The sequence below is a fragment of the Helianthus annuus genome, chromosome 13 (assembly GCF_002127325.2).
Source record: "Helianthus annuus cultivar XRQ/B chromosome 13, HanXRQr2.0-SUNRISE, whole genome shotgun sequence".
NCBI classification, from domain to species: Eukaryota; Viridiplantae; Streptophyta; class Magnoliopsida; order Asterales; family Asteraceae; genus Helianthus; species Helianthus annuus.
Window position 1 is genome coordinate 51,768,838 of NC_035445.2, and position 72,089 is coordinate 51,840,926.

General features: G+C 39.1%; 1 protein-coding gene across 1 annotated transcript; it reads right to left on the reverse strand.

Annotated features, from left to right (window-relative positions):
- Positions 1–9,620: 9,620 nt before the first annotated feature.
- Positions 9,621–25,392, reverse strand: LOC110900827 (lysine-rich arabinogalactan protein 19-like). Its single transcript, XM_022147690.1, has 2 exons — positions 24,871–25,392; positions 9,621–9,755 (listed from the first exon to the last, which is right to left on the reverse strand). The coding sequence occupies exons 1-2, from the start codon at positions 25,390–25,392 to the stop codon at positions 9,621–9,623; spliced, it is 657 nt and encodes a 218-aa protein (XP_022003382.1).
- Positions 25,393–72,089: the final 46,697 nt, after the last annotated feature.

Genomic DNA, 72,089 nt, shown 5'->3' on the forward strand with positions numbered 1-72,089 from the left:
GTTGTCAATCAAGTAAGATTTCTTTTGATAAGGAATTTTAGTAATTCCAAAAATCCTACACATTTATTTTAAAATCTATTTATCATATATCTTTTGGCTTAAACCCAATTACCTTGAAAAACTATACCATTTCATCTCATTCGTTTAAACATTTCATCTTTTGAAATATCTAGATTCGCTTCCTTGAAACTCACAATTTCGAAAACGGTGAATTTATTCGGTCATCATTATTGAATTCTTTCAATCACTACAAACGCTTTGTAGCATCCGAATAGAGCTGTAGCCTGTGTTAAACCCTATTCATAAGTCATTCGTTTGATTTGTCATATTCTTGGTACAATTATGTACTTAGATTACAATACACTAAATCCTGTTGTCCATTACCATTTAAGTAAACAATACTGATTTTCGGATAACCATTAACAAATTATTTTCCATACTCCCATTTACCAATAGATATTTATCGAATCAGAATCTCCCTCAATTGATTAAAGTAAGTTCATTTTGAATATTAAATCCAACTGTTTCTATAAATTATTTTTATTTTTAAAATGTTCATACCCCTCAAAATATCTTTTGACTCCATTCCACGATACATTGCTTCTCCTAATTAAAAGAAGAAACAAAATTCCAAGAAAATGTCATAGTCCAAATCTCGAGGACGAGATTTTTATTAAGGTGAGGAGGATGTAACAACCCTCACTAAAAATTAATATTTAGTATGATAATTATGCAATAAGGAAACCCTAATTAAGTTTAGTATGATTAATTAATCAGTTAATCAATATTAATTAAGCTAACAAGATTAATTAAGCTAAGTAAGGTCTATTAAAAATAGATATATATAAGGTTGTATAAGAACGTTTAATATTAATAATAAAATATATTATTTTATTTTCCTTACTCCGTTTTTAATGAAACTTAGGTTAAAACGTAGATAAAAATATGCTCGTTCTATTGACATATTCGTCGTTTTATAAAACGTTATATTTTAAAAGTTATACAAGAAAAACGAGTTAAGCAGCTGAAATAAAATAACTAAGCTAGCTAGCTAGCACGTCAAGCTAGCTAGCAAGCACGTCACTTAGTCCCACATCGACGAAATTATGTTGAGGTGCCTGCCTGCCTGCTTACTATAAATAGGAAGCTTAGGATTCATTTTTCTTTGCTCAATTCTTTTCTTCTTCTCTCTATACGTTGGTGTTCTAACCAATAATTCCTCGATCGCTATTACGATTGAGTTTCCGGGATTAATATATCCAAGGAATGCCTAAGTGCCGCCCACATTGGGTTATGCTTTATCGATCGTCGGTAATCCGATGAATGAGCCGAAGCATTGTACTTTATCGTTGTCGATAATTCGATAATGAGCCGAAGTACTATACTTTATCGTTTGTCATTTTGATAAATGAGCCGAAGTATTGCACTTAGACATTCATTAGAAATTGATCTCGGGAAATTATCGTAACTGCTGTATCGATCATTAACCCGGTTTTTATGAAATTCATTAAGGTTCGAATCTCATGACTACCGTTAAGGTTTGATTTGGGTTTTACACCAATACGTATTCTATTCTGTTAAAATACCAAAAAATACTCCCAACTACACCCTTACAATCAAACAAACTATAAAATCATCAGAAGATCCGGAATAATAAAGTGCATGCCTAATTATCGGAAGAAGTAGAATCAGGAAGTTTGTTAATTAAATCCTGCGTGAGTTATTCTCTTTTTATAAATTCTTTTATCACAGTTTGTGATTGTTTACGATACTCCAAATTATTTTCAGAATTATAACTTACAGTGATTAAGTTTATGTGAATCACCAAATTACAGCCGGTATGTGGGGTATTGTATACATTACTTGATAATCTTCACCATTGGGGCAGCCATTGGGTGATATGACCATAACCACAGATACCATTGGACGTATGGGCCAATGGATCGAGTGGTAAAGTACTGTGGGTAGTTGGTTGATATCAGGATACATTGTAAAAGATCTTATCACTGTGAATTATAACAAATGTGTCGTTTTCAGTAAAATGAATAATTCACTCAGTATTTCCCGCTGACAAAATCTTTTTAAAACGCGTTTCAGGTAATTACAGTAGATTGGAGTAATGATTGGATCCGGCACTAAAAGACTTCAAGAAGTGGCTTATTTTATTAATTAAATCGAATTAAGAAATATTGTTTTTATTAAAAGCTACCTTTGTAAAACATGGAATTTATTCCATCTTTTTAAATAAAATCCGGTGTTTCAAAACTCTGATATTTTTCCTAACTCACGGTCCTGATGAAATTTCCGCTGCAATGTTTTTCAAAATAATCACCGGTACCACTGGACTGCTCACGACACCGATTCCGGCTAGATGGGGTCGGGGGTCGTGACAAACGTGCACGTCCAAAACCAGCCCATTGACGAGTATGCTGAGGGTGAATGCACTAACGTCAGAGTCATACGCACAAGTGGTACTCGTACCACCCAAACTGTGACCCTGACAAATCAAGGTGTTGGCCCTTCAGCACACTCCGCGCACTGAGCCGGAGAAGTGGATCTTGAACAGGATGTACCCTGAACAATTAGTGACACCCGGACCTGCAACGTCCGACAACATCAGAGCGTTTTTGAAGCAATTGCTTTTCAAGAACATGGACATCTTCACCTGGTCGTCATCCGACAAGACTAGCGTTCCGCGCGACATCACCGAAAACTGTCTAAACACATTCTCATCCATAGACCGGTCATGCAAAGGAAGCGAAGCCTGGGGGACAGAAAAAACTAAGGCAATGAATGAGCAGGTCACAGGGTTGCTGACTGCTAGTATATACTGCGTGAGGTGCAGTATCAAACTTGGGTAGCAAACCTAGTCATGGTCAAGAAGCCAAATGGGGGTGGCGCATGTGCGTGGATTACAAGGATCTTAACAAAGCCTGCCCTAAAGATTGTTATTCTCTTCCCGAGATAGACAAAAATATTTATTCTCTTGCGCCATTCCGATGGAAGTGTTTTCTAGATTGTTACAAAGTTTATCATCAAGTGCAAATGGCCCTCAAGGATGAGAACAAGACGACATTTCACACAGAGATGGGTATCTTCTGCTACACCAAGATGCTTTTTGGCATGCGCAACGCCGGCGCAACTTATCAGCAATTAATGGGTATCTTGTTCAGGAGGTTCGATTTAGTGGGGTATGTGCCACCACACGCCTGAAAACGGTCGCCGAACCACCACCAGTGGTGGTGGCTCCGTCGCAGCACAGTCGTGCCGCCACCACGTTGAAGCCGTGTGGTGTCCGGCGGTTAGAGATGTAGTGAGAGATAGAGATAGGTGTGTGTGTGTGTGTGTGTGTATGAATGAATGGTGTTTTTAGTGTGTGTGATGGGTGGGTTGAGTTATTTATACTTAGGGTTTGGGATTAGGCCCCTAAGCCCAGTATCACGTACCCTGTCTCTCGTTCGGCCCGATTATATTTCTGGAACTCGTTTTTGCAGCCAAAGTTCGTAGAAAGTCACAAAATACTTATTGAAAGTCGAAAATACGTACAAATATGACGAAAACCGATACTTGGCGCGTACGTTTGTCGGTTGTGTTTAGATTCACATAATAAGCTTCATTTGTTGTTTCTTCTCCGTTTTGCAATTCGATTTCAACCGTATACATAAAAATGAAATTACAAAGCTTACCAATTCATAAAATATTAACCTCAAGACGTAATTCGCGTCTGATGCTCTCATTTCGATGCTGATTGTCGGTGTGTTATTGTTTTCGTGTAACATCTGCGCCTGTGCCCTATCACGTTCGGCAGTCTAAATAATTCACATAGTTATCTATATATGATAAATAAAGCATAAAAATTCGTATTTTACACGTTGTCAGTACTTTATCCATTGTCAGTTCGTTAAAGTTCAAACGTACGATAAAATTTCTACAAATGACCAATCGCGTAACGTGAAGTCGAAGAGACGTTCCTGGTCTTTTTAAAGGCCTAACTAGGTTAAATTGAGTCTAAAACATCAACTATTATTGTCTTAACGTTTATTATACCCTTGATTACTAATCGAAATTTACGAGTTGTTACACACCTGATTGTGAAGAGGAACCCTATGATTTTCTTTTCATATCTTCATCTAAAATACTGCCTATAGCAGTTGCAAAGTTTAACAATGATGTCCTAAAAGTCTCCCAAGAAGCCGGTAAAAGTACCAAGAAGTCATGAGCCTTGTATCTCATCTTTGAACTTAATACACATTCCTGCAAGCAGATTAATAAGACCCATAAAAACATTCAAATGATCAGTGACAGGAGTTCCATCAATGTACTTCAAGTTTATCAATTGTTTAATCAAGAACAATTTATTATTTCTGATCTTCCGAGCATACAACTCCTCAAGCTTGTTCCACAAAGTACGAGCATAAGTCTTATCGTTAATATAGTTCAAAACATTATCACCAACCCATTGGCGAATATAACCACAAACCTTTATGTGCAATATATTCCACTTTACATCTATTTTATCATCAGGTTTATCATTATTAAAAACAAGCATATAGTAATCATTAGAGTAAAATGCCCGGATGGTCCTTGTGGTTTTGTAAAGTAACACCTATAGTCCCCAACTTTTGGAAATTACACCGGTGGTCCCTGTGGTTCACAGTTTGTTACTCGGATAGTCCCCAGAGTGGATGGGGGTTAGTTTTCGCCGTTAAGTCCATCTGAAATTACTTATTTACCCCTTGCTTTATATTTTTATAGCATAAATGATAATCCAAACAACAAACGGAACCCAATCTCTCTCCACCCAAACCCTCCACCTTCCTGTCGCTCACGGCGGTTGTTCCACCACTTAGGGTTTCACTCTTCACCAGATCCACAATCTCACCGCCACAAATCCTCTCAATTCTTTTCTATCTCTTCCACCAGATCCACCAACCGCCCCGATTCCACCTCCGGATCCGATTCCGGTCAGGCATTCTCATCACTTCCACTCTTCGATGAGAATGGCCGAACTATGACCACTCATGAAACCAAAGATAATAACGATAACGAAGATGATGAAGTCATGTTGATTGACTCAAATTACATTAGTTTTGGATGGTTGTTACTTGTACCTAGGTTTTCGGTGGGCGTTTCGAACAGTTATGATGTCTAGATCTCACGGCCGGAGTCCATAGGTGAACGTCGTGTGCGGTTACTCCGGCAGATGGGCCTGCTTCGTGATTCCACAAGTAATGGACATAAGTTAGATGTTACCGATTCGTAATTCGGTAAGTTTGACTCACTGGATGACTCCAGTACAATTAGTTCTGTTAATGAGATCGTTGAGGATAATAATTCTATGGCGCCAATCGAAGTTGTGATGGTGGTTGTGGTATGGGGTTGGGTGGTAGTGGTGTGGGGGTGGGTGGTGGTGGCAGGTAGTGGTGCTGGTGGCGGTAGGTTGTGGTGGTTTTCCTAAGAAAGAGAGAAAGTAGAAAGAGTCAGAGTGTGTGTTTTAGAGACAGTGAGTGTGTGTTTATATATGTGTGTGAATTTTTTTCTTATATTTTAATAAAGCAAGGGATAAATAAGTAATTTCAGATGGACTTAACAAAGAAAACTAACCTCCTTCCACTCCAGGGACTCTCCGAGTAACAAACAGTCGAACCACAGGGACCACCGGTGTAATTTCCAAAAGTTGGGGACTATAGGTGCTACTTTACAAAACCACAGGGACCATTCAGACATTTTACTCTAATCCTTCACATAAAGGAGATCTTCCATCTTGCCTTTCCAAACATGATAATTAGAACCATTCTAATTCACAATCCTACTTGTATTAGCTTCCATCATTCAAACAAGTCTTAACTCAATAACAAGAGCCAATGGCTCTAATACCACTCTGATGGGAAAAACGCGAAAACCCGGTCATAAACGGTGAACAAAACTGCGGAAGCGAACTTCGTTTGACCAAATTTTTTAACAAACCTATGAGGATGCAAACAAATAGGATATACTGACTACAATCTCAATAACCCGAAACCAATAATAAAGAGACACCAAATTATAGCGTGGAAAATCTCTCAGGACGAGAGTAAAAACCACAGAACTATTAGAGCCGCTACAAATTCACTATAAAAAATTAAAGCAATACAAAGTCTTTTCTAGGTATACTAGAGGCATAACAAACATCATATACTTGGAATCAACCACTTCAAGCATATAAGCATATGGAATCAAAACAAAGACAAAAAAAAAAAAAGAATGTCAACAAAATCTGCAGCTGCGAACAGGGGCTGTAAACCCTGACTTCCGGATGTGATTAACACAAACCCACCGTTGGATAAAGTCGCCCAGATGTTGTGAAGACGATATTCAAGATTCAGAACGATCCAATTGTTCAATCTCCGGGAAATCGATAGTTTCTACAGGTAGGTTCAAAAGTGACAAAAATCCTCTTCTCCCTGTTTTTTCTCTAACACTATGTTCCCGAGTTTCATTTAACGAAGGAAAAGAAAGGATTTGGAAGGATGTAAAAAAAGTCGTGTTCCCGAGTGTTTTTAAGGAAAGAAATGGAGAGAAAAGACTGGAAAACCTGTGCCTTTTTTCCTTCATTTTAAGTTCTTCTAAAATGGAAAGATTTGGAAGGAATTATTTCTTTTATTTTCACTTTAAATCCTTCCAAAATGGAAAGATTTGGAAGGAAAATGTTTTTATACATAAAATCTTTACTTTTCTTTTCATTTCTTTCGAACTCGGGAAGACGTAAGCTAATTAAAATTTTCCTTTCTACTTCTTTTCTTTTTTATCCTTAATTCATTTTCTTTTCTTTCATTTATTAAACTCGGGAACACATAAGGCTTTTGTGATCTTTTTCTTTTAAATTTGTGGCTGGTAGAAGAGTTGATATCTTATCCTCTATGCCTTTTATTCATCTATAAAAATAGGAATGGGCCATATAACCGTCGTGCTTTCCTCATGAGCCCAAAAACCCAACAATAACCAACCTACAAAATAAACTCTATTAAGTGTTTCACCCACGTTACTTTTTATGCAATGATGATGTGTTGATTAGTATACCTGGAAAGAATCTCTTAAGGACTTAAACACAACATAGAAGTTCTACGTTATACATTGTCCATCAAAGTTCATTTGTGAGAGTTGAAGTTAGAAGGAAAGAGCTTTTACATTTGTGAGTCAACACATGCAAATCAAAATATTAATGTGGTTTGACAAATATCATACATGTGCTGTGCTAGACGTAATGTGTAATGACAGATGAAAATTTAAGTTCACGCTTCGAAAGTTTGAATGATCGAAGAAAACTTTGTATCGTGATAGAGACGATTACTAAAAATAAAAACTCAAAGTCAAATTCACTCAGTTTACTTTTTACACCCTAAACTTTAATAAAGTTATCAAACAGCTCTTAAACTTCAATAAACTTTTCTTTCGACTTTGTTTTTGAGTTTTCTCTTTCGGTTATTATACCGGGTCCTTTTTTATCATTTAGTGATCTTTCACTTTCACCCCTGTAGTTTAATGAGTTTACTTCTAACACCCTAAACTTCAACAAAGTTATCAAACAACCCCTAAACTTCAATAAACTTTTCTTTGACTTTATTTTTATGTTTTTCTCTTTCGGGTGTTATATCGGGGGTGCCGGTATTGTAATGATATCATAATGAACCAAACCGATGTCTACTAAACTCCCGCTGCAACGCGTGGGTAATTTTACTAGTATAAATTATATTTTAAAATGTGACTGGTGTCAACTCACCTTATGTATATGACCTTGAAAGATCATAGTTGTCAGCCATATCATGGTATGTTACATTGTGAACACACACACACACACAAGATCCTTTAAAAACATATGTTAACTTATAGGGTATATCGTGGATCTTGAACAATACCAGAGAGATATAGTAATTAAAATCAGGTATATGAGTAAATGCCCATGGCTTACAGCCTAGTGGCATCTTGGAGATGAGATAAGCCTTCGGGATCAATAGGTCTTGGGTTCGACTCCCACAAGGGGATTTTTCCCATATTTACTAGATTTTCTCCTGAATTGGAGTATAGGCATTATGCCTAGTGGAGATGGATATGATCAAGTGGTTCCGGTAGTAGCATGATGATACTCTAGTGGTCCGTCAATGATCCAAATTTGCCGTTAAAAAACAGGTATATTCCAAATTTGACAAAAAGACGTGCTAGCAATATGTATAGTTGTATACATGCTTAGCAAATGTAATGAAAATTCTGGACATACACATCAAAGACCTTATACAAGTACACTCTCATGGTGTATCCAAGGACGAAGCATCTTTGGGGTCAACACCCCCCCCCCCCCCCATTTTTTTGCTTTGTGATCTTAAATTTACCGAAAATTTCGGAAATTTTTTTAGTGTGAAATATTGAATTTTTAAGAGCACGGCCACCTGATTTGGATTTTGAGAGTCTTCCCATCCCGAGCGTACACACACACACCATATTTTTCATTCAAGCTCAGCGAGCGACTCGGTGTATCTCTAGTATTTACAAAAGTTAAAAGGTCAAAGGATAATATCATTGGTTTGGTTACAAAATGGTTTATCTAGAGATAAAGCACATGATTCATCGAGGCCTCGAGGGGAATATGTTTAAGTCCTTTTAGTTATATTATGTAACACTACATGAATGTTATTTCCAAATATTTTTAAACAGGAATATGTCGACGAGAAACGTCAATGTGGACTCGACTTTATGTAAATGGTGCGGAGAGTATGAAGAAACAAGCGATCACCTTTTCTCAGTATGTTATGTCTCTACAGTTGTTTGGCAGGCAATAAGCACTTGGTGTGATGTGCCCCTAATTTTTCATTTTCGGTTTGGGGTCTCATTTGCTATCATAAAAGTTTGAAGACGGACCAAGTCAAAAGAAAAGTGGTTCAACGCATCATCTTGACGGCACGTCGGTGTATGTGAAAAGCTAGGAATGAGCTCGTTTTTTAATATAAGGAAACAAACATCACAAAGATCATCGAAGATATTTGGTTTCTTATGGGTCTAGAATAGGTTCCCATGTAAGGATTTGTCATGGAGGAATTGGTGCAATTTTAATTTGTAAGTGTGTTTCTGTTTTGTTGGGTCTAGCGTCTTGCTAGTCGCCTTTGTTGAATGAAATAGTCATTTCAAAAAAAAGTAACACCACATGAATCCTAGAGTTTTTTGGCATCATAGTGTTATATGCTTATTGGTTTTGGAGAATGGTATGCTGTACTACAAGCGTATTGTCAGAAAAAATGTCTATTGAGCTTGTAGTACAAGCGTGTTACATTTAAACCTCAGCTCTATGCTGAAGATTGTTCCAGGTCGCCTGAGTAGATGCAATACAGTTGCCGAATAATTTTCTTGATACCGGAATTGCAGGTTTGGTCGGAGCTAGCCGGGGAAGATGACCGGAAGTTATGAATATGTGATACGCTTGTTCAAGAAGTGAGTTCATCATAACAAGCGTATCACAAATTCATAACTTCTGGTCATTTTCTCCGGCTAGCTTCAGCCAAAACTGCAATTCCGGTATCAAGAAAATTCTCTTGCGAGTGTATTGCATCTTCTCAGACGAGCTGTAACAATCTCCGGCATGGAGATGGGGTTTAAACGTAACACGCTTGTACTACAAGCGCAATAGACACTTTTTCTGACACTTGTAGCACAAACGTAACAACCAAATTCCAAAATGATTTCAAACCTACACCATTCTCCAAAACCAATAAGCGTATGACACCATTCTGCAAAAAAAAAAAAAAAAAAAAAAAAAAAAAAAAAAAAAACCTCATGAATCCTAACATATGATTAAACATTCCAATAATTAGGTTTAAAGGGATGAACAAGTTACGTAGTCAACTTAAAGTTAAGACACTGTGTGGGATTAGACCTACTTTTCGTCATTCATGTGAATTGGAATTATTTGTTTTTTATATAAAAGAAGAAGAAATGACCATTTAGATATGTGGTGATAGATTTAATGAGAAGTCTATAAAATAGACTATGCCTACTGATTTTCTTCTCACCCTAATATTTTCATGTGACACTAAACAAACACTTTCGCAATTACATAAAGAGTTTTATTTTGGTTACATTCACTTAAATACTTAATTAATGATGTCTTGAAACAAATTTAAATAAAAATAATAGTTGTAAAACAAAAACTGTTCAGTTATGTTAGATTTGCTGATTGTCAAAGTGTTGATTAACAAGTCAACAGTTAAGTCAACTAAAGTCAAGACTGAAGACCAGAGGATCAAGTTAACAAGTCAAAAACTAGAAGTTCTAGATTATCAGAAGTGTTGGTTCTCATCCAGCAGTTCACTTTTTCTCACATCAAAAGCAACAGTTTAAAGTAACAGTTACATCATTTAGTGAGTTGTTAAGATTCGCTTTCATAGTGACTTCACCAGCAGTTCACCACTCGTATATATTGTTCTTCATGTACATTGTAATAGTTAACACTTAGATGAGAGAGTGTTCAACTGGTGAGGGTGGGTACGTTTTCTACCTTGTGATTGTTTTAAATTTTAATTCGAATCCAATGAAATGATTTTGCAATCATTCGCAAATCCAGTTGTGTTTGTTTATTATTGTTTGATTGAAATTCTAATTTAATTAACTTTTTTTATAAAAAAACACACACACTACACACACTCTTAGACTATGGGGTGTGGAAGAGGGTAGTCCCGTAGTCCTTAAAGAATGATCCACCACGTAAGCGTCCCCATAAGCGAGTGTGAGATATGAGCTTAAAGGGATGGGCCTAGGGTGTGGGGATGAGCCCCTTAATATATACATATGTATGTATGTATAGTTGTGTGTGTACTGGATAAAGAAGTGAGGCCCAACAAAAACGTCTAGGGGGCGACGGAGAGGATGGGGACGACCCGGGGGGGCCGGCGTGCAGCCCCGTCGCCGCACCAGACCGACCCGAGAACAAAGCGCCATACGGTCCCGCCTTAGATCCATAAAAATATGATTTCTCGTTTATTTTATGATCACTATTTTTATAAGTGGAAGTAAAGTAAAAAGCAGCTGCCGCAGCTTCTGGGCCAGTGGCTAGCTGCGTCACTTTTAAATATTAAAATTTTTTTTTATATAAACCACTGAATTTAAAAAAAATGTATGGTAAATGTTTATTTGAGGATAGGGATGGCAATGGGTCGGGTATCGGTAATCCCATACCCATACCCGGTTGTAAAATCGTGTCCCATACCCGACCCAATACCCATCGGGTATTTGTCGGGTAATTACCCGTCGGGTACCGGGTATACCCGCGGGTATCGGGTATACCCATTAGTTGTTAAAAGATATATATTGGGATTTCCAAATACATTTTTTACTATTATAATTATTATATAATTTTATTTATGCAACAACTATTATAAATTAAAAATATACATTACATACATATAAGTTTTATCATAAATTAATAATAACTTTATAATATCTATACACTTATATTTATATACTTCACAACATACAAAATATAAATACTATCATCAAATACATATACTAAAAGAAAATTTATTTTTTCACATTATGAACATACTAAAATAAATAACTAATAGATAAGGGTTAATAGAAAATAAAAATATAAATTAAAAACTTCGGGTATATGATCGGGTATATAGTTCGGGTAAACGGGTATGTGGTTTCGGGTAATCGGGTCGGGTATCACCTAATCCCATACCCGACCCATACCCGCGAAAATTTTAAAAACTAATCCCATGCCCGGCCCAATACCCGTCGGGTATCGGGTATACCCGTCTCATTTGTGTCGGATTTCGGGTATACCCGTCGGGATCGGGTATTTTTGCCATCCCTATTTGAGGATAAAAAATTTAAAAGTGCATAAAATGGGGAGAAATTTCATGTGGGCCCACGTGATAATATTGACAAAATTTATGGCGTCCCACGTGCTTGTTACATAACGTACCATTTCTCACCTCATCGGATCAAATAGCCCATCATCATTAATGAGGATATTATTTTGTGTACAATGAACTTGATTTACACGTTATGCTACAATACAAGGATTTTATTTTGTGTACATTGAACTTGATTTACACGTTATGGAATTAATATGAAGCGTGACAATGCTTATTAATCGTAGAAAGAAATATTTGCTAGTTTGGGTTGAATGGATATTGTAAACTAGTGACAATCATTGTCTTAAAGGTGGGTTCAACGTTTTTCAAATACGTGTGTAATGAATTCGGATCATTCTTATTGTATTGTATTATACATAAAATTGTAAATCATATTATCACAAACATATGGGAACCATTTGATTCAAATGAAAATTCACAAACAAAAATGTCCGATCAAACAGTTCGTATCATGATGTCTTCTTGGGACACAGGTTATGTTTTGGCGAAGATTCGAACCAGTCATACGTCTCCGAAAGCGTTTCGTTTCCCGGCGTTGAACGAGGTGAGGAAGAGGTTGTGTCGGTGCTTTGTTGTGATGATGAGATTGTGCGGCCCGAGTTGCCTGCTTTGAACTGGGTAAAAAATCTTTATAAGATATGATGTCATTTTGGTTATTAAAGTCTCGCTATTAAGTTATTTCCGGAGTTCGTAGTGAGGCAGAACCATCTTACGTGGTGCAAAGCTATCTGCAGCACGCATATGGGACTTAACATTGCATGTGGAAAAACAACACAAGAAAAAGTATGAGGAAGGCCATGCACTTCGAAGAGAGGTGATGATGAAGTCGAGGAAGGCAGCACACACTTCGAGGAAGCTGATAACGAAGTCGAGGAAGGAGGCACACACTTTGAGGAATGTGATCACGACGAGGATGAAGGTGGTGACGGTGATGAAGGTGCTAACGACCAGAAAAAACTTGAAAATGTATGACATTCCCGTCACTTACGTGTTATTCGTTATATAGTGTTTATTAGATTTTAGCGAGAGAAGGTTGATTTTGTAGACGTGTTATTCGTTAAATATAATGTTTGTAGGTTAGAACCATGTGTATTACATAGGTTAAATAAATGTAACTTTAAAACTAAATAATAAAACAATATATCTTAAAAAGGCTTGCTTATTGCACGAGTTGAATAGATGTAATTTTATACATTAAGTAATAAAAAAATTATATATATAAGAACTTTGTCTATTGTACGGGTTGAATAAATTTTATTTTATATACCAAATAATAAAAAAAGTTATATATATAAAACCATGCGTATTACACGTAGGGGTGTTCAAAACTATCCGTATCCGAAATATCCGAAAAATCGGATATCCGAAGTTTTCGGATTCGGATTCAGATAGTAATTTTCAAAATTTTCGGATATTTCGGATATCCGAAAATTTAATTTTCATTTTTTTTGGATATCCGGCTATCCGAAAATATTCGAAGTATCCGAAAATATCCGAAATATCCGAAAAATATCCGAAAACTTATATTCGGATATCCGAAACTATCCAAAATATCCATTTCCGGATATGAAAAAAAATAATAAAAAATTAAATAAAAAGTCGGATTTTCGGATATCCGATTCACTATCCGTATCCATATCTGAAATTTCGGATACGGATTCGGATAGTGAAATCTAGTATCCGAAAATTTCGGATATCCGAATTTTCAGATATCCGGTTTTGAACACCCCTAATTACACGGGTTGAATAAATGTAATTTTGTACGGTAAATAATAAAAAAAGTTATAGATTTTAGAGAGAGAAAGTGGCTTTGCCGTGTAATTCTAACGTACCGTGGATATCCGGTTTTGAACACCCCTAATTACACGGGTTAAATAAATGTAATTTTGTACATTAAATAATAAAAAAAGTTATGGATTTTAGAGAGAGAAAGTGGCTCTGCCGTGTAATTCTAACGTACCGTTGTTTTAGGTATTTGGGTCACTTCAATAGTTGAAGACTTGGGTTTACAAAAGAGAACTTGCGAAAGGTTACGTCATTCTGACCCAACAAACGATAACAAAAGGAGAAGGTTCGTCAGCAAGGACAATGAAGATATGGTTGCAATGAGACCGTGGAGGCGAACCCAAAAGTAAAGCAACAGTTCGACATTCTGGTAGCAAAAAGATTGTGTGAGAGCAGGAACAGTTCGATATCAAACGCAAGATCTGCTATGAATTCGGTTTAACGTGCGGAATCCGTTAAACCGAACCGTAATCCTGTAGTCGTTATGTAAATATAAACGATTCAAGCTTTATTATGACCAATCGACAACCGGACATAGTTTTGACACCTCTAGACTTCTTTCTATGCTATGCTCTCGAGATCAAATCGAAAGTTGTGTGAAAGTTATGTTGAACGTATGAGAGTGAAACCTATTTATAGAGTTGAAATCCCAAACGCATGTCTTCTTAGGCCGGAGGGTGTGGGGGCGCCACCCCCGCCCGCTAGGACGCTATAGCGCACCGGAGCGCTATCCCACGACACCGTCGGCGCCATAGAAGCAGCGCTAAGATGATAACGAGCAAAAATTGCGTGGACCGAGGAAGCATTTATCTTTTTGACCGTTTCAAACGGTCAGATTTAAAAAAAAATTAATTTCCTTTTTTATAAATTAACATTATAAATACCCACAATCCTTTCACTTTTTCATCTAATTCCTCTCACTTTCTCATCACTTTTTATACCATTCCCTTCATTTTTTTTAAATTCTCAACAATGTTTCCAAACAACCCATGGGACCCAACCCATCCGTTTTGGCAAAATATGCAAAACAACAAGCAAGAGGACCGCTATCGCCGAGACCCGCGTACGGGTGAGCTTGGATATTATCCAGTGCCACCAACCACCCCTACTTCTCCTCATCTAGGGGTGTTCAAAAAACTCGTGGCTCGCAGCTCGCTCGAAACTCGTTCGAAAAAAACTCGAAGAAAGCTCGGCTCGAAATTGGCTCGGTTGTAAACGAGCCAGCTCGGCTCGGCTCGATTTATAAACGAGCCGAGCTCGAGCTTGGTCTGGCTCGGCTCGTGAGCTCGTGAGCTGGCTCGGCTCGTGAGCTCGTGAGCTGGCTCGATAAGGTTTACATCCTTCATTTTTTTTGTCCCACATCGTTTAGAAAACAAAAACTAAGAGTGTATCTCCACTATAAAAGAAGGTAAAGACAAGGAGAAAATGAATTAACTATTTATATTTGCATATTTAGCCATATGGTTAAATTAAATGGCAATTATGGCCCTTAGGCTATGAAGAAATTCATTTTTAAAGGCTTTTTAAGTAATAAATTTTGCGGTTCTTTGTTAGTTCGAGCTAGATCGAGCCGAGCCGAGCTAGCTCGAATTCTAATCGAGCCGAGCTCGAGCCTCAAATCTCAGCTCGATTTGAAATTCGAGCTCGAGCCGAGCCAGCTCGAATCGAGTTCGAGCCGAGCTCGAGCTGAGTCTAGCTCGGCTCGACTCGGCTCGTTTACAGCCCTATCCTCATCCCACCACTCAACCGATGCCCTCATTTTTCGGGTATTATTCTCAACCCCCATTTTTTCCCTCAAACATGCCCCAAAACATACCCGAAACCCAAGATACAACCGAAACCGAATTCGTTCCTGAAACACAAGTCGAATCCTCTTCTAAAAAAAGAAGTCATAAAAAGAAGGATGAGGCCGAAAAACGTACCCCCAAGTAGGTAGAATTTTAATCGCCTAAGGAAGAGTTCGAGTTGGCAAAAGCATCGCTCGACGTATCGGAGGACGAGATTGTTGGTAAATTTTACATACTTTTATAAACATATAGTTTTGTAAATATAATTTGTAATTCAAACTTATGCTTTTGTAAATAAATTTTTTATAGGAAAAGACCAAGACATAAAGGTATTTTGGGGTCGTGTTGACACGTGGTCGATTGACGGTGATCGTAATTGCTTAATTTGATGTTTTTACACGAGTTTTAATTCTGAATAGCCTACTTTTGATTAGATACTTGTTTTGCAGGTCTAGCGGAGTTTAAGGAGCTTTTCGGGAGCTTTACGGGTCACCGGGACTAAAAACGGACCACCGGAACGCGAAACGGGTCAACCGGACTCAAGGGAAAAATGAAGAATGGGTTTTCCGGGCACCGTCGTCGACGCCCTCTACAAACCTCCGTCACCCCAGTTTGGCCGTAGACAGTAGGTTAAGCCGTCATTGGCTTTTGTGTTTTTTGAAGACCGTCGCCGACACCATAAAGGCCCGTCGGCGACGCCACGTGCAATTGAAGATCGCGAAATTTTGCTTTCTTTGGGGTTGGAACGAATCAAAACATATAGGGAGCCATTATTTCGACGGTTACACTATTCTTGGAGTTTGAAAGTGATCTTAGAGCCATAGTTCATCATCAACTTCATCGCTAATCCATCCCCAGTCATTATCATCATCCATTATTATACGATTTCACCATCGAATTCACATCCTAACCCTAACCATTCCATCAATTATTCAATTCATTCATCATCACCATCTCACCCAAACCCTAATCATCAATTCCTCCATATCCAAGCTTCAAGATAACAATGTTCAAGTTCTCATCATCCGGTGATCAAGTCAATTCGATCATGAGCGGCTAAATTCTCGGAGGTTTCACCCCGGTGTAGACTTTTGTAAGGTTTAGGGTTTATTATTTGTTTGATACTTGGTTTGTGACTAATTGAATTGCATTTGAATCATTAGATAATTGTCATACGCTGGTAGTGTATTTGCGAACTCAATCTGCTGCGTGACGACCTAAATGTACTAATGCCTATTAGACGGATGGCCGTGCCTTGGCTTAGGGTTTAACGTTTTTGGTAAAATAGTTAGGTAACACTTCTTATTTATTTTATATTCGTATTTCCTTCCCAAGGATGGGGGTAATAATACATATATACTTACAATTCCGAAAATATATTTTTAAGTCTCACTTGAAAATATATTTTAATCCATTTGTCTAAAATATCTTAATTCCAAAATATATATATTTTTCCCAAAAATATTATATTTTTACTTTATACATTTTCCAAAATAATACTTTATTTATTTTGTGAGAGCGTTGGTATTATTTTGGAGTCGTAATTTCACAGTATTTTCAACTTATATTATTTTTACCCTAAAAATAATATATCTAGTACACAAATAACAAACAATCACACAAGCGTTTTATATATTCTAAATATATATTAATAAATTTTATTTACGAAAATCCACCTCCGGTACTGGGTACTTTTGTAATAAAAATCATGGCGAAGTTTATTTTGAAAACCAAGTTAAAAATATATTTGTAAACGCTTGTTAGAAAAATATTTCTAAGTTTTGAAATTCTAGAAAAATTTCGCCAGAGTTTCCTCTGTAAATAGAGGTGTCCATGCTTTTTAGCATATCATTTTCTTTTGTAAAACTATTCAAACAATCAACAATCAACAATCAACAATATACAATCTTTAATCACTAATCTTGACAAAAATAAGCCTAATTCATAAACTCATGAACTTGAAAGTTTGTAAAAATATGTAGTAAATCACTAACACACTTAGTAGGTCTTGTTATCTTTAAAAATATGATTAGTTTCTTAAAAACTTTATTTTTAAAGAAAGTGTATTTTCACAACTTCTAGTCATATTTTCTAAAAATATTTCTTTGTAAATTTTTCTTGTTACACAAGTGTTCATACACTTGTTTACTTACTAAAAATGTTTTTAGTTCATACAAGATCCGGGTTTTAACAAAACTAGTATTTTTCACTTGGTTCTTCCGAAAACCCACTCATAGATCTTTAGATCTACAAGTTTACAACTTCATTTTTCAAGAAAACTTATATTTATTCAAGTTCCAAGTTCATGTGTGGATGGTTTCATCATCCATCATATTTTTAACCTTTATATCTTACTAGTTCATGTTCTTAAACATGATCTAGCAAGTCTAGATGATGAGCTATCTTACTTCTACTAACAAACAACATGTATTAAGCATAACAACACAAGATCAACTTGATTTCAACATCGTTTAACCATACATCTTATCTTTATCCACTCTTTATCCTTTATGTTCAAAATTAGTTCAAGTTCTTTAGAGTTCCTTAATATTTTACCATTCAATCAACTATTAACCACTAAAAATAGGAACAAGATGAAGATTCTAAGCACTTACTACTAGCACAAGGCTAGGGGAGAAACAAAGCGTAAAAGTGGTGGATAAAAGAAAACAAGAGTGGTCCTTGAGCTTCCGAGTGCACCAAGCTTGCTTGTTAGACCTCTTGCACCTTTGTGTGTATGTAGAATGGCTTGAACAAGACTTGATGGTGGTGATATGGTGGTGATGGGTGGCGGCCGTAAGTGGGGAAGAGAGGAAGAGAGAAGCTTGTTGTTTGTTGGGTGTTTGATGAAATGAGATGGTTATCTCCCATACATATTTATAAACCATATTTCATCTTTAACCATCATGTATTATGTTTCTTAATGACCAACAATAGCAATTATAATAATCAAAAGAAAAGGGTGAGGGTGTACCACCCTCATAACCGTCGAAGTGGGGGGGGTAGGGGGTTGGGTTGTAATGGTAAAGTAACTAATTTGGTTAAGTTCTAAGTGTTTAGTTAGTGTATTCGCGTGTGTTATGTAATATAAGGTGTGTTAGGGTGTTCGGGGACCCTAACTAGCTCAGAAAAGTAAAAAAGTGTGTTTGGCAATATTTTTATGTTCCGGGTAAAGTCCGGTTGTTCGGTTGGATGTTGATCCGTTAAAGTGCTAAATAAAGCTTTAAAGTGTCCTTTATATTATTTTTAGTAACACATTAAATTCCCAACACTTTGGAAAGTGTCTAGAACTATTTTGCCAAGTTTTTGCACTTTACTAGCATTGTTAAATGCTAAATTTTGTTTATTTAGTGCAGAATTCTGCACTTTAAGTATGTTTTAGGCACTTCCAGGCACTATAACTATCACCTAGTGACGCAGTTTTATGGTCCTCACCTCCCTACACTCCCTACTAGTGTAGTATTCTATTCCTGGCTCATACTGGCCTCAAAAACAATGCCTGTCTAGTGTTGGCATTGTCAGCATGTCTTTATGGTTATCTGCACACTGTGCTAACTGTGCTTTGTGCATCAGTTTGTCACTATTGTTTGTGTGTAATAAATGGAGTGACAGTAATAAGGTGTGATGCATGAGTATGTATGTATCAGAAAACAGAAATCAGTTTATCATAATTGTAATCAAGCACAGTAATTAAGCACTAATTAAATATTAATTAATTTGTATGGATACCTGGATTTGTGAGGGTTGTCACATTCTCCCCCCCGTTAAGAAAATTTCTTCCCGAAATTTTAGGTTCTGCTTCTAGTCGTAGGGTTCTTAGGAAATAAATGGGGGTATTTTTCTTTCATACGATCCTCACGTTCCCATGTGAATTCTGGACCATGTCTTGCATTCCAACGAACTTTGACGAGCTTGACACTACTCCTGCGCGTTTTGTTTATCTTCCAATCAGTAACCTCCACATGTTCTTCAACAAAGTGGAGCGTGTCGTCGATATGAATTTCATTAGCAGGAATGACAACAGTCTCTTGTGTTGGACTCTTCTTCAGAGTTGATACATGGTATGTATCATGAACACCGTTAAGTTCAGCTGGTAAGTCCAACTTGTATGCTACAAGCCCAATTCTTTGCAGGATTCTGAATGGGCCAATGTAACGCGGATTCAACTTTCCAAGCTTCCCAAAGCGTGCTACACCCTTCCAGGGTGAAACCTTCAACAAAACCATGTCTCCCACCTCGAATTCCAGAGGTTTCCTTCTTTGATCCGCATAACACTTCTGACGATCGCAAGCCGCCTTGATGCGTTCTCGGATCTGTGCAATCTTGTCTGTGGTTTCCTGGACCACTTACGGATCAACTAACTGTCTATCACCTGCGTCAGCCCAACAAATCGGTGATCGACATTTGCGTCCATAAAGAGCTTCGAACGGTGCGGCTTGAATACTTGCGTGATAACTGTTATTGTATGAAAATTCGACCAATGGTAGGTGAGTGTCCCAACTTCCACCTAAATCTATTACGCAAGCTCTCAGCATATCTTCTAAAGTCTAAATCGTTCGTTCGCTCTGTCCATCCGTTTGCGGGTGAAATGCTGTACTTAGATTCAGCTGAGATCCGAATGCTTCTTGAAAGGATTGCCAAATCCTTGACACAAACCTTCCATCTCTATCAGAGATGATCGAGAGAGGCACTCCATGACGTGCAACGATCTCTATCATGTATATCTCAGCAAGTTTACTCGTGTTGTCTTTTTCTCTGATGGGCAAGAAATGCGCAGATTTCGTTAGACGGTCTACTATTACCCAAATAGTATCGTGGCCTTTGGGCGTTCTTGACAGTTTCGTTATGAAATCCATCGAAATCTGTTCCCATTTCCATTTGGGTATTTCAGGTTGCTGCAGTAGACCTGAAGGCTTCTGGTATTCGGTTTTCACTTTGGCGCACGTTAAACATTTGCTAACATATACGGCAACATCGCCTTTCATCCTAGGCCACCAGTAGAAATCCTTAAGGTCTTGGTACATTTTATCCGCTCCTGGATGAATTGAGTACCGTGACTTGTGAGCTTCGTTGAAAATAACCTTTCTCAAATCACCAAACAGAGGAACCCAAATTCGTTTCATGAAACATAAAGTTCCTTCCTCGTTTGGTACCAACTGCTTCTCCATCCCATGGAGATATTCGTCCTCAATATTCCTTTCCTTGAGAGCTTCTTTCTGCGCGGCACGAATGCGCAGTGAGAGATCTGTCTGGACAATCATCTCTAGAGCCCTAACCCTTATGGGCTTGATCCTTTCCTTTCGACTTAGGGCATCGGCGACCACATTCGCCTTCCCTGGATGATACTTGATCTCACAGTCGTAGTCGTTCAACAACTCAACCCAGAGTCTTTGTCTCATGTTAAGCTCCTTTTGGTCGAATATGTGCTGCAGACACTTATGATCCGTGAAGATTGTACATCGCGTACCGTACAAATAATGTCGCCAGATCTTCAACGCAAATACCACTGCGCCTAACTCCAAGTCGTGCGTGGTATAATTCTTCTCATGAACCTTCAATTGGCGTGACGCGTATGCTATAACTTTCTATCGTTGCATCAACACGCAACCCAAACCTTGACGCGAGGCGTCACAATATACCACGAAATCATCCATTCCTTCGGGTAGCGATAAGATCGGTGCATTGCAAAGCTTGTCCTTCAACAATAGAAACGCTTCTTCTTGTTTGATTCCCCAATCAAACTTCTTGTCTTTCTTCTTGTCCTTCAACAATAGAAACGCTTCTTCTTGAGCGATTTTTGAGAAATCCTCAATGAACCTTCGATAATAACCAGCCAAACCTAAGAATTGACGCATTTCGGTTGGCGTCTTTGGAGTCTCCCAATTCTTTATCGCTTCGATCTTTGTTGGATCCACATGGATTCCATCTCCATTAACCACATGTCCAAGAAATTGGACTTCACGTAACCAGAACTCGCACTTCGAGAACTTGGCATACAACTTCTCCTTTTTAAGTAGCTCCAAGATGGCTCTTAAATGCTGTTCGTGCTCATCCTTCGTCTTCGAGTAGATCAAAATATCATCGATGAACACAATCACGAACTTGTCGAGGTACGGCTTGCAAACTCTGTTCATCAAATCCATAAAAACGGCTGGCGCGTTTGTCAACCCAAACGGCATCACCAGAAACTCGTAACGTCCATATCGAGTTCTAAAAGCATTCTTGGGAATACTTTCCTCTTGTATTCTCAACTAATGATAACCTGATCGCAAATCGATCTTTGAGTAGAAACTTGAACCTTGCAGCTGATCAAATAGGTCATCAATTCTCGGCAGAGGATATCTATTCTTGATTGTCAACTTGTTCAATTCCCGGTAGTCGATACACATACGAAAACTACCATCCTTCTTTTTGACAAACAATACTGGAGCTCCCCAAGGCGAAAAGCTTGGTCTGATAAATCCCTTGTCTAACAGCTCCTGGAGCTGCGTCGACAACTCCTGCATCTCCAAAGGCGCAAGTCGGTAGGGTGCCTTAGCCACAGGCGCGGCTCCTGGGACTAAGTCGATGTGGAACTCAACTTGCCTTTGAGGTGGTAATCCTGGCAAGTCTTCTGGGAAGATTTCAGGATATTCCTTTACCACTGGGATGTCTTCGATCTTCGGCTCGGCAGCTTCTTTATCCATGATGTGTGCCAAAAAGGCAACACATCCCTTTTGTAAACACTTTCGAGCTTTCAGACAGCTGATGATTCTCAGAGGCGTATCGTGTTTCTCTCCGTGAACCACAATCGTTTCTCCATCTTCTATAGGGATGCGAATGGTCTTTTCGTGCAACACATCCCTTCTGTAAACACTTTCGAGCTTTCAGACAGCTGATGATTCTCAGAGGCGTATCGTGCTTCTCTCCGTGAACCACAATCGTTTCTCCATCTTCTATAGGGATGCGAATGGTCTTTTCGTGACACACAATCTCGGCTTTGTTGCTTGACAACCAATCCATCCCTACTACTACATCGAAACTTCCCAACTCAACTGGTAGTAGATCCAAAGTGAACTCGCATTCTCCCAGCTCAATTACGCAACCTCGGACAACTTTATTTGCTTCAACTAGCTTTCCATTAGCCAGTTCAATTGAGTACGGAACATCTAACTTACTAGCTAGTTAACCCAAGCATATTCTTAAATTCTAATGATACAAAGTTATAGTCGGCACCAGTATCAAACAGAACAGATGCAAAGCGTTCATTTATAGGGAACGTACCAGTGACAACGTTGGGATCCTGGCGCGCTTCCCTTGCTCCAATGTTAAACACTCTTCCACGGGCTTGATTCAGCTTTGGGCATTCCCTCTTAAAGTGCCCAACTTCTCCACAATTAAAACAGCCCGGTCCTCGACCATTACCACCTCTGTTTCCAGCTTGAGTGTTGTTTTGGTTGCGATTTCCATTCCCAGCTTGATTCGCAATGTTTCCACGTTTTCCATTCCCGCCGTTTCCTCCCTGCTGGCGGTTTCCATTACCATTCCCATAACCTCGATTACCAGTATGCCCAGCACCAGTTCCGGCCCAACACGTATCCTTCGTGTGGCCGTTCCTTCCACATGATTCACACTTCCTCAATTTGCATTGGCCAGAATGATGGCGCTGGCACGTATCACATTTGGGCAGAGTACCTATATAACATTTTCCTTTGTTCTCAACACCGGTTGCAGCTCTGGCCGGTGTGCTTGATTCACCTTTCTTGTTCACATTGCTTGTGCCTTGCTTGAAGTTCGAAAATTTCCTTTTATTTTCACCAGACGACTCCACATGAGTCTCTTTCCTCTTTGGTTCAGAATTCGAGAACTTGTTCAACCGAATGGCTTCCTCAGTAAGAGCCACACTGAGATCAATGGCTTCTGTGATAGTTGCAGGCTTGGACGTAGTAACCATGCTCATGATCTAAGGTGCCGATCCCCAGATAAAGCGCTCAACACGTTTAAACTCAGGTGTGACCATGTACGGCACTACATGGGACAAATCGTGGAATCTCTGAACATACTCTGCAATCTTGGGACCTTCCATTTTTAGGTGCCAGAACTCAGTCTCTAGCTTCTGAATTTCAGCACGTGAGCAGTACTTCCTTCTCATGAGCTCCTTCAGCTCATTCCATGATAACGCATAAGCAGCAGCTTCACCCAAAGTTTGCACTTGCAAATTCCACCACGATAGGGTTCCATCCAGAAACAGCCCTGAGATGTAGGTCACTTGTTGCTTGGGAGCACACTTGCTCATTCTAAGGACAGATTCTGTCTTTTCAGCCCACCTAACAGACGCAACAGCACCTCCTATGCCATCGAAATTCACGGGCTTGCAATCAAGAAATTGCTTGTAAGTGCACCCTGCACATACGTCAGAATTTACAAATGGTATTAGCGGACGTGCTATGAATATCCAAATGTATCATAGTATATCTCAAACGACTTAACATTACCATTGGGTGGATTGTTATTGTCGTGGTTGTGCGAGATATTTCCACTCGTTTCTGCATGAGAAGCAGCGTATTACGCGATAGCTGCAGCAGTGATCCCATGGAGTTCTGCCTCATTAGTGGGCATGCACGGGTCACGTCTTGGAGGCATCTTCTAAAAGATGTTTCACGTTGGTCAGGTCATAGTAGGTAAATAGTATGCGTACGTAATAACATTCATCAAGTACAAAACATCTCATGTTATAAAATTGAAACAATCAATCCAACAACACATATAATGAGAATATTGCGATTGCGCTATCATAAAATCAAGACCACAGTACAACGTTTACAAGTTTTATAACTGTATCGTACATCAAAAGTGACTAAGGGCCACATCGCCCTTGTCCGAACTATCTAGTCATCTACAACAACCAAAAACTAAACATCAAAAGTCATGTCATCAAAATGCGGTCTTCAAGAAGCTGTATAGTCGGCACAATCACGATCTTCTCACCAAAAGTCTACCTGCGTCGAACCAAAATGCCTATGCTGATGGCGGAGGAGGAGGAGGAAAACGAGAGAAAAGCAAGCAACGCATATGTAAGCAATCCTCCTCTAAAGCACGACAGACGCGCAGCAAATAAGCTATCTGCTGCTCAGATGTCAAGAAACGGACGTCTAAATCGGGGGAAGTGGACGTGGAGTGTGCGGTGCTGCAAAGGGGGTCTGACAATGGTAAGGTGGTCGTGGAGCTCTCTCCAACTCCTGTATACGACGTGTCAATGCATCCTGCTGTATCATCAAGGATGTAAGTATGTCCTCCGTAGAGTACCCAACATGGTACGGGTGGTACGGATGAGACAATGGCATGATCGGGGGCGTAGTCCATAAAAATGGCTCGCTCGATGGCATGAAAGATGGTGCAGTAGGTGGTGCAACATGAGGAAACTGAGATGTGAACGGTAAAGATGATGACAGCATGGGTGGAGCAGAAACAGGCGGCTGCCTCGATGACCCCTCTCCAGGACGAGGTGGCGGTATGTCCTGGAGGAACGTAATGGGAAGATCAGTGCGATGAGTGTCTGTGGTGTGTGGGGGAAACAATGGGATATCAGTGGGTGCAGACACGGGTGCTACTGGGGGAGTGACCGGCAGCACATACGGTGGGTAATCTTCATCATCATCGATCCACCCGTTGCGGGTGTCGGCATATCGTGGATCTATATGAGCAGCAAAAGGTGCACGGTCAAACAATACCGGCACGGGATCAGGTAACGGTGCATCAACAACAGGGTCATCCACCAACGGTGGAGCAACAACGGGAAGATCAGCAATGGGTATATCATCAACAAGAGGTGCAATGGCTGGTGCATCATCATGAACAGGGTCGTGCTCTAGTGCAGGATCAGGAGCAACGACTGGCTCAAGGGCCATGACGGGCTCAGGATCAACAATATCCATATCAAAATCAGCAGGGATGTCGAACAAAGGATCAGTAGGAGCTACGGGTGCCTCTAAGGGCTGGTCCAAGTGAATAAACTCGATCTCCTGGTCAGGATCGAAATCAGGGGGAAAGACAGGATCAAAATCATCATCGACCTCGTGGTCAAACTCAAACTCATGTGCGGGAGCAGGTGCAGCTGATTACGCCATGTCAGGGTCGGCGTCAGGAGAGTGGTGCTGCACTCCCAGGTCATGCAAAGATTCAGACGCCACAGACTCAAAGGAATCTGGGACAGGTGAACCAACAGGAAGCTCCTCTACAGGGGCCTCAGCAATGGGAAGAATAACATCAGCATCAATAGGGGCCCCGCCCTCATGGTCAGCCTCAGGCAGATCCTCCTCGAATAAATCAATGTCGTCATCAGAAATGACATCGAGTGGCATGTCTACTACTGGAAAAGCAGCAAGCGGTATAGGAGCAGGGATCACCGCAAGAGGTAAATCCCCAGCGGGTATGCCATCAGCAGGCTCAACTCCGACGTCTGGCAGCGCGAACGGCTGGAAATCATCGTCATCAGTGCTGGTGGTGTCTGATGTGTAGACCTCTCGCTCTGACGGAATCTCGTCATCTGACACGACTGCCATAGGATCCAAGGTATCCGATACTCCTGTGTCTGAAGATGATGGCATGATGTATGTAACACAACCACACATATGCACCAATATCAACATAAGATCAAATAAACATGTAAGTCACCATATAGCAAACAAGTAATTCTCCTAGTCTCCTAGACTACCCTCCCAGCCTCTCAGACTGAAGCTCCTAGCCTCTCAGACTAACTCCCTGGCCTCTAAGACCAACCTCCCAGTCTCTAAGACTAAACCTCCCCAATCTCTAAGATTGGCCCCTCAGTCTTTATGACTGAGCTTCCCCAGCCTCTAAGGCTGAACCTTCCCAGCCTCTAGGGCTGAACTCCCTCAGTCTCTAAGACTGAACCATAAACTTTGAAAAAGTGTTTGTACTTTTTGTTCGTAAAAATGTTTTGTGTCCTGGATCTGGACATTTTAATGTATGCAATGTAAAAATGTTTTCGTGAGAGCCCTAGTGATCATAGTCTAGACTTGAGAAAGAATTCTAGTTCGCTATGATCCATGCTCTGATACCAAGCTGTCACACTCTGGCTTTTGCGGAAGCGTGGGTTTATTTGGTGTGACTTCTTAATATCATAGCATAATCACAACAATGCTATATGAAAATAAAACCTTGATGTTCATCCATTCATCGAGTTTTTTTAAAAGTAAAACACAACAACATTGTTTTAAAAAGTCGACACATAAAAAGAAATACAACCATGACATAATGAAAACATGAAATAAAAACACAGTTTAAGACTTGTGACCTGTCCAGACAAAGGTCACACTTCCTAAACTCGGATGGCATCATTATTCCTACGCAGCTTGACGTGATGCATACCATGCCAGATCCACTAATTTCCTGAAATACATGTAGTTTGAAAAATCAACAAAAAGTTGAGCGAGTTCATGTAAAAGTGAGTATGTATAAACCTTTAAAGTATGTATAAAAGTCCCTGGTATGTAGCAATTAGGAAAAAGAGATCACTAATGGGTTGCAAAGCCACTGGTATGTGTGAGAAAGTGCAGGGAAACTCAAACCTAGCAAATTTGTTACCGGGCTTCGGCTGTAAGACACAGTCACCTCTATGGGCCACCCCGGCCTCACGGGTGTGGGCTCGCTACACCCAAATAGATCTATCACTCTTGTGTCCCTCGGTCCTACTACGAGGATAAATGGCCTCAAGTGTTGTACCTACCCCTCACATGATCTAGTAGTATAAACCCTCCCTATGCTAACCATACCATGTAAATAAATGTTTGTAATAATTGTCGTATGTATTTCACCCCCGAAGTATAAAACTGAAAACAGTAAAGAGAAAAGGGGGACATGAACTCACAGAAGTGCGTATCCAGAAACGTCAGTCTCCAACTCAATCTGGTAGGTGACGACCTACACGTACTAATGCCTATTAGACGGATGGTCGTGCCTTGGCTTAGGGTTTAACGTTTTTGGTAAAATAGTTAGGTAACTATTTCATATTCACACTTCTTATTTATTTTATATTCGTATTTCCTTCCCAAGGATGGGGGTAATAATACATATATACTTACAATTCCGAAAATATATTTTTAACTCTCACTTGAAAAATATATTTTAATCCATTTGTCTAAAATATCTTAATTCCAAAATATATATATTTTTCCCAAAAATATTACATTTTTACTTCATATATTTTCCAAAATAATACTTTATCAAAAATATACGTATAAGAGTATTTTTCAGAAATACTATTACATTTTAAAGTTCGCGTTGTAATAACAATACTTGTGTAACTTAAATATTTATTTTGTGAGAGCGTTTGTATTATTTTGGAGTCGTAATTTCACAGTATATTCAAGATATATTATTTTTACCCTAAAAATAATATATCTAGTACACAAATAACAAACAATCACACAAGCGTTTTATATATTCTAAATATATATTTAATAAATTTTATTTACGAAAATCCACCTCCGGTACTGGGTATTTTTGTAATAAAAATCATGGCGAAGTTTATTTTGAAAACCAAGTTAAAAACATATTTGTAAACGCTTGTAAGAAAAAATATTTCTAAGTTTTGAAATTCTAGAAAAATTTCGCCAGAGTTTCCTCTGTAAATGGAGGTGTCCATGCCTTTTAGCATATCATTTTCTTTTGTAAAACCATTCAAGCAATCAACAATCAACAATATACAATCTTTAATCACTAATCTTGACAAAAATAAGCCTAAATCATAAACTCATGAACTTGAAAGTTTGTAAAAATATGTAGTAAATCACTAACACACTTAGTAGGTCTTGTTATCTTTAAAAATATGATTAGTTTCTTAAAAACTTTATTTTTAAAGAAAGCGTATTTTCACAACTTCTAGTCATATTTTCTAAAAATATTTCTTTGTAAAATTTTCTTGTTACACAAGTGTTCATACACTTGTTTACTTACTAAAAATTTTTTTAGTTCATACAAGATCCGGGTTTTAACAAAACTAGTATTTTTCACTTGGTTCTTCCGAAAACTCACTTATAGATCTTTAGATCTACAAGTTTACAACTTCATTTTTCAAGAAAACTTATATTTATTCAAGTTCCAAGTTCATGTGTGGATGGTTTCATCATCCTTCATATTTTTAACCTTTATATCTTACTAGTTCATGTTCTTAAACATGATCTAGCAAGTCTAGATGATGAACCATCTTACTTCTATTAACAAACAACATGTATTAAGTATAACAACACAAGATCTACTTGATTTCAACATCATTTAACCATACATCTTCTCTTTATCCACTTTTTATCCTTTATGTTCAAGATTAGTTCAAGTTCTTTAGAGTTTCTTAATATTTTACCATTCAATCAACTATTAACCACTAATAATAGGAACAAGATGAAGATTCTAAGCACTTACTTATAGCACAAGGCTAGGGGAGAAACAAAGCGTAAAAGTGGTGGATAAAAGAAAACAAGAGCGGTCCTTGAGCTTCCGAGTGCACCAAGCTTTCTTGTTGGACCTCTTGCACCTTTGTGTGTATGTAGAATGGCTTGAACAAGACTTGATGGTGGTGATATGGTGGTGATGGGTGGCGGTCGTAAGTGGGGAAGAGAGGAAGAGAGAAGCTTGTTGTTTGTTGGGTGTTTGATGAAATGAGATGGTTATCTCCCATACATATTTATAAACCATATTTCATCTTTAACCATCATGTATTATGTTTCTTAATGACCAACAATAGCAATTATAATAATCAAAAGAAAAGGGTGAGGGTGTACCACCCTCATAACCGTCGAAGTGAGGGGGTAGGGGGTTGGGTTGTAATGGTAAAGTAACTAATTTGGTTAAGTTCTAAGTGTTTAGTTAGTGTATTAGTGTGTGTTATGTAATATAAGGTGTGTTAGGGTGTTCGAAGACCCTAACTAGCTCAGAAAAGTAAAAACAGTGTGTTTGGCAATATTTTTATGTTCCAGGTAAAGTCCGGTTGTTCGGTTGGATGTTGATCCGTTAAAGTGCTAAATAAAGCTTTAAAGTGTCTTTTATATTATTTTTAGTAACACATTAAATTCCCAACACTTTGGAAAGTGTCTAGAACTATTTTGCCAAGTTTTTGCACTTCACTAGCATTGTTAAATGCTGAATTCTGCACTTTAAGTATGTTTTAGGCACTTCCGAGCACTATAACTATCACCTAGTGACGCAGTTTTATGGTCCTCACCTCCCTACACTCCCTACTAGTGTAGTATTCTATTCCTGGCTCATACTGGCCTCAAAAACAATGTCTGTCTAGTGTTGGCATTGTCAGCATGTCTTTATGGTTATCCGCCCACTGTGCTAACTGTGCTTTGTGCATCAAGTTTGTCACTATTGTTTGTGTGTAATAAATGGAGTGACAGTAATAAGGTGTGATGCATGAGTATGTATGTATCATAAAACAGAAATCAGTTTAATCATAATTGTAATCAAGCACAGTAATTAAGCACTAATTAAATATTAATTAATTTGTACGGATACCTGGATTTGTGGGGGTTGTCACAGTATTAACCCCCAATGTTTATGTTATCAAACAAAACATATTAAAACGGGTTATGCAAATTTATTTATCACAATCCGATTAAATGATTTCATACCCGACCAAGCGGTATTATTATAATACCGCATCCCAAGCCTGTATAAGGGAAAATAAGTTAAAAGTATTTACCTGAGCTAGATGTGAAAAGATGTTACTCAGGCGTATGTTTCCTAAAGCCTTATGTAAATACCTTCTACCGAAGCTACTCAATTTGTATGGAAGGTTTATTAACCTATTAGGATACTAACGGGTCTTTATTTAAGTCAAACACTTAGTCCGATTAGTTTGAAAGATACTCTACATTTCGAAACGCTAGATTAAGCGGGAACCGGAATAGAATGTGATTTAGACCCGACAAGTATGGATACTTGTATAATACGGGTAAACTAAACACATTCTGGATTTGGCAGATTTAATGATAAGGTTAAACCCATTTCGGCTAATTTATGTAAACTTGTTACATAAACCGAACCGAACGCATAAATTGCATAACGGGTAACCAAATGAACCATATACAAGTTCCATATGTTATTATGCTTAAAATTTGTTATTACATCAGTTGGATGTTAACATATATGCCCGAAAAGTATTTAAAACCAATTTCAGTCCCATAAGGGCATTTTGGTCATTTTAATATTTATAAAAGAGGTTTTAAAGTAAACTGACATTCTGGTCTAAAAAATTCACCAAAGGTATTTATTTTATGATGTTAAAACAGTAGGATATCATTCATATGTGTGATTTATCATTTATGGCCAAACTATGCCCCGAAAGGGTATTTTGGTCATTTCACATATGCTTTTAAGGACATAATTGGAAGTTTGAGTTCATGACTTATACTTACTGTAAAAATATTAAAATTTATTTATAAATTCAGTAGGTAACAAGTCTTAGGTGCTAGTTATAGTTTTAAACCATACTATGCACCAAATTAGCGTAAAAATCGATAATTGACGATATTTGAGATGTTTATGTGATTCTGAGATTTTGATCAGCCTTGAATGCTTAAAATATTTTATTTTTCATAATAAATCAGCATAAAAAGGTTTGGCATGCTAATCACATGTAAATCACATTTTATTAGCCAAAAGGGCATTATCGTCAATTAAGGAATTTATACAAGAACTTTAAGTTATGATCAGTATCTAATTTGACTCAACATTCCAAAAATTCCTAAAAATGATATCTTAACAGTAGGTAATGAGTTTTGGGTAAAAAATCTATGTTTAAACTTGCATTATGCATAAAAGCGTAGTTTAATTAATAAAAAGTTCAAATTTACGATATCTTGCATATCTTTAATTTGAGACCAGAAAATTATGTCAAAACAATTTTGACATATTTATATATCAGTACTTAACCTATTTGTATGATCATATATTCAGAAATCTCAATTTTAGACCAAAAGGGCATAATGGTCAATAATAAGCATAATAACGGAAACTAGCATATAATTCAGAATATTAATGACCAGGTAATATAACTCCAGAGGGTTATACTACAATATAAGATGGTCCTAATGAACATAGAAGAATTAAGCTCAATCGGGTCAGAACTGAAAGTCAATGCAAAAGTCAAGCTTTTGCGACTTTCGGTTGCGAACCAACCTTAAACTCAGAATTGTGGGGTTGAACATGCTTAGACATGTTCTAATAATAATTACCAAGTTATTAAAGTGATAAAATATGGCTTATACTTTCTACATTATTAGATTATGTTTTTATTTAAAAACTTGACTAGTTTGACTTTTTACTTAACTACTTTGACCCGACAATTAACTAAGTAAACGTGGTAATTAGGATGTGCCCTTTTGAGGGATTAACACACACCTAATTACGATCATGTAGCCATATTCGCCTCGAACAATGGCTGGACCGTTTAGGTCTAAACCGAGAGTCAAAGCCATTTTGCGTAACTTTGACTTTTTGGTTTTTAAATAACAAAACTAAACTAAAGAGGGGGCTAAGACACTTACAAAGGGTCCTAGCAAATCTTTCCAACTAGAATGAGCTTCCTTATGATCAGGAATCCCAGAATTTGAGAGGAGAAGTGATTCAAATGATGTGAGCAATGAAACAAGGAACCAAGGAGTCTTATTTATAGGTGAAGATCATGATTCAAGATCATCACAGGTGTTATGGATGCTCCCAGATGATCACAGGTGTCCTAGTGGTAAATTAAAACCATCAACAAGCTCCAGGTATCGAAATTCAGGTGTTTGAGTCGGTTAAATGCAGAAACCTGCAGCTGGCATTGTTTTTCTACGCTGGGCACTCTCTCGCGGCCTGCGTAAGATATGGGGGAGAGTTTACGCCCCCCGCGACAAACCTCTTTTCAGGTTAAAAATGTTTCAGGTTTGGCAGTTTCAGTCCCTGGTCCTTTATAACTTAATCTAACTTCATTTTTGGCACTTTCAACCCTTGTAATTAGTTTGTAGAGGATCTTGGGAGTGTATCCAAACATCCTTAGGTCCGGTTTCGTTAAACGATCACCAAAATCACAAGTTTCTGCTTGTTGAGGCTTTTAACCCTTATTCTTGGGAATTTATGTAAATAATACATAACGATCTCGAAACCTCGTGAATTTGATATCACTTATTCTTGAGAGTATATCTGTACATTACGAAGCCCCGGGTTCATTAAAAGGTCACTCAGAGGTAAGAATTAACATGTTGACACGTTTAACCCCTATAGTTTATAATCTTTCGATTACTTTCACAAACGGCTTCTTATATCCGAATAATTACTTGTTTAAGAATATATTCTTTGTGTGTGGTCATCCAGAGGCACAAGTTTGGCATGTTAACACTTTTAGTCCCTTCGCATACATATTTTCATCGTTTTACAACTTTAGTCCTTCAAACTCAAACTTTCACATGTTTAGAGTTTAGGACACGTGTCTTTACATAAATGGACACGTTTTTACGAGTGTCACACCCCGAATTTCCACGTGTCACCGGTGGGCCCGGTGGGGGAGTATCGTGACGTAGTTGATATCATCATAGTCAAACAACACAAATTATAATGCACAGCGGAAGCAAATGAAAATCGATTTATTTCAACCATTAAGTGTAATATCAAGTATCACAAATAGTCGAAATAGATCCACAGGCGGATCGGAAATAAAAGAGAAAAATTGTTCAACAGATAAATGCATCCCAAAGCTTGCGAGACTCTATGATGCTAAGGAGAGACCAGCCTATTACGTATAGCACCTGCACTTAATCTTTTTGGGGAAAATACGTCAGTTTACACTGGTAAATACAATTTAACTGACTCATTTTGAAAAGGTTTTAAAAATTGATTTAAATGCTCAAGGCACAAAACATTTTATAACTTGGGAATAATTAATCAAAGTCAAACTTGTAAAAGATTTACATGTTTGTTGTGCGTTCAGTCGCCCGAGTCGTGTCGGGTTTAAGGTTAATTGACACACCACTTAGTATAAGTCCGCAGCGGGAAGCCAACGTTTATACCTTAATAATGGACATAATACCGGGTGTACGCCTACACCCGGGTGTCAAGGTCGTGGCCAAAAATGATGCCAAGGATATCCGGGACATGGTCAATAAGCTCCCAAAGGCGTAAAAACAAACAAAACCAAGTTTTCAAACGGGTCACATTGATAGTACCCAACTACTAATGAGTTGGGGTCAATTGCCCGACCAAGCGGTATTTTATATACCATACCCCCAAGCCCGTATAGGGAAAATAAGTTAAAAGTATTTACCTGAGCAAGTATAAACCACAAAAGCAACAATGCAAGTGTCTTTTACTGGGCTCCTATTCTGGAACGAAGGTTTATAATAACCTATTAGAATCCTAACGGGTCTTTTAACATAGCCTAAGCTTAGACCGGTTAGTTTCGAAGAATATATATGGTTTAATCGCGAGGAATGCGAAAACCGGGAAGGAATGTGATTTGGACCCTACAAGCTTGGATACTTGTATAATATGGGTAAACCAAACACATTCTGAATTTAGAGACTAAGATGATACGATTTGACCCGTTTTGGCTAATATGCGTGAACTAGTCACATAAGCCGATCCGAACGCGAAAGTGCGTAACGGGTAATCATATAAGTCATATGCAAGTTTCCTGAGATTATATGTACCGATTATGTTGTAATATCAGTAAGGTATGTCCAATTATGCCCCAAATGATTTTAAACACCAATTACGCCTCATAAGGGTATTTTGGTAATTTTACATAAGCTAAAAAGATAAAAACGGGCAATCTGAGTTTTCATCTCTAGTTTACTGTTATAATATGAAATTCTTCTAAATATATCAGTAGGTATTAGACCTTTTATATAAAAACTAGTTTTGACATATACTATGTCGTAAAAATACCTAAAAAAGCGATTTGGAGCCATTTCTGGGTTTTAAAAAAAAGCTGATATTTTTGTAATTCCAGAAGGCTCAAAATATTATATTTAGCATAATTAATCAGTAGGAAAAAGTTTGGGGTCAAAAAGGTTTTGTAAAACTCATTCTATGGCCGAAAAGGGCAAAACCGGCATAAGCCGAATTAAGCTTAAAACCTCTAGTTATGCTCAGCCTAAAAATAAATAAAAATCTTTAAAATTCCCAAAATATTATTACATAACAGTGGGTATAAGTTTTTGGTATAAAATCTAAGTTTAAATAGGCTATGCGTTAATTACGCTAATTATTTACTAAGAAAGCTTCTAATTACGCTAATGAGCATAACTCTTATTCTAGACTTCAAACTGATGTCAAATTTTGGGAACAAGTTTATATTTCAGTAACTAAGGTGTCTACCCTTATACATTTTCAAAAATCATGATTTTTGGACATTTGGGCATAACGGTCAACATATGGGCATTTAACGGAAACATGCATACGAACAAGATATCTAATGAACCATGTTGTATAACCACAGGAGGATATACTAACATGTTATTAGGTCCAAAAGAAGCTCTAAGGCAATCTTAATCTTAACTAAAACGGGTCAGAACTGAAAGTCCAAGCGAAAGTCAAACTATGCGACTTTCGGTTCCGAACCGGGTCTAAACAGAAAATTGTCGAGTTGAACATGTTGAAACATGTTCTTATACTTATTACCAAGTTATATTAATGTTCAAACAGGTTACATGCAACCTACATTGCTAATTATGCATTAATTTGAAATTAAGCATTCTGTTGACTTTTTATGATTAACTTTGACTCGACAATTGACATGCTTAGAGTGGGAATCTGGAAACACCCTTTTAAGGATTTGTTACCCACTTAATTACCTTCCTAAAGGTACCTTTAATTCGTGATTTGACAGAGCACATTATGATTAATCACGAAGTCAAACCTTAATTACGACAGTTTGACTTTTACTTAATTAACTAAGTTAGAATGGATTAAAGGAGGTTAAGGACACTTACAAGAGTCCTAAGAAGGATTATGGAGCCTAAGAAAATGGGTTGCCGACCAGGGAAGCTCCAGAGAGTCTTGAACCAATTGTTCCAAGTGAGCAAGTGCCAAATGATCACACTCAAGTCCCTTATATAGTGAACTAGGAGCCTTAGGATCTTGCCAAGATAGTCTAGGGTAGTTAGGAGATGATCCCAGGTGTCCCTAAAGGCCTAAAAACTGCCTAGCAAGCCCATAGATTCGAATTGTTACATTTTAAGTCGGTTAAACAGGTTAACAGGCAGCTGTCCAAAAGCTGCTGCCAGCGACGGTCTTACGGACCGTAAGCTTGAGGCCTTACGGTCCGTAAGGACCTCTTGCGGACCGTAAGCCAAAGGGGTTACGCTCCGTAACCGACCTTACTGAAACAGGTTCAGGTGCCCTCCTTACGGACCGTAAGCCTAAGGCTTTGCGGTCCGTAACCGATTGCCAGAGGACAAAAACTTGTGAACTTTTAAGTCTTGACCATGCATTCAACTAACTCCGAAACATGCCTTCTCTTTTCAGTTTGTGGGCCATCTTGACCAGCCATTGCATGCCTAACTTGCTCTTACATGTTCCCCATTCAATTCAACTTATGAGGGCCTTGAAAATTTGACGGAGATTTCCAAGAATGAGTCTTGGATTCTCATAGAAGTTGACCAAGGAATAATTAACTATATTAATTCTTATTTACAAGAATTTCATTTAGATTAGAAGTAGTAACAACCTAAAATTCCAAAGTCCTTGATAAAGATGCAACTTTATTTATTTGAGTGCAACCGGTTATCATATGAGATGATCATTAATTGATTTAAGGATCTTGGGATTTATAAAAATTTGGGTCGCTCAGAGGTGATTTAATAACGTGTCGCCCTAGGGTCGTTCAGAGGTATTTTAAATAACATGACGCCCTTTTTATTGGAAATCCTACCACACATCTTTTTATTTAATCCGGTTTCTCTGACACGTCTGTCACACATGACACGTGTCTTTATTCTAATGGACAGGAATTTTCGAGGTGTTACATCCTCACCCCCTTAAAAGAAATCTCGACCTCGAGATTTACTGAAACAATTGAGGGTATTTTTCTTGCATCGTGGATTCTAACTCCCACGTATAATCAGGACCTCTGCGGCCCTCCCATTTGACCTTGACAATGGGTACATACTTCCTTCGAAGCTTCTTTACCTGTCGGTCCTCACTCGACACAGGTTTTTCTATAAACTTTAAGCTTTCGTCTATATGCACATCTGTATGCGGTATGACTAACGATTCATCAGCTAGATATTTCTTCAGATTGCAGATGTGGAACACGTTATGAATACCACTAAGCTCCTCTGGTAAGTTCAACTTGTAAGCCACCGATCCTACACGTTCGATGATCTCGAATGGTCCGATATACCTCGGGCTTAACTTACCTTTCTTGCCAAATCTCATTACCCCTTTCCATGGTGATACTTTGAGCAAAACTTTATCGCCAACCTCAAACTTGAGGGATTTTCGCTTACCATCAGCATAGCTCTTTTGCCTATCACGGGCAACTTTTAGGTGTTCAGTAATCTGGGTAATCTTGTCCGTTGTCTCCAGGACTAATTCTGGTCCTGATAACTGGACGTCTCCTACCTCTGCCCAACAAATGGGTGTTCTGCACTTTCTACCATATAATGCCTCAAAAGGCGCAGCCTTAATGCTGGTGTGGTAGCTATTATTGTAGGAAAATTCGATCAGAGGTAGGTGCCTATCCCAACTTCCTCCTAGGTCAATCACGCATGCCCGAAGCATGTCCTCCAAGGTTTGAATAGTACGCTCACTTTGCCCATCCGTTTGAGGATGATAAGCTGTACTAAAATTCAATTGCGTACCCAGGGACTTTTGGAAACTCTCCCAGAAATGAGATGTGTATCTGGTATCCCTATCTGAGATAATAGATACCGGTACGCCATGCAGGGATACAATCTTATCCACGTACAATTGGGCTAGCATGTCGGAACTGAAAGTTTCTCTAATAGGTAGGAAATGTGCTGACTTGGTCAGTCGATCAACTATCACCCAAATAGTGTCATTTCCTTTCTGCGTCTTGGGCAACTTGGTGATGAAATCCATTGTTACCATTTCCCATTTCCAAGTGGGAATCTCAGGCTGTTGTAGTAAACCTGACGGTTTATGATGCTCGGCCTTAACTTGAGCGCACGTCAGACATTTAGCCACATGGGTGGCTATAGACTTTTTCAAGCCTATCCACCAATAATTTGCCTTTACATCCTGGTACATCTTATCCGCTCCAGGATGGACGGAATATCTGGAACTGTGGGCTTCCTTAAGGATGACGTCTCGAAGTCCTCCATAAACAGGAACCCATATTCTTCCATTTAGTCTCAGGACCGTCTTTACCATAGGATAACTGCTCTTCAGTTACTCCTAGCTTTTCATTGGGGTAGTTAGCTTCAAATACTGCCTCTTTTTGTGCGGCTAACAACCTTTCATTTAGACTATTCCTGACCTCAATGCTCTTGGCATTGATCCTGATTGGTTTTACCCTCTCTTTTCTGCTCAAGGCATCTGCGACTACATTAGCCTTGCCTGGATGGTATCTGATTTCACAATCATAATCGTTCAGAGTTTCCATCCAACGTCGCTGTCTCATGTTCAATTCTTTCTGGTTGAACAGGTGTTGGAGGCTTTTGTGATCGGAATAGATCACACATTTGGTACCATATAAATAGTGTCTCCACAACTTTAGTGCAAATACAACGGCACCCAACTCCAGATCATGGGTGGTGTAATTCTTCTCATGCACCTTCAACTGTCGTGAAGCGTAGGCAATGACCTTGCCTTTCTGCATTAACACACAACCCATCCCGGTGTGTGATGCATCACAGTAGACTACAAATTCATCAATCCCATCAGGTAAGGTCAACACGGGAGCGTTACTCAATTTCTGCTTCAAAGTGTCGAATGACTCTTGCTGCTTAGGTCCCCAATTGAACTTGCTATTCTTGCGAGTCAGCAAAGTTAGGGGTGCTGCAATTCTTGAGAAATTCTCGATGAATCTCCTGTAGTAGCCTGCTAAACCTAGGAAACTGCGGATTTCCGTAGGTGTCTTTGGCTCTTGCCAATTCATGACAACTTCAACTTTAGCGGGATCCACTTGAATACCACGCTCACTGACCACATGTCCAAGAAATTGGACTTTTCTCAACCAAAACTCACATTTGGAAAACTTCGCATATAGCTTTTCTTGATGAAGCAGCTTCAGAATACAACGGAGGTGCTTCTCGTGGTCAGCTTGATTCTTGGAATAAATGAGAATGTCGTCGATGAAGACGATGAAAAATTTGTCCAAATATGGCTTACAGACGCGATTCATGAGATCCATGAATGCGGCAGGCGCGTTAGTGAGCCCGAAAGGCATCACTAGGAACTCGTAGTGACCATAACGAGTCCTAAACGCAGTCTTGTGCACATCTTCTTCCTTAACCTTCAACTGATGATATCCCGACCTCAGGTCGATCTTGGAGAAGTAGCTTGCCCCTTGAAGTTGATCAAACAAATCGTCGATCCTGGGCAAAGGATACCTATTCTTGATAGTAACCTTGTTAAGTTCTCGGTAATCGATACATAATTGCATTGAACCGTCTTTCTTTTTGACAAATAAGATCGGCGCTCCCCAAGGAGACGAACTAGGTCTAATGAAACCCTTGGCTAGCAAATCGTCCAGCTGCGTTCTTAATTCCTTCATCTCCGTAGGTGCTAGTCTATAAGGTGCTCTAGCGATAGGTGCAGCTCCAGGAATGATATCGATCCTGAATTCCACTTGCCTGTCTGGCGGCAAACCAGGCAGTTCTTCTGGAAAAACTTCAGGGTACTCCGAGATAACGGGAATGTCCTCAATCTTGGGCTTCTGTTCATCAATGGTCACTTGTGCCATATAGATATCACAACCATTCTTCAAACATTTGGATGCTTTGAGCATAGACACTTGCTTAGGCAATCCATGATGTGTATCTTCCTGAATGGTGAGAGGCTCACCGGTTGGAGTCTTGATTACTACTTGCTTCCTATTGCATACAATCTGGGCTTGGTTATGCGATAACCAATCCATGCCCAATACTACATCGAAATCGGCTAACTTAAAGGGTAGCAGGGAAAGAGGAAAAGAGTGGTTCCTAATGGATATAGCACATCCATCTAATACAGTTGAGACGGTCTCTAAAGTTCCATCTGCCAACTCTACCTCATAATTTGCACTTAAGGCTTTAACAGGCAATCCTAATAGCTCACAGAATTTACTATCCACAAAAGATTTATCTGCTCCAGAATCAAACAATACTCTTGCGTAAACGTCATTAATGAGAAACGTACCAGTTATGACGTTATCATTTTGGATGGCCTCCTGCACATTCATCTGGAAGACCCTGGCATTGGTCTTCTTCCCATCTTCAGTCTTCTTGACATTCTTTGGGCAGTTGGTCTTGATGTGCCCCTTTTCATTGCAACTGTAACAAGTTGCATCTTTCAACTTCTTGCACTCAAGAGTTCTGTGCTCGGAAGACTTACATATCCCACACATCTTGGGTTGGGATTTCTGTTCGAACCTGCACCTCCCAAAATGGTGCTTCCTACAAACCTTGCACTTGGGCCTATCGCCCGACTGTTGCTCGCTTCTCCTGGCCTCAGATCCCTTCTTACTGTCACGGTTTCCCCTATGTTTCTTGCTTGATCGACGTGAATTATCATCTTCACGTTTCCTCTTGTCAGAATCCGCATTCTTCAAGGTTCTTAGTCTCACTGCATCTTGAGTGAGGGACAGAGATAAATCGGTTACAGATCTGAATGTGATAGGTCTAGAGGCCTTCACACTAGCCTTGATTTCTGGGGCTAAACCCCCAATAAAACGCGCGATTCTCTTGGGTTCAGGGGTTACCAGGTAAGGAACCATTCTGGACAAGGTGTTGAAACTGGTGAGGTATGCCTGGCAGTCTAGGTTTTTCATAACTAGAGATAGGAATTCAGATTCTATTCGTTCAACCTCATGCTGAGGGCAGTAGTTATCCTTGACAAGAGCAACAAATTGCTTCCACGACATATTGTACAAGGCAACCTTTCCAGAAGCCTGGATCAATGCTCCCCACCAAGCTAGAGCCTCCCCCTTGAAAGACTGGGATGCAAACTTAACCATATCCCTCTCAGCACAACCACTGATGTCTACTACTGTCTCTATCTCGTCAAGCCATGTCATACAGTCTACAGCCCTTTTTCTCCAGTAAACTCTCGAGGTTTACAAGACACAAAATATTTATACGTGCAACCCTTAGCACGTGGGGCTTCATCAAACACGATCTTCTTGGGGTGAACACTGTTTTCATTCGAGGAGTGTCGGTCATCATCTTTCTTAGATTTGGGTGGAGTAGGTGGTGGTTTGTTGTGAGCTTCAAAATGATTCTTTGGTTTAGCCTGCGGTGTAGGTAAGGTTCTACTACGGGTCTCACTGTACTCACTGTAATGTCGTTCTAAGGCTTTTGCAACCGCATCATTCACAATTGCTTTTAACTCAGCACCAGTTACTACGAATTTTGCATCATCATGGTTTCCTACCGGATGGCTATTGACTTCCTCTGATCCAGCCATGTAGCTTCAATTGCTACATATAAATGATGGTCAAGGTTTTAACTCAGAGGCTCTTATAGTATTTTATGTTTTATTAACCAAGGTTTTAAATTGCCATTTTAGGTTAATTCGTTAAAACATTAGGATTTTACTATCATCCTATGATACTTTATTATTGGCACATAAGGCCTAGTCACAAGGACAGTTAAAATAAATAATTAAGATTTGATAGTATCTAGGTGTGTTAGGTTGAATCATAGTTCATTTCCATTTAATAACAGGGAGTCATAAGCTACCACTGTCCTTAGTCACGAAGGACATTTAATTATTGCCCACAGGCACTTCACTTCAAAGAAGTGGTTAAATAATTAAGGGAATTTAAAATTAACCCTTTATGAGAGATGGCCTGTGTGACTTTACTGATTCACAGTTTACCAAAATCATTAACATACTAACAGATGTTAATAATTGGAATCTATTGTGTGGGTTGTACCATCTTGGCCAGGTTTGCAATAACACAAAGAATCTAGGTGTGTTAGGTTGAATCATAGTTCATTTCCATTTAATAACAGGGAGTCATAAGCTACCACTGTCCTTAGTCACGAAGGACATTTAATTATTGCCCACAGGCACTTCACTTCAAAGAAGTGGTTAAATAATTAAGGGAATTTAAAATTAACCCTTTATGAGAGATGGCCTGTGTGACTTTACTGATTCACAGTTTACCAAAATCATTAACATACTAACAGATGTTAATAATTGGAATCTATTGTGTGGGTTGTACCATCTTGGCTAGGTTTTACCTCCAAGATTCTCTAATAATCAACGCAGAACAGTCCTAAATTGAGATGTTAATTTATGGATCTTAACCTAATTATGGAACTACCATCTTGGCCTTGTTTTGTAACCAAAAGGCTAGGTCTTGGTTCTCTTTAGATTTTACCAAATTTAATATAATGGCAGATCTTTTTAAATTTTCATTAATTTTTCATATTTCATGCAGATAATTAATCAAAATGAAAACTTAATTAAACCATCCCATAAATTGTCTTAAACAAGTACAACATTTGCCCAAACGAGACTTCTACAAAAACAAATGCCCACGCAGGGGCGAATTCAAGAACAAACCCACGCAGGGGCTAACTAACCAAACATGCTCACGCAGGAGCAGAGTACAAAATAACAAGCTCACGCAGGAGCTGAATACTGAAGCAAAACGTCCACGCAGGGACTGAATTACAACTAACTAAAAATAACAAGGATCTTCAATAGTCCCTCCTTTTGGACTTTCCCTTGATCAGATCTGATAGTCCTTTGAAGAATCCTCTGTTGTGTCTGCGCTCAGTCTGAATTTCCCGTTCACAACGGTCTAGTCTCTCAAGGACTTCTTGCTGGCGTTCTGGAGGAATTATCTGTGGCTGTGGCGGCTGGTACACCGGTGGAGGAGGTGGCGGATGCTGGTACCCAAAAGTCGGGTAGCCAGTAGTCCATAGGCCACCATAAGGCCCCTCTGGGTGACTAGCGTTGTAATCCCATGCTTCCTGATATGGATCCACACTAGCATAGTTGTAGTTGTAGTGGGTATGCGCCAGCTGCTCGAAGGGGTTATACGCCGCTGAACCGGCGTAAGCAGGGATTGGGTTATCGAAACCCAACGGTGGTGCCACAGGTACTGAGTTGATTTCTGGAATGGGGCTTGATGGATCCCCCAATTGTGGTTCTTCTTCTTCCTCCTGAAGTGGCGGATAATGGCTGCCACTTGATGGTTGGGGTGTGCTGATACGGACACCCCCTCGCACGGACATCCGTGCGTTCGACCTTCTCCGCCTCGGCGGCTCCGGAGGCGGTTGCTGCTCTACTGGCGGTGGCGGTGGTGGCATGACTGCCCTGAATCGTGAACCCTCGGATGGATCCTGTTGAGGTTGCTGCTGCTGATGCTGCTGGTGGGACGACGAGTGCTCGGACGGGGTGAAATACCAGTCAATGTTTCGGAACCTTTCCTCGTAGCTGTTTGGACCGCGATAAGGCGATCCGTGGAAAGATGATCCGTCAGATATCTCTATCGGGTGGTTGGGCGACCCCGTAGCAGGCTCCATAGGGTCAGTATCCTCGTCCATATCGTTATCCCCAGAGAAGTGGTCTTCCGGTCCAAGTGGGTTAAAACCCACGGGTTCTGGAAAAACGTTGGCCGGATTGAACCGGCTCTGGAAGGTTGGGGTTGGGTCACCAAAGGAATGGTGAGAGTTGGATCTCTGCAGAGGTATAAAGGCTGGTGGTTGGTCGTTGGGCTCATTCTCCGATTGGGGCCCAAAGGAGTGTTGGTAAGAAGGTGAAGAGCTGAGGGAAACTGACCGTCTCCCGGGTTCAACATAGAGCCTCCATGGCTCTTGCGGGCTGGTGCTCATAGTAATGGATGGGGTTCGCTGGTGCGAAGGCCCGGCTTCGTGATGATGACCCGTGACGGGTCCCTTGCCTCGACCGCGGAGAAATCTTGGTGGCATGATGACCTGCATACAATATTTAGATAACAACAACAATATAATTATAAAAGACTCAAAATAAAACAAAACAGAGTTTGTCCTATGTTCGATGTCTAGACTCGGAACTCGAAGAATGTGCAATTCGTGCACTGAGATTAAACACAAAAGGCTGGTGTTTAATTCACTCAGTGTTGGCTCTGATACCAACCTGTCACACCCCGAACTTCCACGTGTCACCGGTGGGCCCGGTGGGGGAGTATCGTGACGTAGTTGATATCATCATAGTCAAACAACACAAATTATAATGCACAGCGGAAGCAAATGAAAATCGATTTATTTCAACCATTAAGTGTAATATCAAGTATCACAAATAGTCGAAATAGATCCACAGGCGGATCGGAAATAAAAGAGAAAAATTGTTCAACAGATAAATGCATCCCAAAGCTTGCGAGACTCTATGATGCTAAGGAGAGACCAGCCTATTACGTATAGCACCTGCACTTAATCTTTTTGGGGAAAATACGTCAGTTTACACTGGTAAATACAATTTAACTGACTCATTTTGAAAAGGTTTTAAAAATTGATTTAAATGCTCAAGGCACAAAACATTTTATAGCTTGGGAATAATTAATCAAAGTTAAACTTGTAAAAGATTTACATGTTTGTTGTGCGTTCAGTCGCCCGAGTCGTGTCGGGTTTAAGGTTAATTGACACACCACTTAGTATAAGTCCGCGGCGGGAAGCCAACGTTTATACCTTAATAATGGACATAATACCGGATGTACGCCTACACCCGGGTGTCAAGGTCGTGGCCAAAAATGATGCCAAGGATATCCGGGACATGGTCAATAAGCTCCCAAAGGCGTAAAAACAAACAAAACCAAGTTTTCAAACGGGTCACATTGATAGTACCCAACTACTAATGAGTTGGGGTCAATTGCCCGACCAAGCGGTATTTTATATACCGTACCCCCAAGCCCGTATAGGGAAAATAAGTTAAAAGTATTTACCTGAGCAAGTATAAACCACAAAAGCAACAATGCAAGTGTCTTTTACTGGGCTCCTATTCTGGAACGAAGGTTTATAATAACCTATTAGAATCCTAACGGGTCTTTTAACATAGCCTAAGCTTAGACCGGTTAGTTTCGAAGAATATATATGGTTTAATCGCGAGGAATGCGAAAACCGGGAAGGAATGTGATTTGGACCCTATAAGCTTGGATACTTGTATAATATGGGTAAACCAAACACATTCTGAATTTAGAGACTAAGATGATACGATTTGACCCGTTTTGGCTAATATGCGTGAACTAGTCACATAAGCCGATCCGAACGCGAAAGTGCGTAACGGGTAATCATATAAGTCATATGCAAGTTTCCTGAGATTATATGTACCAATTATGTTGTAATATCAGTAAGGTATGTCCAATTATGCCCCAAATGATTTTAAACACCAATTACGCCTCATAAGGGTATTTTGGTAATTTTACATAAGCTAAAAAGATAAAAACGGGCAATCTGAGTTTTCATCTCTAGTTTACTGTTATAATATGAAATTCTTCTAAATATATCAGTAGGTATTAGACCTTTTATATAAAAACTAGTTTTGACATATACTATGTCGTAAAAATGCCTAAAAAGGCGATTTGGAGCCATTTCCGGGTTTTAAAAGAAAAGCTGATATTTTTATAATTCCAGAAGGCTCAAAATATTATATTTAGCATAATTAATCAGTAGGAAAAAGTTTGGGGTCAAAAAGGTTTTGTAAAACTCATTCTATGGCCGAAAAGGGCAAAACCGGCATAAGCCGAATTAAGCTTAAAACCTCTAGTTATGCTCAGCCTAAAAATAAATAAAAATCTTTAAAATTCTCAAAATATTATTACATAACAGTGGGTATAAGGTTTTGGTATAAAATCTAAGTTTAAATAGGCTATGCGTTAATTACGCTAATTATTTACTAAGAAAGCTTCTAATTACGCTAATGAGCATAACTCTTATTCTAGACTTCAAACTGATGTCAAATTTTGGGAACAAGTTTATATTTCAGTAACTAAGGTGTCTACCCTTATACATTTTCAAAAATCATGATTTTTGGACATTTGGGCATAACGGTCAACATATGGGCATTTAACGGAAACATGCATACGAACAAGATATCTAATGAACCATGTTGTATAACCACAGGAGGATATACTAACATGTTATTAGGTCCAAAAGAAGCTCTAAGGCAATCTTAATCTTAACTAAAACGGGTCAGAACTGAAAGTCCAAGCGAAAGTCAAACTATGCGACTTTCGGTTCCGAACCGGGTCTAAACATAAAATTGTCGAGTTGAACATGTTGAAACATGTTCTTATACTTATTACCAAGTTATATTAATGTTCAAACAGGTTACATGCAACCTACATTGCTAATTATGCATTAATTTGAAATTAAGCATTCTGTTGACTTTTTATGATTAACTTTGACTCGACAATTGACATGCTTAGAGTGGGAATCTGGAAACACCCTTTTAAGGATTTGTTACCCACTTAATTACCTTCCTAAAGGTACCTTTAATTCGTGATTTGACAGAGCACATTATGATTAATCACGAAGTCAAACCTTAATTACGACGGTTTGACTTTTACTTAATTAACTAAGTTAGAATGGATTAAAGGAGGTTAAGGACACTTACAAGAGTCCTAAGAAGGATTATGGAGCCTAAGAAAATGGGTTGCCGACCAGGGAAGCTCCAGAGAGTCTTGAACCAATTGTTCCAAGTGAGCAAGTGCCAAATGATCACACTCAAGTCCCTTATATAGTGAACTAGGAGCCTTAGGATCTTGCCAAGATAGTCTAGGGTAGTTAGGAGATGATCCCAGGTGTCCCTAAAGGCCTAAAAACTGCCTAGCAAGTCCATAGATTCGAATTGTTACATTTTAAGTCGGTTAAACAGGTTAACAGGCAGCTGTCCAAAAGCTGCTGCCAGCGACGGTCTTACGGACCGTAAGCTTGAGGCCTTACGGTCCGTAAGGACCTCTTGCGGACCGTAAGCCAAAGGGGTTACGGTCCGTAACCGACCTTACTGAAACAGGTTCAGGTGCCCTCCTTACGGACCGTAAGCCTAAGGCTTTGCGGTCCGTAACCGATTGCCAGAGGACAAAAACTTGTGAACTTTTAAGTCTTGACCATGCATTCAACTAACTCCGAAACATGCCTTCTCTTTTCAGTTTGTGGGCCATCTTGACCAGCCATTGCATGCCTAACTTGCTCTTACATGTTCCCCATTCAATTCAACTTATGAGGGCCTTGAAAATTTGACGGAGATTTCCAAGAATGAGTCTTGGATTCTCATAGAAGTTGACCAAGGAATAATTAACTATATTAATTCTTATTTACAAGAATTTCATTTAGATTAGAAGTAGTAACAACCTAAAATTCCAAAGTCCTTGATAAAGATGCAACTTTATTTATTTGAGTGCAACCAGTTATCATATGAGATGATCATTAATTGATTTAAGGATCTTGGGATTTATAAAAATTTGGGTCGCTCAGAGGTGATTTAATAACGTGTCGCCCTTGGGTCGTTCAGAGGTATTTTAAATAACATGACACCCTTTTTATTTGAAATCCTACCACACATCTTTTTATTTAATCCGGTTTCTCTGACACGTCTGTCACACATGACACGTGTCTTTATTCTAATGGACAGGAATTTTCGAGGTGTTACATCCTCACCCCCTTAAAAGAAATCTCGACCTCGAGATTTACTAAAACAATTGAGGGTATTTTTCTTGCATCGTGGATTCTAACTCCCACGTATAATCAGGACCTCTGCGGCCCTCCCATTTGACCTTGACAATGGGTACATACTTCCTTCGAAGCTTCTTTACCTGTCGGTCCTCAATCGACATAGGTTTTTCTATAAACTTTAAGCTTTCGTCTATATGCACATCTGTATGCGGTATGACTAACGATTCATCAGCTAGACATTTCTTCAGATTGCAGATGTGGAACACGTTATGAATACCACTAAGCTCCTCTGGTAAGTTCAACTTGTAAGCCACCGATCCTACACGTTCGATGATCTCGAATGGTCCGATATACCTCGGGCTTAACTTACCTTTCTTGCCAAATCTCATTACCCCTTTCCATGGTGATACTTTGAGCAAAACTTTATCGCCAACCTCAAACTTGAGGGATTTTCGCTTACCATCAGCATAGCTCTTTTGCCTATCACGGGCAACTTTTAGGTGTTCAGTAATCTGGGTAATCTTGTCCGTTGTCTCCAGGACTAATTCTGGTCCTGATAACTGGACGTCTCCTACCTCTGCCCAACAAATGGGTGTTCTGCACTTTCTACCATATAATGCCTCAAAAGGCGCAACCTTAATGCTGGTGTGGTAGCTATTATTGTAGGAAAATTCGATCAGAGGTAGGTGCCTATCCCAACTTCCTCCTAGGTCAATCACGCGTGCCCGAAGCATGTCCTCCAAGGTTTGAATAGTACGCTCACTTTGCCCATCCGTTTGAGGATGATAAGCTGTACTAAAATTCAATTGCGTACCCAGGGACTTTTGGAAACTCTCCCAGAAATGAGATGTGTATCTGGTATCCCTATCTGAGATAATAGATACCGGTACGCCATGCAGGGATACAATCTTATCCACGTACAGTTTGGCTAGCATGTCTATATGTTTTGATTCGTTCCAACCCCAAAGAAAGCAAAATTTCGTGATTTTCAATTGCACATGGTGTCGCCGACGGGCCTTTGTGGCGTCGGCGACGGTCTTCAAAAAACACAAAAGCCAATGACGGCTTAACCTGCGGTCTACGGCCAAACTGGGGCGACAAAGGTTTGTAGAGGGCGTCGACGACGGCCCATATGGGCGCCAGCGACGGTGCCCGGAAAACCCATTCTTCGTTTTTCCCATATCTTGAGTCCGGTTGACCCGTTTCGCGTTCTGGCGGTCCGTTTTTCGTCCCGGTGACCCGTAAAGCTCCCGAAAAGCTCCTTAAACTCCGCTAGACCTGCAAAACAAGTATCGAATCAAAAGTAGGATATTCGGAATTAAAACACATGTAAAAACATCAAATTAAGCAATTACGATCACCGTCAATCGACCACGTATCACATCCCCACACTTGTCTTTTGCTTGCCCTCAAGCAAATCTGTCTTTCACTTTCACGTGCGTCGAACAAAGAATACACTCCCCATTCCCAAGACGAAGGTTAAGGTCAATTGTCATACCCAAGTTCAAACTCTTTACAATTTTCAACATATTTAGAAACCATTGATTAATTATGTAAAAATGGTTATCCAAGCTTAACCCGCCTGTGAAACCGACCAATCATGCACATCTCTCACAATGTTCTCTCCTCTCAGTTTATAATTTGGCTAATTTTCATAATGTATTAGCACTTTCAAAAATTAATCGCTCAAAACCGATTAGAACACGTACCCGCATAGGCCTGCAACTCAATCATTCTCCACCACCGAACACGAATACTAAGCACAAGTCATAAGGTCTTTGTAAGGGTTGTAACGGGGCTAGGCTAAGGGTAGGAAATAGGATATTTTTAAAGTGGCTAAGGTGATGAAAAAGTCGATTTTTATTACAAACGGCTATTCTAAAAAAAAACTAAACTATAAACATCAACTTCGAGGCAATGATTTTCGCCTTTTATTCAACAACTAGAAACACATATTTTTGTTCTTTTCTCAATGATTTCTATTCTTTTTTGCAACATTTTCTGATTTTTTTTTATTTGCAAACAATTATTCACAACTATACAAACTTGACTCCTGTAATCGAATTTCCATCACACGGGTTTAAAAGAAAAAAGGTTTAAGGTTATGGGCTAAATGGGTTGTCAAACGAAAGGATTAGGCTCAAATTTGGCTACTAAGGGATAAATTTTTGTGTAAGGATATATAAATGGTGTAAAAGGAAAAGGTTTACCTAATGCCTTAATCACTGATGCGTGTGTAGTGTAATATAATTTAGATATATATTTTAAGCCCTTTTTACACTTTTTAGCCAAGTTTTAAATTTATAAAACACGATATTTACAAACACTAAACACACATATGGGCAAGTGCACCCATCGTGGACGTAGTATAGTGTTGGTAAGATACCGAGGTCGTCCAAGGACACAAGAGCTTTTAGTACCGGTTTATCCTCAACGTCTAATCAAATCAAAATGTTAGAAAAAGATTTTTAAACTAAGAAAATAAAACTAACTAAATGTTGAAAAATAAAAGTAAAAATAAAAACAGATAGACAAGATGAATCACTTGGATCCGACTCGTGTATTAGTATAACCTTTGATTATTTTCGCACTTTTGCACTTGTTTAAGAGATTAACTTAGGTATTGTAGTAGGCCCCTCTTTTGAAGGCGACGTTACCCTCAACCCAGTAGTTTGAGTCAGCAAGGATACAATCCTAAAGGGTCGGATTATTGAAAGATAATGAATTAAGTTATTAATGCAAATTATTTAAGGCCCCTCTTTTGGAGGTGACGTTACCCTCGACTAAGTAGTCTGAGTCAGCAGGGATACAGTCCTAAATAGCCGGGTTATAGTATTAATAGTAGTTTACTTTTGAGGGGGTCAAAGAGTTTGGATCCACGCCATCCAATACCTTTGGGTATTGAAGGAGATCCTACTAAATTTGACCCAGGTCCCTTACAGGACCTCTAAACGCTGAACAAGGGCAAGACCCTTACCAAACCGTTCCCTTAACCCCCGACCAAGAAGCCAACATACCTCCATATAGACCGTGGAGATATGAATGGTGAAAATCTTTTATTTTATATAGACAGTAAAATAATGCCAAGACACCACGGACAAACGATAAGGAAAAGTCACCTTCAACATAAGAAACTAGTTATTAAAGTCATTAATACAAAACCAAATAAAAAGTGCAAAAGATTAAAAATAAAAAGTATTATACTAAACACTTGTCTTCACCAAGTGATGTAAGAGACTTAGGCAAACATGGCCTTGATTGTCAAGAACTCTTACGGTCAATCTTGGATCCCGAGATGACTCACACACTCTACGATGGACAATGGATGATGGTGTTGTGATGGTGGTGGGTGGTGGATGAAGTGTGAGAGAGGTGGTGTGCCAAGGGATGAGTTGAAATGAATCCAAGCACTCCTATTTATAGGCTGAACAGAGGCCTGGGCACGGCCCCGTGTCCGCTGGGCACGGCCCCGTGCCTGTCTGACACTATCTCTCCTCATTAATTGTAATTCGCAATTACAATTAATGCGCCTGCAGTACTTTGGGCACGCCCCCGTGTTCACTGGGCACGGCCCCGTGGTGAGCAATAGAAGCTTCTACAGGTTTGTCTTTTCTGCTGCTTCTTGGGCACGGCCCCGTGCTAGCTGAGCACGGGGCGTGTTCAGTCTTCTGCCTTCTCTGTTTTGCTTGGGAGGATGCTGTTGTTAGGACCGGTTTGACTCCGAAACGATTGCGTAATCGAACATGTGACGTGCGGAATCCGTACACGAACACGAGCTAACACACGAGACGTAATATAAACGTGATTCTATTAACGAATCTGAAAGTGTACAGCACCTGAATCACGTACAATGAACTTTCTCTCTCTAGCTTTCTCTCTCTAGCTTCCTCTCTCTAAGTTGTGAAAATGACAAGAGTTCCAAAAGTTCTAAACTAGAAGCCCTAGATTTCTATTTATAGGCCAAGGCATTTAATGAGGAATCTCATTAATTACAATTATGCCACCTTGCCTTTTTTACTAACTATCACTAAATATAACACTGTAACTCTCGTTTTCTTCGGTTTTCAGCTACGGACTAGATTGACGGAGGCGATAGACAGATAATGCACTAACAGACTCCCCCTTGGATATTGCTGTAGTCAATCTGTAGTCAACTCGTAGCGTCTTTTCTCTCTCTCTCTGAGTCTTCTTGAAGCTTTAACATCCTCAGCTACACAGACTCCCCCTTGCTCAAACAGAATCCCGGTGGATCTGTCTTTAGCTTCAGCTTCCTCTTTCTGTAAACTCTTTTCTTCGTCAGGCTCCCCCTTTCATCAAGCTTCCGTGCTTTGGGATCGACACCTTGCTTTCTTGTTACAAGCTCTTCCTGGAATGATTCCTGGCACTTTGCACGCTTCTGTTTGCGTTGAGCTCGTCTTCAGACTCCCCCTTAGACTCGGCTTTCGGGATCGTAGTCTGGTATAACATCTGCAACACTCAGACATTTATAAGTAACAATCCTTTTGAAATTATCAATCAAATTCTCTAATCAACTCCCCCTATCAACAAACTTTATAGATTTGGCAGTGTTAAAGAATCCAACTCCCTCACAGTTAATCTTCCAAGTCCAAATTAATGACCTTGGAGATATCACAAACTGTTTTTGTAATTTTTGATTTTAAATTTCAAGTATCAAATTAATGAACTTGTTTTATTTTCAGAAACACAATCAGCTTACTTAGATTTTGAAACTCAGCAACTCAGACATCGGTTTATCGAAAATAATAGCAGAAATCAAAATCTTTTTGTATTTTCTGAAAATATAAAGCAGTAAAGAAATATGTACACACATATTTACATACAATATTTTTGTTTGAGTATGCGTCAGAGGATCATATCAGTTTTTGACAAGTCACAAGTACCGTTGAGCTTAGTTACACATTAAGAATTAAACAATTCACTTAGATTGTCAATATACTGATCCACTTAAATTTTCATACAAATTTCAACTGATTCAGGATACGAATTATATGTTTTAAAACTTAAACTCATTCATGTGTCCCACCTCTTGAATATACTCCCGTATCCAGAATCTCAATATTCAGTCTTACAGGTAATTATACTACAATGATATCTGTACATAAATTAGGTATGCGAGGACTGAGGGATCTCAGGTCGATACTTCCGTATGCGCAGAGAGATATCAGTTTCGACTTTTTAGTATGTCCCCTTTAGAGGATCTTTTAGCTACAACAGCAGCGACTATCAATTTTATTGTTTCATCTGCATGCTGAGGGTTTATGCTGTGTTTCAAGCATTCGGTGAAAGTATTATCCAAGGACTAGGTCAGAACTTCCATTCAGCAGAAGTCCCGGAATAATACCCCAGACATCATAGAGTATAAAAACCTAGTATATCAGAATACGAGACCTTTCAAACGAGATTTCAGGGGTTACCTATATATCCAAGTAGTGTTCCCCACGAAATAAGTAAGTTTGAATTTAGGTTTATATCCCGAAAAAGTTTACTAAGTGTATAAAAACCTATCGACATATCATCAGTGAGACTGTTTAAAACTTTATACTATACAAATCTTTAGCGTACAGTAACTGTCTACTGATGTACTATCATTTCCTCTTTTTACACAACACTCAAATTTTTAACTTTTATCATGTTTTTGTATTTTTCAAATTTTCTAATGTTTTTGTATTTTCTGACAATATTTCTCCCCCTAAAATGCAAAACCATTAAAGAAATTTGACAAACCGATACTGATAGCTTTGTCTCGCCATCCATGTTCTGCTAATCATGCACTGAATTATACTAAAAGCAGTAATTACCCCCATGATTTACAACACATTGATTTTTACAGTTTGAAAACCGTTTTTCAATCTGATGAATGTAATCATGTTTGTTCAGCCGTGAGGGTTTCGGCGTATTCCATCAACACATATTTTTGGAATTTTCTATTTTTGACAAAAATTAAAAATAAACATATTTTTGGTTTTTCAAATTTTAACAAACTAAAACATATTTTTGGTTTTTAATTTTCAAATTTTTAGAGTTTTTGAAATATTGTTTATTTATGTACAAAAAAAAACATATAAACTCCCTGTTTCAATCAACACAGGGTCCAGCAGCCTTCTCCTCCTCTTGGTGTGCCAGGCTGCTCAAATTTCCAAATTTACAATCTTCAGGATTCTTGAGCACCTGCACATTGAAACTTTATCAAATACGACACAATAATTTTCATTCACTAAAGATGCCGATTCATGCTTCGCGATAAAGGAAGCTCCGGCAATTCAAATTGTTTAATCAAACATTGTGTCCACCCAAGCCTCATCAGCCTTGGGTGTAACCTTGACTCTAGCAACCTGAATCTTAAAGTTTTCAGCCTTGAGTGGTGGAAAATTTGCATCGTAATCAATCGAAATTGAATCCTCAGCCTTTTTCACCTCATAAGTTGAACTTTCTATTTCTGTTTTCGATTTCCAGATTTGTTTTTGTTTTTCATTTTTAACCAAATCAACATGTTTCTTAACACTCCATGCTTGACCTTTTGGTGTTCCACGTTTGTAAAAATGTGAATCTTTTTGAACAGTTTGGTTTTGAACAACAATTTTTGGTTTCCAAAACTGTTGGGGTTTTGTCATATCAACTGAAGTTTTCCACCTTTGTGTTGTTTTGAATCTGGGTGTGTGAGAATTCCAGGTCTGTCTTGAATCGAACCTGTTCTGGTTTGATTTCCAATTTTGATTTGAAGCAAACTTGTTTGTGTTGTACCTCCAAGTTTGTTTCGAATCAAATCTGGTTGACCTTTGTCTCACATACTCAGATTTTTGTTTCACAGCATCAATCTTCTCTTTGTCAACATCCACAGGTTTCGGATTTGGACACTTGCGTGCAAGATGTCCTTTTTGATCACATTTGAAACATGTTCTCATGGACACATCTTTGACCTGTGGTTGTTGCTTTTGCTTTTGAGTCTCAAACTCAGCATTAGACTGTTTCAATTTGAGTTCTTTTTCTTCATCCAAACTGTTTCCTTGAACAAAACTCATTTTTTCCTGAAAATTTGGCATTTCATTTTTGTTTCGATTCTGTTTCTTCTTATAACCCAACCCAGCCTTCATGTTTTTCTTCTTGAAACCAGGTTTGTTATACGAACCTTTATGACTCTTACCGACAAACTTTGAAATCTCAGACTTCTCAATCTCAACCATTTTGAAAACTTTGTCAACTTTTTCTGAAATCACATTCTGAATCGGGAATACAACATCTAAGAATAATTTGTCCGATCCAATCATGGTATAAACCAATCCTTTTGAATCATCATTCAAATTTTTCTCGGATTTTGTGTTTTTCAAATATGCATCATGAAGATTTCCTTCATCTTCATCCTGTGATTCAGATTTACCTGTATCAACCGACTCTTCTTTCAACACACTTTCAACGACTTTACCTACCACCTCTGAATCATGAGAATCATCAGATTTGGAATAGGTTATGTCAATGTTGTCTGGCAATTGGTCTACCATGTTGAAAGCTTTTTCGACCTTTTCCTCATCATAAAATGCAAACTTTTCCGGTGGTGGAACTTGATGAAACTCTAAGCCAATGCCTTTCTTGTTCTGCTCAGACTCACCATCTCCCGGTTTTATATTGAAAATTCGTTCAAGCACATATGACGACACGTGGTAACTTTTTAACTTGTTGTTATCCTGTTCTAAATCAGCAATCTGTCGCTTTAGCTTAGCAACATCCTCAATATAGGAATTAACAACATCTTGTTTTATAGCATACATTCGTTTAAGCTCTTTGGTTGTTTCAGAAAGATAATTCATTCTAGATTGAGCATATTTCATTTCATCTTTTACTTTATCATACGACTCTTTCATAACATGATATGATAATTTCATTGAGTCATATTCCTTTTTCATTTCTTGAACCACATTTTCTTTTTGTGAACATTCATTTTTCATTTTCAAAACATCTTCTTTCAAAACTTCATTTTCTTTTTCTAACTTTGAACATTTTCCTGAAAGTTTTTCATCTTTTTCGTTAAAAACTTTTTTCTTTTTCTAACATCTCTTTGCATTTTGCTTTGAAAATGTTTTCGATTTTTGTGAATTCAAGTTCTCTTGTTCTGAATTGCTCATCTTTTTCAGTACAAGCTCTGCACGGTTCCATGCATTTCTTGCACTGTTCAATTGGTTTTAAGACTTCAGAATCAGAATGTACCTCAGTGATTGGCACCTCGGTGTCTTCAGCATCTTTTGCCTGCTTCATCTCAGCATCATTCAGCTTTTGTTCAACACTGACTTCCTCACCAGCATCACCATCTTTCTCATTCTCATTCTTTTCTTCTTTCTTCACTTCTTCTTTAATTTGCTGTTCTTCAGTAACAGCTTCTTTCACAACTTCTGCTTCAACAACTTCTGTTTCAGCAACCTTCTTCAAATTCTCCACCATCTCTTCAACATTTTTCTTCATTCTTTCCTCATCTCTTTTTCTCAAACATGACAGCATAGCATATCTGATATCTTTTTCATACTGTTTAACGTATGCATTATCTTTCATCACTCTTCTGTAATATTCAGCTCTCAATGGAACAACAAGAAGAACATCATCAAAAATTATGTCTTTCTTTGGAACAACAGGTTCTCCTTCTCTGTTGTAGTAGCATTCTCTTTTCTTATCCCATCTTCTATTGCTGACAGCACTCTCATATTCTTCCTGCATGTCATCCATTCTGTTGTAGACCACATTTCTTTCTTTGTAAGTCTTCTCACTCAAGATCTCTTCTCGAGTTTTCTCTTTGACCTCAACTTTTTCTTCATGGATCTCAGCAGTGTCTTTTTCTTTGTTTTCATTTTTAATCTCAGCAACATAAACAAACTTTCTTGGTTCAGTCATAGCTCTCCCATGAGCTGTTTTACGAACATTCTCCAACCGATCTTCTTCTGGACAAATTTGAGACCAATCATAGCCTTCATCCTCATAAATCAACTTTCTTTCGGGAGCAATTACAGCATAAGCTCTTGATTTTTCTTTCGGTTTATCTTCAATCAACTTTGGCTCTTCTCTGCTTCGATGGTAAATCGCCTTTCGATAATAGTCATCGTTGAAAGGACGTTCATTTCCTTCAACAACTTCAGAGTTTCTACATTCTCTTTTGAAATGACCTTTTTGCTTGCATCTGAAGCAGGTCACTTTGGATTTGTCGAATCCAAGCTTTGTTGACGCACCTCCAAGCGATTGTTTTCCGGTAATCTCCATATATCTCTGAGCTCTGCGAATGCAACTAGCTAAACACCAACGGATGTCAATGAGTTCCATCTCTTCTGGATCAATCTGGTCGTAGTCTTCTTTGGTCAATTCGGAGTTTCCAATTTTGCCAGCTACAAGACCTTCATATGATTCCAGAACCGATGCGAGAAAACTCATTTGCTGCTTCGCTGCATTGATGCTCATTGCTGGAGAATTCTTCAATTTAAGAGCAATGTTGCAAAGAATTTCTTCAGAATCATCAGACTTTGACTGTGACGATGAATGATATCCAAAATGATGACTTGTTGACGTGGTTTGTGGCTCTTTCATCTTCTCACCACTAAATGTTGTTTTTGGTGAACCAACGCCTTTATCAGAGGTTACACTGCCTTTGTAATACAGACCCACATTTTGTTGATGTGTAGAACCAGTCATCTTGTTCTGCTTTTGTAATTCCAGATCATGACTTTCAATCTTTTCAAACAAAGAATCAAGAGAAATTTCATCATATGAAGCATCATTTTTTAAGATAAAAACAAATGTTTGCCACTGATCTGCTCGTGGTAATGCTTCAATGACTTTATCAATAAGTTCCTCTCTTGTTTTGTCAATTTTAAAACGTTCAAGTTCGATTTTGAGGTGACAGAATCTCTCGATCATTTGTCTCACTGTCTCTCCTTTTATATTATCAAACAGATCAAATTCCTTTTTTAGTAAAGCAATTTTATTTTTCCGAATCTGTTTTCCCCCCTCAGCTTTAACTCGTAAAGCTTCCCAAACTGTAACATTTGTGCTTGTAATCGTCATGAATAGTTCTATTATCAATAAAACAATGTTATTTGATCCCAATGTTTGTTTGGTTGTGTTTTACATTTTTCATGTTTTGACTTTTGTTCGATTCTAAACTCTACATCGCTTTCTGGAGAGTTATACGCTAACTGGTGCTTAAACATGCTCAGTTTAATGCGACAAATACTCCGGAACATCAACATATACTCAACATACCTTAAATAACCTTTACATAACTTAGAAATAAGTTTTGAAGGCTTTGGTATGGCAAAAACAAGTTAATTCGCTTACAGGGACTAAACTTGACAAACTGCGAAAGTATGCCAATTTGAACTGTAACGAACATTCCGGAACATTTCCATAAGTTAAACGTACCATAAATATCCTTTACATAGCTTAGAAATAGGCTTTGAGGTGTTTGGTATGCTAAAACAAACTTTTGGATCATTCGGGGACTAAAAGTGTCAAAAAGTGCACAAGTTTGCACTTTCGCGCATAACTTACGTTCTGAATACATCCGGACATCCAAAAATTTATGTAAGCATCCTTATATTATGCCTTAGTGTTTGGCATGAGAAAAATCCATTCGTCGCGTCATTTGGATCATCTTTCGCGCTTATGCGCATTCCGTCGTAATTAAGCGAACATCGCGATCGTACGGCCAAACGAACCAACATCCGGAACATTTTTGAGCATGTTTCATGTCCACAATGTTTAGGCATCATTTTAGGGCCTTAAAATTGGCTTTACGGGCCTTAGAAGTGTCAGAAATGGCTTAAATACGCAACAGGGACCAAAACTGTCATTTTTCAAAGTATATGCAGATCAGACGGGCTCAGGCGGCCCGCCTGAGTTTTTGCATATCCTGATGCGGGCCGCGTGGGACTATCAGACAGATTCAATGTATGCATTTAATGCAGTTGGCCTTTCGTTCGATCAAGGGGCGATGCCCTTTCACCCAATCAAGAGCCAAGGGGCATTTTCTGACTTACCACAACATTTCGACAAGTGTACGCACGAGATCGCGGCACGATATTCGATAAACGATCCTAACGGTTCCACTTTTCCTATAAATACCCCCCCCCCTTTTGTGTAAAAACCCACAAGAATCAGATCTAAAGCTCTAAGTTGGAACCATTGTTTCATACCTGAGCTATTTGATCTAGATTAGCACTCGGGGACCCTCCGTAAGTCTTCTTTCGCTCTTTTATTCGCTTTTCGAGTCCGAAAGTCAACGTTTTGTTGACTTTCTGCATTGACCAGCTTATGGTCGATGCGAAGTTCATGGAACTTCATAACGTGAGCGTGATCACGATGGTTATAGTCCGTAGTGACTATACCTACTGATCACCACGTTATCTAGGCTCAGTGACGAGTCGTAGTTTCGGCCAAAATGTGCATTCTTGTATATTTTGTAACCAAACTACTCGTGGGCATCAAAGCCGTTTGTTTTGATGTCAAACCTGTTTTCAAACTTAGTTAAGCATGTTCTAACATGCTTAGCTCGTCACTTTTAGTTTAGTGCTTATATAGGGTCGTAAGGTAGGCGATCTAAACCATCGCTTATACTTTCGAACCCGACCCATTTGGTCGATCTTTAGGATCCGACCAAACACATTAGGTGACCATAGCTATAACCTTCCGAGGTTATACCTTGTGGTCACGATGTTAGGCGTTCCGAATGCGTTCTACGCGAACGACGCGTTAGGGTAGCATAAGCTACCTAAACAGGTCGTGATGGACCGTAAGCACTTAGGATTAGTTTCATTTTAGTATGTAGGCTTTGTTAAACCATATTACACGAGTCTCCATACTCGTTTGGTTTTCGAACCCGCGTACTGTCCGATCCTTCCGATTTGGTCCGGTATATTAACATAAGCTACCTATTAGGTGCCGTTGATATTCCGTGATCTTTAGCACTATCTGGTTATTATACAAGGAACTCAAAGCAATCTTAGGTGAGTACATAGAACCCCATCTTTTACTGTTTTCCAAACTGTTTTGGGGTGAAACACATGTGCCTATCTGTTACATTCATGCTTTCCATGTTTCCACATCATATGCCTGCTATGTTGTTAGTACATTATAGTACACGATTTCATTACATTTTATGCTATGTATGCCCATTGTGTGCGTACTTAGTACATTTGATTTACATTACATTTCTGTTGCATATGTTTACTCAGCATATGGACACATTGATTTACATGAACGTTTCTGTTGCATATGTTTACTCAGCATATGGACACATTGATTTACATGAACATTTCTGCTTCGTATGTTTACTTAGCATACTTAGTACAATTGTTTACATCACATGCCTTCATTTTGTTATGACATTTGGTTTGTTTAACATGGGACAATACATTCATTAACATTAGCTACGCCGTTCGTTAGTAGGTAGTGGTACCATAGGAATTGACAACTCCCATTCCTGAAGTCCTGGGTTTGATAGGACTGGAAGGAATGACCGAATTCGATATACATAACTTAGATAAACCTTTAATTTGTTTAAGGGTTTATCGCCGCAGTCTCAAGGCTTGGATGTATGCATAGTTTACAATACCACATAAATGTTAATATCAATAGAGCATGCATTTTTTCCACAGAACATAACGTTGATTTAAACCACGTGTTACTTCAACGACTTGTTTTGTGCAGTTTACATATGGTTTAAGTTGATACATTTCGCTTACCATACATGATTCATTTTGGGATGCACATTACATGATTTACATTGAACATAAACACGTTGACATTGACATACACATTTGGTGGTTTAAATTTGAACATAAACATTTGACATGGTTTACACAATAACACTTGACATTTGGTTTACACATGAACAATTTACATGGTGGATTGGTTTCGGCAAATGATTTAAGTAACGTGGCGTATGTAATATGATACAAACATGGTGGATACGCCGCTGGTACTTCCTATATATAAATGTTTGTATAATATTACATATCGTGGCGTTATCTAAGTCATTTCAGTTTAGACACATTACATTTTACATAAATAACATATTCTTCACAAGACATTATTTTCATAAACAACTTATCTTATTCAACTCATTTTACTTGGTTATTCGTTTAACCTTGCACTTATCTATACATATCGTTTGATGTTATCGTTTTTTCAAATGGTTTACAAAGCAAAACAAATTACAAGGTTCATGACTGACTGTTATTAAACATTTCTTTAAGCTCAAGTCATGAATCCCATTTTCACAAAAACTATGTATCTCACAGGCATTTTTATGTTGACGTACCTACTTTCACATGTGTTTTCAGGAGCTATTCCATAGGATGATGATCATGACACTAGGGCGGACCTGTGCCTTAGAGACTAAAAACGAAGCTAGACTAGTTTAATCATGTTATAAACTTTGTATTTTCCTGTTTCGAAACAATGGAACACTCTTGTCAATAAATAAAATGTAACTTTAATTTCCATGGTTGTATAACAATTAATTCTGTCCACAACACTCCCCGGCGTTTCCACCGCGGTTGCATGTTATACGCGGCCGGGGTGTGACAGAAGAGTTGGTATCAGAGCCAATGGTTATAGGGAATTAGGTTATTAGTAATGCTTTGACCTAGACTATAACTTTCTAGGACCCTAACACAAGTTATCTTGTGTTTAGAGTTTAAAACATGCACATCACCTATCCTTAGGTGATAACCACAACGGGAACTTCGGTTCCGAATCCGCTTTGAAAATTAATCATCTGTTCTAGGATGATTGATTACTAGGTTTTGAACCCTCTGTTATAAGGTTTTGAACCCTCTGTTATATGGTTTTGAACCTCTTTGGATTTTAAAAATCCCGTCAAAGTTTTGGGTTAATAGTGTGAACACGTGCGAACTGGAAGAGTGAATGCCTGTACCCTGGGTTTTCTGTCTAAGGCTAGAGTGTTCGTACAAATCCACATAATCGGACCAGTCACTCTTACCTGGGAACTCTTGGGGTGAGTGTTCACTTATAGGCGAGCATGTCTTCGCGATACACTAATTCTGACCCATTTACTTTGACTAGACATTTCATGTCGCTTATTTGCTTTGCGATGCATAACCGCCATCTTTGCTTTTGTTGATTTTGCTTCATCTCATTCTCTTCATCCAATCATCTCACTCGTTTCATTTCATGTTTTTCTCTTCTAGAATGCCTCCTCGACGCGACAACCAGATAGCTACTGCCGAGCTGGCGGAGATTATTGCGCAGCAGATGGCTGCTCAATTTCCGAATCTCTTTGCTCAATGGAACCAGGCCAACAACAACAACAATGGTACATGCAAATACAAGGATTTTAGCTCGGCTAAGCCACTCAAGTTTAGTGGTTCTGAGGGAGCAACTGGGCTTCTTCAGTGGTTCGAGAGCATCGAGAACACTTTCCGTCATGAGCAGTGTCCTGACAATCGCAAGGTCGAGTTTTCTTCAAGCGTGTTTCAGAAGAGGGCTCTTACATGGTGGAATGGGGTTATGAGAGATCAAGGTGCAGAAGTTGCTCTAGCTCAAACATGGGCTGAACTGAGAGCTCTTATGATGAGGGAGTTTTGTCCTCGTCATGAGCAACGAGCGTTGGAGAAAGAATTTGATGTTTTGAAGCAAGATAGTGGCGAGCACAGGGCTTATACGGATAGGTTTGAGGAGTTGAGTCTTCTTTGCCCAACTATGGTTACCCCACTCGATAAGGCCATCGAAAGGTACATCGACGGCCTACCTGACTTAGTACAAGACATTCTCACTAGTAGCAACCCTACCACACTCCGTCAGGCAATCGAGTTATCAGCGACACTGACTGAGTCGCAGATTCGGAAGAATAAGCTACACAGGAAGGGTGACAAGGGCAAGAAACAGTCGGCTGACAAGGAAGATAGCAAGAAAGGTCAAAACAAGAAGGGGAAGGATTCTGGTTCCTCAAAGGGGTCAAGGAAGCGTAAGGCTTCCCAAAATTTTGCTGTGACTGCCCAAGCTAACCAGGCAGCTCCCAACCAAGCCGCACAGCCTCCAGCAAAGAAACCCTACTCAGGAAGTGCACCTTTGTGCAATCGATGCAACAGTCACCACCAGCCACAATATCAGTGCCGTTTCTGTACTAACTGTGGGAAATCGGGTCATCTTGCCAATGTTTGTCGGTTTGCTCAGAATCACGCAGTCCAGAACCCTGCTCAACAGGTTGCTCAGCAACAGGGTCAGGCTGCACGACCAAACTACCCACCAGGTGCATGTTATAATTGCGGGGATCTGACCCACTACAGAAATCGGTGTCCAAGACTAGTCAACCAGAACCAGAATGCAAACCAGAATCCGGCACCGGCTCGAGGTCGAGTCTTTAACATGAATGCACAAGAAGCACAAGCAGACAACGAGGTGGTGAACGGTACGTTCTTTATTAATAATCAGCCAGCATCTGTTCTTTTTGATTCGGGTGCCGACAAGAGCTTTGTGTCATTGTCTTTTGAGACAATGCTTCGCGTGTCTAGAACGAAACTAGGTAAACCTTTGACAGTAGAGGTTGCCAGTGGTGAACCCATCGTTCTAAATTCTGTTCTGCGCAACTGCCAGTTGAATCTTAACGACCATATTTTTCCTATTGACCTCACGCCAATGCAACTTGGAAGCTTCGACGTTATAGTGGGAATGGATTGGTTATCCAAGCATCGCGCAGAGATAGTTTGTTCTGAGAAGATTGTTCGTGTGCCGCTGTCTACAGGCGAGATCCTACAGGTTCATGGTGAGAAGCCTGCCGGTGGTCTCAAACTTATGTCTTGTTTTAAAGCACGGAAGTATCTGCGAAAGCACTATGTGGCTTTCTTAGCACATATCACAGCAGATAAAGGCAAGGGTAAGTCTATTTCAGATATTCCTGTCGTTCGGGATTATTCCGAAGTATTCCCTGAAGACTTACCTGGTCTACCTCCAGCACGCCAAGTCGAGTTCCGTATTGATCTCGTACCTGGTGCAAATCCCGTTGCCAGAGCTCCATATCGTCTTGCACCGTCTGAGATGCAAGAGTTGTCTAAACAGCTGCAGGAACTCTCCGACAAAGGTTTTATCCGTCCTAGCTTTTCACCTTGGGGTGCTCCTGTTCTTTTTGTAAAGAAGAAGGATGGATCTTTTAGGATGTGTATCGATTATCGTGAGCTTAACAAGCTTACCATCAAAAATCGATATCCCCTACCTCGCATTGATGATCTCTTTGATCAGTTGCAAGGCGCTTCTTACTTTTCAAAGATTGATCTGCGATCTGGATATCATCAACTCCGTGTGCATGAAGAAGATATTCCAAAGACAGCGTTCCGTACTCGTTATGGACATTATGAGTTCACAGTCATGCCATTCGGTTTGACTAATGCTCCTGCTGTTTTCATGGACTTGATGAATAGGGTCTGCAAACCTTACTTGGATAAGTTCATCATTGTTTTCATTGACGACATTTTGATATATTCTAAGACGCGAGCTGATCATGAGCAACATCTCCGTCTTACTTTGGAACTCCTAAAGAAAGAACAACTTTTCGCCAAATTCTCCAAGTGTGAATTCTGGCTTAAAGAGGTTCAATTCTTAGGACATATTGTCAACGAACAAGGTATTCATGTAGATCCCTCCAAGATCAGTGCGATTAGGGATTGGGATACGCCTACTACTCCTACTGAAGTTCGTTCTTTTCTTGGTCTAGCGGGTTATTACCGCCGCTTCATAGAAAATTTCTCAAAGATTGCAGTTCCTCTAACTGCTCTAACTCAGAAGAACAAGCCATTTGATTGGGGAGTCAAACAAGAGGAAGCGTTTCAGACTTTGAAACAAAAGATTTGCGACGCGCCTATCCTAACATTGCCTGAGGGCAACGATGATTTCGTCGTTTATTGCGACGCATCTAAATTAGGACTTGGCTGCGTCCTGATGCAAAGAAACAAAGTCATAGCATACGCATCAAGGCAGTTGAAGATACATGAGAAAAACTACACCACTCATGATCTTGAGTTGGGTGCAGTTGTCTTCGCTCTTAAGATTTGGAGACACTACTTGTACGGCACAAAATGTGTGGTTTTCACTGACCACAAGAGTCTTCAACACATCTACAACCAGAAAGAACTCAACATGAGGCAAAGACGTTGGGTTGAACTCCTAAACGACTACGACTGCGAGATTCGCTACCATCCTGGTAAGGCGAATATCGTAGCCGATGCATTAAGTCGCAAGGAACGTACTAAGCTCCATTGTGTACATGTCCAATCTGTTATTCAAACCGATATACAAGCCCGTATTTCTCAGGCTCAACAAGCTTGTGTTTCACAAGGCTTGATGGATAAGGAATTTCCTTATCACATAACACCTGCTCTTGAACTGAAGGACAATGGATCATATTACTTCATGGACCGTTTGTGGGTCCCGAGCCAAGATAATCTTCATACCTTGCTTATGGATGAAGCCCATAAGTCTCGTTATTCTATTCATCCTGGCTCAGATAAGATGTATAAGGATCTTCGTATTCAGTATTGGTGGCCTGGTATGAAGAAAGACATTGCCTTATATGTATCAAAATGCCTTACTTGTCTTAAAGTTAAGGCTGAGCACCAGCGTCCTTCTGGTTTATTGGAGCAACCAGAGATCCCAGTTTGGAAATGGGAAAACATTACTATGGATCTCATTACCAAACTCTCGCGCACAAAGAAAGGTCACGATGCCATCTGGGTAGTCGTTGATCGTCTTACAAAGTCAGCGCATTTCTTGCCAATCCGTGAGGATTTTTCGGCTGAAAAATTTGCTCAAATCTACGTGGATGAAATTGTAGCTAGACATGGTGTTCCTTTGAGCATCATTTCTGACAGAGATGCTCGTTTCACTTCTCACTTTTGGAGAACCATGCAATCTGCTATGGGGTCCCAACTTAATCTGAGCACAGCTTATCATCCGCAAACAGATGGTCAATCTGAAAGAACAATCCAGACACTGGAGGATATGCTTAGAGCTTGTGTGATCGACTTTGGTGGTAGTTGGGATTCACATCTTCCGTTGATTGAATTCTCCTACAACAACAGTTATCACTCCAGCATCAACATGGCTCCTTTCGAGGCTCTCTATGGTCGAAAATGTCGTTCACCAGTCTGCTGGAATGAGATCAGTGAGGCTCAGCTTACTGGACCCGCCATCATTCTAGAGACAACAGAAAAGGTAAAGAAAGTACGTGATAACCTTCAGACAGCTAGAAGCCGTCAGAAGAATTACGCGGACCTAAAACGCAAACCCTTGGATTTTCAAGTCGGTGATCGTGTATTACTTAAGGTCTCACCTTGGAAAGGTGTGATCAGATTTGGAAAGAAAGGAAAACTTGCACCTAGATATGTTGGACCATTTAAGATCGTCGAAAGAATCGGCAAGGTTGCCTACAGACTTGAGTTACCTCCTGAACTTGGAAATGTTCATCCAACCTTTCACGTGTCCAATCTCAAGAGGTGTTTAGCTGATGAAAACCTCCACATACCGCTTGACGAAATTCGTGTTGATAAAACACTGAAGTTTGTTGAGAAACCGGTAGAAATCATGGAACGTGAAGTCAAGTGGCTTAAACGCAAGCGCATTCCTTTGGTCAAGGTTCGTTGGGAATCTAAACGGGGACCCGAGTTTACTTGGGAACGTGAAGATCAAATGAAGGCAAAATATCCGCATCTTTTTCCACGAGTTTCCTCTAAATAAATTTCGGGACGAAATTTCCACAAGTAGGGGAGACTGTAACATTTGTGCTTGTAATCGTCATGAACAGTTCTATTATCAATAAAACAATGTTATTTGATCCCAATGTTTGTTTGGTTGTGTTTTACATTTTTCATGTTTTGACTTTTGTTCGATTCTAAACTCTACATCGCTTTCTGGAGAGTTATACGCTAACTGGTGCTTAAACATGCTCAGTTTAATGCGACAAATACTCCGGAACATCAACATATACTCAACATACCTTAAATAACCTTTACATAACTTAGAAATAAGTTTTGAAGGCTTTGGTATGGCAAAAACAAGTTAATTCGCTTACAGGGACTAAACTTGATAAACTGCGAAAGTATGCCAATTTGAACTGTAACGAACATTCCGGAACATTTCCATAAGTTAAACGTACCATAAATATCCTTTACATAGCTTAGAAATAGGCTTTGAGGTGTTTGGTATGCTAAAACAAACTTTTGGATCATTCGGGGACTAAAAGTGTCAAAAAGTGCACAAGTTTGCACTTTCGCGCATAACTTACGTTCTGAATACATCCGGACATCCAAAAATTTATGTAAGCATCCTTATATTATGCCTTAGTGTTTGGCATGAGAAAAATCCATTCGTCGCGTCATTTGGATCATCTTTCGCGCTTATGCGCATTCCGTCGTAATTAAGCGAACATCGCGATCGTACGGCCAAACGAACCAACATCCGGAACATTTTTGAGCATGTTTCATGTCCACAATGTTTAGGCATCATTTTAGGGCCTTAAAATTGGTTTTACGGGCCTTAGAAGTGTCAGAAATGGCTTAAATACGCAACAGGGACCAAAACTGTCATTTTTCAAAGTATATGCAGATCAGACGGGCTCAGGCGGCCCGCCTGAGTTTTTGCATATCCTGATGCGGGCCGCGTGGGACTATCAGACAGATTCAATGTATGCATTTAATGCAGTTGGCCTTTCGTTCGATCAAGGGGCGATGCCCTTTCACCCAATCAAGAGCCAAGGGGCATTTTCTGACTTACCACAACATTTCGACAAGTGTACGCACGAGATCGCGGCACGATATTCGATAAACGATCCTAACGGTTCCACTTTTCCTATAAATACCCCCCCCCCTTTTGTGTAAAAACCCACAAGAATCAGATCTAAAGCTCTAAGTTGGAACCATTGTTTCATACCTGAGCTATTTGATCTAGATTAGCACTCGGGGACCCTCCGTAAGTCTTCTTTCGCTCTTTTATTCGCTTTTCGAGTCCGAAAGTCAACGTTTTGTTGACTTTCTGCATTGACCACTTATGGTCGATGCGAAGTTCATGGAACTTCATAACGTGAGCGTGATCACGATGGTTATAGTCCGTAGTGACTATACCTACTGATCACCACATTATCTAGGCTCAGTGACGAGTCGTAGTTTCGGCCAAAATGTGCATTCTTGCATATTTTGTAACCAAACTACTCGTGGGCATCAAAGCCGTTTGTTTTGATGTCAAACCTGTTTTCAAACTTAGTTAAGCATGTTCTAACATGCTTAGCTCGTCACTTTTAGTTTAGTGCGTATATAGGGTCGTAAGGTAGGCGATCTAAACCATCGCTTATACTTTCGAACCCGACCCATTTGGTCGATCTTTAGGATCCGACCAAACACATTAGCTGACCATAGCTATAACCTTCCGAGGTTATACCTTGTGGTCACGATGTTAGGCGTTCCGAACGCGTTCTACGCGAACGACGCGTTAGGGTAGCATAAGCTACCTAAACAGGTCGTGATGGACCGTAAGCACTTAGGATTAGTTTCATTTTAGTATGTAGGCTTTGTTAAACCATATTACACGAGTCTCCATACTCGTTTGGTTTTCGAACCCGCGTATTGTCCGATCCTTCCGATTTGGTCCGGTATATTAACATAAGCTACCTATTAGGTGCCGTTGATATTCCGTGATCTTTAGCACTATCTGGTTATTATACAAGGAACTCAAAGCAATCTCAGGTGAGTACATAGAACCCCATCTTTTACTGTTTTCCAAACTGTTTTGGGGTGAAACACATGTGCCTATCTGTTACATTCATGCTTTCCATGTTTCCACATCATATGCCTGCTATGTTGTTAGTACATTATAGTACACGATTTCATTACATTTTATGCTATGTATGCCCATTGTGTGCGTACTTAGTACATTTGATTTACATTACATTTTTGTTGCATATGTTTACTCAGCATATGGACACATTGATTTACATGAACGTTTCTGTTGCATATGTTTACTCAGCATATGGACACATTGATTTACATGAACATTTCTGCTTCGTATGTTTACTTAGCATACTTAGTACAATTGTTTACATCACATGCCTTCATTTTGTTATGACATTTGGTTTGTTTAACATGGGACAATACATTCATTAACATTAGCTACGCCGTTCGTTAGTAGGTAGTGGTACCATAGGAATTGACAACTCCCATTCCTGAAGTCCTGGGTTTGATAGGACTGGAAGGAATGACCGAATTCGATATACATAACTTAGATAAACCTTTAATTTGTTTAAGGGTTTATCGCCGCAGTCTCAAGGCTTGGATGTATGCATAGTTTACAATACCACATAAATGTTAATATCAATAGAGCATGCATTTTTTCCACAGAACATAACGTTGATTTAAACCACGTGTTACTTCAACGACTTGTTTTGTGCAGTTTACATATGGTTTAAGTTGATACATTTCGCTTACCATACATGATTCATTTTGGGATGCACATTACATGATTTACATTGAACATAAACACGTTGACATTGACATACACATTTGGTGGTTTACATTTGAACATAAACATTTGACATGGTTTACACAATAACACTTGACATTTGGTTTACACATGAACAATTTACATGGTGGATTGGTTTGGGTAAATGATTTAAGTAACGTGGCGTATGTAATATGATACAAACATGGTGGATACGCCGCTGGTACTTCCTATATATAAATGTTTGTATAATATTACATATCGTGGCGTTATCTAAGTCATTTCAGTTTAGACACATTACATTTTACATAAATAGCATATTCTTCACAAGACATTATTTTCACAAACAACTTATCTTATTCAACTCATTTTACTTGGTTATTCGTTTAACCTTGCACTTATCTATACATATCGTTTGATGTTATCGTTTTTTTCAAATGGTTTACAAAGCAAAACAAATTACAAGGTTCATGACTGACTGTTATTAAACATTTCTTTAAGCTCAAGTCATGAATCCCATTTTCACAAAAACTATGTATCTCACAGGCATTTTTATGCTGACGTACCTACTTTCACATGTGTTTTCAGGAGCTATTCCATAGGATGATGATCATGACACTAGGGCGGACCTGTGCCTTAGAGACTAAAAACGAAGCTAGACTAGTTTAATCATGTTATAAACTTTGTATTTTCCTGTTTCGAAACAATGGAACACTCTTGTCAATAAATAAAATGTAACTTTAATTTCCATGGTTGTATAACAATTAATTCTGTCCACAACACTCCCCGGCGTTTCCGCCGCGGTTGCATGTTATACGCGGCCGGGGTGTGACACAAACCGACTTTGACGATCCATCATGAGTGAGCAATGCGAATATATCATTTCTGATTGCTGACTGGATCAATGCAATCATTCTTTGTTCGGCAGCAAATTCTGATTTGTCATCTTTTGTAAAGTCTTTGAATGATAGTTCTTCGTTCTTGTCATTCTTTGGCCTTTCATATCCAAACTCCAGACAAAACCAACTTTCATGTGCATACGCTTTTGCCCAATTGATGAAACGCTCATTCCACCAGATATAATCTTCAATGCTATCAAGAGTTGGTGGCTTTGAATGCGTTCCATAGAAGTTATCATGCTTGATATTCTCGTTAATGGCTTTCGTAATGGTTTTCGGGGTAACATTTGCAATCTCGGTCGATTCAGATGTGAACGCGTTGAAAAACGTATTGTAGAATTCCTCAGCCATGATGCTCTTCAATTACCTGAATCACAAACACAAAACAAACAAATATCCGTTCAAACACTATCAAACAACCGAAACAAAATACTCGAACTGGTGAATATTCTGTGCGAGATTGACGGTTGACAGACTGAGCAGACTATAGATTGACACACCGTGCGAAACTGAACTTGATGCGAACTAAGATTCGAATTTTCAAATTGTCGTACAAAGTGCTATGACCCGACAAAATCACACGACCTGGAACAAATTTGAATTTGTACGAGCTGAACCTTTGAGTGATCAAACTGTACAAGTTGAGTTTAAATCCAAATGACTACACAAATATATTTTCACAAGCAAACAATTAACAGGCCGACATTACTACACAAACATTTGACCAACAAATATTATATGGTAGCTAGCAAACACACTTAAAATATAGACACACAATGATTGGACCAAAATCAAAAGTGAATGGCTGCACACTTTAAAAACGTAATAATTTGTTTTTCGTTTTTTTTATAAGGTTGGTGTAACTTTTGATAATTTGTCCGATTTTAAGATTAGTTAATGGGGGCGGCACAACAAACAGTCAACAACAAACTTAAAAATGATCACGTGGGCCTTTAATTCTCTGATTGGGCCTTTAATGGTGTAAGAAGACAGTAACCAACAGATGTGAATGGGGCGGTGCTTGGTCGGTTGTAACTAATCCTTTGATTGGACCCTTCTTACCACTTAGCCGACAATATTTGTTTCACATGCAGACAATTTTTCTAAGTTCAGAGGACCTTGTGAAAACGATGACACAAAAAGCGGTTCACTTTGAAACCTTATAAGCGACCCACAAAGGTATTATGAGCGAGCCTCAACAATGTCAAATAAGTGGACCGTCTAAGTGACCAATAAGCGAGCCAGAAGCTTTGACGAAAAAGCGATCTAAGCAACAAATTTTGAGCGATTCAACATGTGTCATAAAAGCGATCCTCAACTGTATGAATAAGCGGTCCACACACTGTCCATATAAGCGATCTAAGCAACAAATTTTGAGCGGTCCAGAACCTTTGACGAAAAAGCGGTCCAGAAAATTATGAGCGGTCCTGCAACTTTTGACGCGATTTCGAACGGAAAAATCTCGATATCTCCAAAACGACTTGGAGTTTTGAGCTGAAACTTGGTAGGGTTTTAGATCAGGTATAGGCGCACAACATATCCAAAAATCAGCTGAAACGGACCGTGAAAACCTGTTCGATTCGACGAAAAACAGTTAAAACCGCAAGAAATATGAAAAAGATGAAGAAGAAGAAGAAATCGGATCTGATTCTGATGAAATCCTGTGCGAAATCGTGTGAAAGATCAGTGCAATCGAGCTCCTGCTCTGATACCACTTGTTAGGACCGGTTTGACTCCGAAACGATTGCGTAATCGAACATGTGACGTGCGGAATCCGTACACGAACGCGAGCTAACACACGAGACGTAATATAAACGTGATTCTATTAACGAATCTGAAAGTGTACAACACCTGAATCACGTACAATGAACTTTCTCTCTCTAGCTTTCTCTCTCTAGCTTCCTCTCTCAAAGTTGTGAAAATGACAAGAGTTCCAAAAGTTCTAAACTAGAAGCCCTAGAGTTCTATTTATAGGCCAAGGCATTTAATGAGGAATCTCATTAATTACAATTATGCCACATTGCCTTTTTTACTAACTATCACTAAATATAACACTGTAACTCTCGTTTTCTTCGGTTTTCAGCTACGGACTAGATTGATTGAGGCGATAGACAGATAATGCACTAACAGCTGTCGAGGGGTCGGGCAATCCACTTGTGTTCCTTTTCTTGTATTTATGTTAGATTTAGCTGCCTTTTTGCTTCTTTTGTTAATTTGAGCTCATTTAATCCTGAAAATACAAAAGGAAGACAAAAACACACTTTTTCCAACATTAGTACTTAAAAAGGGTTAGTTTTATACCTCATTTGATGTAATTTATATGTTGCATTTTACACACATCAAATATCCCCACACTTGAACTTTTGCTTGTCCTCAAGCAAAACTCTTTAGTATGTGACTTACACTCCCAAATGG

What these genes read in the sequence shown, in the direction of transcription:
- LOC110900827 (XM_022147690.1), bottom strand. Translation starts at nt 25,392, where the DNA reads ATGGATATTGTTGATCCTGAGCCCGTCATGGCCCTTGAGCCAGTCGTT. An exon ending in TCACATCTCAGTTTCCTCAT is followed by an intron (nt 9,756 to 24,870) that starts GTTGCACCACCT and finishes TTTTTTTTGCAG; the next exon opens with AATGGTGTCATACGCTTATT.